The sequence below is a fragment of the Macaca fascicularis genome, chromosome 13, assembly GCF_037993035.2.
Source record: "Macaca fascicularis isolate 582-1 chromosome 13, T2T-MFA8v1.1".
NCBI lineage: Eukaryota > Metazoa > Chordata > Mammalia > Primates > Cercopithecidae > Macaca > Macaca fascicularis.
The window spans coordinates 53,983,489-54,055,577 of NC_088387.1; positions in this window are offsets into that span (position 1 = coordinate 53,983,489).

Below are 72,089 nucleotides of genomic sequence, written 5' to 3' on the forward strand. Positions count from 1 at the left end.
CCGTTCATGGCAATCTAGTTTTTTTCTAACCTGCTCCTCCAAATTCTTCCAGTCCCTACCCATTACCCAGTTTCAAAGATGCTTCCACATTTTCAGGTATTTGTTTTAGCAACAACTCTACTCCTCAGTACCAATTTTCTGTCTTAGTTAGTTTCCTGCTACTATAACAGAAAAATACCACAGGTTGGGTAATGTATAAAAAAACAAAAATTCATTTGGCTCATGGTTCTGGAGGCTGGGAAGTCCAAAAGCATGGCCCCAGCATCTGGTGAGAGACAGCCCTTGGCAGAAGGCAAAGGATGAAGCAAGTACACGAGACACACACAGAGAAATAGGAATTGAACTTATTCTTTATTAGGAGTCCCACTCCTCTGATAACTCATTCTAGCAATAACGGCATCAATCACTTTTTGAAAGTAGTGCCCTCGTGGCCCAATCACCTTCTATATTAAGAGGCCCTGCCTCTTAATATGTTACAATGGCAACCAAACTTTTAATACATTAACTTTTGGGGGACACATTCAAACCACATCAATTATCTTACCTTGTAAATTTACTGTTTAATTCAAGATACCTCTATCATTCTAATTCTTCAATTATACAAAGAGAACCTATGTATTTGGGAAAATTAGCACAATCCTGTTAGACTACAGGGTCTTATTCTTTTAGCCTTCTTGTCATCTCAGAATTTATTGTTACAATCCAAAGAATTACTGTAGTTTTGCAGTGGGAATATGCCTTTTTTGGAGACTGAATGTAAATTAGCAGAATGAGGCAGCACTCTGTGTAACTATTAAGTTCTATTAGTCATGTTAGAGACCACTGATCTTGTGAGAAATTAGCTAGAGCTATAGAGATCCATGTGAAGACAAAGGTTTGCAAAAATATCCAGTGGCTCATCTTTCCTAACTTTTATGATGAATTTTAGGACAAGAATTCTCAAGGAGGAGAAAAAGATTATGAAATTATCTGAGCCATAGGTAACAATATCTGGTTACTGATTTTTATTCAAGAAAGTTCAAAGTCATATATAATTGCTGATAAAATATGGTGGAGCTATATGTTTCATCCCTGTCTGACAAGGAAAAATATGTTTGGTTATAACCATATAGTTTACCTAAGCATGTGCCATCACAAACTCAAATTCTTAAACCAAAGTTATTATTGGCTTAGTTAGATGTGTTGAGAAGTAAAATGAGTGGTCATACTATAAGGAGATGATCTATTAACCATGCAGCACCTCATAACTTTACATTCACATCTCGTTTGTTTTTTATTTTTTAAATTTATTTTTTTTAACTTATTTTTTCCAAGACAGAGTCTTGCTCTGTTGCCCAGGCTGGAGTGCAGTGGGACTACCTCAGCTCACTGCAACCTCCCCCTCCCAGGTTCAAGGAATTCTCCTGCCTCAGCCTCTGGAGTAGCTGGGATTACAGGCACGTGTTACCACACCTGGCTAATTTTTGTATTTTTAGTAGAGACGGGTTTTTTTTTTTTTTTTTTTTTTTACCATGTTGGCCAGGCTGGTCTTGAACTCCTGACCTTGTGATCCACCTACCTTGGCCTCCCAAAGTCCTGGGATTACAGGTGTGAGCCACTGCACCTGGCCTACATTCACATCTCTTATGTTGCTTAAAGATGGTTTTTTTTTTTTTTAAATTTCTTGTGTCTATAGAATTCTTTTAGTCCATTGCCTGAGTGAATAGTTCTGAGCTCGTTTATCTTAGACACTGAAATGATAATGTGATAATACTTTTTACATTGTTGGAGCCCTGTTATATACCAAACAATGCATTCACTCATTTCACCCAGACTGTCAACTTCAGCTCTGTAGAGACCGCTGACTTGTCAGGAATGGGTCCTTGCTGTAGTCATTTCACCTTCCTGAGATTCTATATCATGATGTCAAATAAAGGAGCTGGTTTAGATGGTCTCTGAGATTCCTTGTGGTCCTAACTTTCTGTGACTCTGAGAAAAGAAAATACCAAAAATACTACTTTAACTTCATCTCCAAAGAGCAGGTAGAAAATTGGCCTTAATATGGTAATGGAAATGATTAAAACAGCCTTTGAAAAATAGCTCTTTCAAGGTCTGGTCTAATCGGTCTTTCTCAAGCATCCATTGGAAATGATCTTGCCCCTGTATTTCTTGAAGCGAAGATGTCTTTGTCTTCAAGGGCCCTGATATCATACCACATTTGAGGTCAGATTCCAACCAACTGGCTTCGTGACTTAAGGAAGGTTACTTAACCTATCTGAACCTCAGTTTCCTCATTTGTGGAATGTGGCTAGTACTAGCATTTGTCTCACAGTGTTGCTGTTAAGCATTCAATGAGTTAATCTATGCAAAGAACTCAGCAGGGTGCTTGGCACAGAGTGAGCTCTCAACATACGTTGGCTATAATTCCTTTGTGTGGGTCTTGCTTAGGTAACTGCACTTGGATTTGCCTTTTTCTGGGAACCTTTAGCTCCCATCTTTGTGATTATCCAGAGTCCTCTGGGCTTCTTTACTTGACTACAGCTTCCCTAGCATCCCTCTTGCCTTATGCCATCCACCCTCCACCTACACATGCACATACTCACACTTTTCTCTTGCTACATGCAAACTCTCGTACTGTTTCTTGAAGGTACAAACATTATCCTGACGGCATTTTCCTTGAAAGTACTGGTTACCAGTCCTTCTCCTAGGTGGTAACTCTACTCCTTCTGATACTTCAAGTTAGCAAAACTGGGGCTTGCTTTATTCCTTTCAAAAGCATGAAGGTGATGTGAGGACCATGCTCACTTGGGGATACTTTCATCCAGGGGGGTGTGATCTGTGTCAAGAATAGATAGTGAATAGAAAGTTCATTACAGTTGCCTTATGTTATACCTTTTTTACATTCCAATGTTTTGTCAAGGTACTTCTGTTCTTTTTTTTTTTTTTTTTTAAATCCAAAGCTGTTAAGTTCCAAACAGAGATCATTGGGGTCATGATGTTATCAGGGCTGGAAATCAGAAAGTTTTTCTCTTTCACATCTGGGGTTAGAGAGAGCAATTGTTCCACCAAGAGAACAATAGAGAAATAGAGTTTTCTAGGGTGCTCCATTCTTAGCCCTCCTATGACCACAGCCTACTCATCGCGGGTGGGAGCTGCAGTATCTCTACTAAAATCTAAGCCAGGGGGTCCCAGATATTGGAATGTTATCACTCAGCTAAACAGACGTAACACTGCAGGGGAATAATAATAATTCCCATAGGTTAGGTTCTGAAGGAGTTCAGAAAATGCTGCCCCCAAACATGATGCTCCGGTGTGCTGATTACACTCAGCTGAGGCACGTGGGGAAAGCAGATGCAGGCAGAGGCTTTCTCTAAGTTCCCCTTGTCTGCCTAAAGAGCATCCTCCAAGAGGAACTCAACTGTCATGAATTCCCTCCCTGGGAATCTCATCAATCAGGGTTGCTTGGCTGATCTCACAGAAGAGACTGGGGGTCAGCACCAGCCCAGGCCGACTTCGTCACAGGCTATCACCTATTCATTTTTTCCAGAATTTATTTGCTATCTCCTAAGTTGCCTACATCACCCACATCCTCATCCCTATGAAGAGGGTATATAAGCTTCTAGATCTCATTTACTGAGTTTTGGGGTATTCAGTTCTCTTTCATGTGATGCCCCTGTGCATGTAATAAATCTGTATACCTTTTCTCCTGTTAATCTGTCTACTGCCAGTTTATTCAGTAGACTCAATTATCAAACCCTCAGATGGTAGCGAGAAAAGTTTCCCTCCCCTACAGCTCTCTGTTGGAATGAACTCCTGCTATAATAGATTAACAAGAGAAAAACAAATTTATTAACATATATATTTCATATATACATGGGAGACATTTATAAAAGCAGTAGTTGTCAAAGAAGTAGCTTTGAATTCCAGCTTATATAGCATCTTCAACAAACAGTAGTCAACAATTTTTTGTTTTCTAGACAGGGTCCCACTCTGGCTTAGGCTGGAGTGCAGTGATGCAATCCTAGCTCACTGCAGCCTCAAATTTCTGGGTTCAAGTGATCCTCCTGTCTCAGCCTCCTGAGTAGCTAGAATAGTAAATTTTTAGAGAAATGACAAGCCAAAGGAAAAGAACTTTGAATCTCTACAGGTGGCAACTTGGAAAAAGGCAACTGAATGGCAGATAAAGGCTGGTTAGTAAAGTTTGTTACTGTAGATTTCCTCTTGTACCATCTCTAGGCTGATGAGGGTCTAAAGCTGTCTTCAGTGGTAACCTTTGTTCTCCCAGGTAGAGAAATGGGCAGAATACTTTCTGTTCTTGTAAATCTGTGTCCTGCTTTTGGGCTCATAGAGGGAGAACAGAGAGTTTTCCTGCATCTACTTCTTGTCTTAAGCTCAACAGTCCTTCATATTTTGGGGATATTCTGGTCTCCTACAATACAAAGGCGGCAGTTGTTAACTTTCAATTTTGTCAGTAAGGGCATTTACCAAAACCAAAAACAAGATGAAAAAAATAAACCCCCATTCAGGATCACAATTATCTCATGAAAGAAATGACTTTCTAATACCAAAAATTAGGACACGTATAGTAGCAATTTTTTAAAATTTGAATAAGCCTAGTCTTATGAAAAATTAATTCAGTGTTTTTATTTTTAAGAATGGGCTCTGGACCGGGAAAACCATTAGTATGAGCTGGCATCTGTCTGTAGGCTGATGTTTGAGGACCACATCTTTGATGTGTATAAGGACTCAAAAAGTGTAAGAGAAAAGACATGAGTAGGGGATCCATTGTCTTTAAGAAAAAAATGGTACTCTGTTCTTCATCTTGATTGTTATATTTTTAGTCTCCAGTTCTTACCACTTAAAGTATTTCAGAATAACACACTTGAAATAGTAGAAGAAAGTGTTTTCCATTGATAAAAAGGCTAATGACTTTTTTCTGTTTATAGCGGAATGATTTGTTCCTAGCTCAGCTGGCCTCTGCAGTCCTTACAGAGAGAGTTCTTGCCTGTCGCCTGCTGGTGCCATTTGCATGCTAATCATTTCTGTAATTGATCTTCCGAGGTCCCTTCAAACCTTGGAGGAGGCAGCCTACTGCTGCTCTGAAATTAACTAAGGATTGCAGAGTGGGGCCTTGCTGGTGGGGGGCTGGTCACGTGGGGGCTGTGGCGCCAGCAGTCCCTCCGCACCAACTCTGCCCTGTGACCCCACTCTGGAGCAAGAATTCTGGTCAGTGTGCAGGTTAAATGGCCTTTATTATAACATCAAGCTCATGGTTTAGGTCAGCCACGGTTTATTTTCAACAAAATGGAATAAGAAAAGTTTAAATTTTTCCCCCTTGTGTTAGTAGAAAAGTAAGAGTGGTGCTCGCGGTCAGGCAGCTAGCTTGGGGTTATGTACTTAGATTATATGCCAGAAGAGGCTCTGGTCCATGGTGGGCCACTAATGTATGATGTGAAAGAGGAAAGAGAGGGAAAGTAAGAGAGGAGGATTCTAAATTTGGCCAAAGATCTGAACCTGTTTTATTTATTCATGGGTTGCAGAGTGAAACAACTCCAAAAAGCCATAAACATTTCTTATTTTCACTCTCAAGTTATCCAAAGTGGAAATGAAAATTCAGAGAGGTTTAACGATTTGCCCAAGGCTACATCCTTGCCACACTGCACTGCCCACTGTGGCAGTCATTAGCCACAGGTGGCTGTTTAAATTTAAATTAATTAAAATGAAAACATCAGCTCCTCAGTCTCCCTAGCCATACCTCAAGTGCTCAGTGGCCACCTGTGGCTAGTGGCTACCATATTGGACAGCACAGATGCAGAACATTTTCATCACCAAAGAAATTTCTTTTAGATAGCTCTGCCTTGTAGGCTCTTGGTCCAGTGTTCTCTCCCCTGTTACTGTAAGAGTCCCTTTTCTCCCTATACTATAATATGTACCTATAATTGTTGTGTATAGTGGGAAATATATATTTTGACAATAATTTAGAAACCTATCCAAATTCTCTTATTTCCTGCCCTCCTGTGAAAGTGGGAGGAACTTAAATAAACTTCCTACCTATAATGCTTCTTACCTGTAAGCATTTTCTCATAACACAGAATTATTATAGTGTAGTTTAGCAATGCAGTTGCTTGGACTTTAGGGTGCAACTTTTTCTTTAAAGCTAATATTGAGCTAACAGTGAATTCTTTACAAAACCCGTATGACTCCTTGAGGAAAAATTGGCCAAGGTGGTATGGTGTCACTGATGTCTGAGGGCTTTAAATTAACACTGTAAATCTCAGGATTATGGGGGGAAAGCTAGCAAATTTATTGAATGCCTCCCATCTGGCTGTGCTCCAGGCAGCTGCATGATTGTAGCAGGAGTGGTAGGTATAAGACCAGAGATTTTGGTATCAGAAAGTATTTAATAAAGAGTGAGTTTGGTAACTATACCTAGGGATTCCATTTCAAATTGAGTTTTCTAATTGAGATCAACAACAGGATATTATGCTCTTGGCAGAAATGGGACAGGACTAGCCCAGCCTATGAAGACCACTCTGCTTAGCACAAAACTGGGATGGAGTGAGTGTGGGGTTTGGTGAATGTCACAAGTGGAGGGCATCCTGAGTTTGGGGATGCAATAGACTCCCCAGCAGGATGTGGCCTGGTGAGCAGGACTGTGTTCTGTTCCCATGGCAGTTAGAGTTTTCCTACTGCCTGCTGGGTATGGGCAGCCCTGAGTCTTTGGGTGTTTGTTGATAATAATGGGAGGTGTTACTGCTCTGCAAGTAACTGAAATGACAGAACCATATTCTATCAGACCGCCTTTATCCTCATCAGTTATCCTTTAGAGAGAATGGCCTGTCTAGGATGTTTGCTAGTGCAACTGTCTCTCGATATCCATGGGGGAATGGTTCTGGAATGCCCCCATGGAAAACAAAATCCAAGGGTGCTCGAGTTCCTTATATAAAACGGCATAGTATTTGCATATAAGCTATTCATATCCACCCGTATACTTCAAATCATCTCTAGATTACTTATAAGACCTAATACAATGCAAATACAATATAAATAGCTGTGATGCTGTACTGTTTAGGGAATAATAATAAGAAGAGAAGTCTGTACACATAACGTACAAGTGCAGCCATCCATTTTTTTCCAAATATTTTTGATTTGTGGTTGGTTGAATCTGAGGATATGAAACCTTTACATATGGAAGACCAGCTATATTTTGTTTCTCTTTCATTCGTTCTTGTGTATTTGGGTGGTTTCCACTTTTTGGTTATTATTAATAATGCTTCTGTGAACGTTCATGTGTAAGTTTTTGTTTACATGCATATTTTCCTTTCTTTTGATAATATACCTAGGAGTAGAATTATTGGGTTCTATGGTGATATGGTTTGGATGTTTGTCCCCTCCACATCTCATGTTGAAATGTGATCCCCAGTGTTGGAGTTAGGGCCTGGTGGGAGGTGTTTGGGTCATGGGGGAGGATCCCTCATGGGTGGCTTGGTGCCCTCCCTGCTGTAATGAGTTCATGAGAGATCTGGTGGTTAAAGAGTCTGGGACCTCACCCCCAATCCCTGCCCTCTTGCTCCCTCTCTTGCCATGTGATATGCTGGTTCCCCCTTCCATTCCACTATGACTAAAAGCTTCTTGGGCCTCACCAGAAGCTGAGCAGATGCTGGTGCCATGCTTGTACAATCAGCAGAACTGTGAGCCAAATAAACCTCTTTTCTTTATAAGTTACCCAGCCTCAGGTATTCCTTTATAGCAATGCGAATGGACTAACACCTATGGTAACTCCATCTTTAATATTTTGAGGAAATCTGTCCCTAAGCAGTCGTATCATTTTACATTGCCACCAGCAACTTAGGAGGGTTCCAATCTGTCTTTTGGATTATAGCCATTCTAGTACATGTGAAGTGGTATTTCATTATGGTTTTGATTTGCACTTCCCTAATGGCTAATGATGTTGTTAAACATCATTTTATCATTTCATCATTTCATGTGCTTATTGGCTATTTGTGCCTCTTTGGAGAAATGTTTGCTCAAATCCTTTGCCCATTTTCAATTAAGTTATTTGGTTATTTGTCTTATTATTGAATTATGTGAGATGGCTTTATAGATGGGGAATTCATTTCGGTAATACTAGATTTTATTTTATTTTTAACCAGAAAGGTGCGAATACAATTTCTACTTCTTGTAGAGTTCTGATGGTTGGTTATATTTTCTGGGTATATAGTCCCTTCATTTAAGTAAATGTTTGAATGTATTATAGGATAAATGCCAGGGAATTCTGAGCTGAGGAAGAGGAAACCAATGAAACATGTTTGGAAACTTATGTTGGAGACCAGAATATGCCACCCCAAAATATGACTGTAGAAAATGAGAATATGCTATACCAAAATATGCCTCTTTGGCATAAGGATTACTTCACGAGACTACAGCCACAGGGAAAGCTCTAAAAATAAAGCAGAAGTTACCCTTTTGTAAGGAAAATTTACATCTATATAGGAAACCGCCATTTGTAAGGTTGTCTCCCTCTCTGAACCAGGAAACGAGGATGACTGAAAATCCCTGGAGACTCTTATCAGTGGAGTAGGCACCAACTTAAATCTGCAGAAAAAAACTTGCTGTTGCTTATTGTATTTTTTCCGGACCCCTCCCCATAACCTGCCTTCTCCCATACCCTTCTGTTTTTATTTCAGAGAACTGTTAGCAGCAGCAAATCCATAAGGGTGGGTCTGCAGCAACCTCAATTCTTGCCTCCTCAGAAGAAATAATTTGACTGAGGGGCATAAGGCAGAGTGACAGACTGAGGCAAGTTTTAAAGCAGGAGTGAAAATTTATGAAAAAGCATTAGAGCAGGAATAAAAGGAAGTAAAGTACACTTGGAAGAGGGCCAAGCTGGCGACTTGAGAGATCAAGTGCGTGGTTGAATCTTTGACTTGGGGTTTTATACGTTGGCATGTTTCCAGGGGCTGTATCCCTTCTCCCTGATTCTTTTGGGGTGGGCTGTTCACATGCACAGTGGCCTGCCAGCACTTGGGAGGGGCTGCATGCATCGTGTGTTTACTGGCGTTGTATGCATGTTCATTTGAGGCGTTCTTCCCTTACCAGTTGAGCATTCTTCGAAGAAGGTCGTATACCAGTTAAACTCTGCCATTTTGCCTCTTAGTGTGCATGCTTGAGCCCAATGGCATAACTCCAGAAATCTTGTCGGAGCTGTTTATCACCAGTTTCAGGTGTTTCTATCTATTGAAAGACTGCCTTTCCCTGGTGCCGGCTGTGACTAATTATTATTTTGGAGAGGCAGTTTACAACCATCTGACCATCACCTGATAATTGTCTGACATTCCTGGTGGTGGTGGGGGCCTCTTCTGCTCTGTTCAAGTCTGAATAGCTACCTACTGTAACAGAGCTATATAGGTTTTAAGCCTGAACTCAAAGCCCCCTCTTTGAGATTTACTCATTTTTTTCCCTGGGTATCTCCTTTGTATACAGGAGGTATCCATGTTACTAAACTTTTGTTGTTTTTCTCTTGTTAACCTGTCTTTTGATGAAAGAAACTGTCCTAAGAAATAGAGAAAATTATTTTTCCTCCCCTATATTTACTCTCCAGTGAAGACTTTTGTCATTACAGAAGTTTTGGTGCTTGCTTTCTTCGTGTGACCCCACCTTTCATTGGGGGAGAATATACATATACATATGCATATATATACACACACATACACGCACACACACACATATATATATATATGCTTATATATACTTAGTAGCTAAGTACCAGTTTGGTTGGGCATTTGTGTTTATTGTTCATAGATTTATATATAGATATATAAAATATATATTGTGTATATATATGTTATATATACAATATATATTTATTATATATTATATATTATATGTATTGTATATATATTATATACATATTTTATATATATATATAAAGTCTTTTCCTCTCTTCTTCTATAAAACAGTTCTTTGTGTGGTTTTCTTATTTCCTTTAATTGCTGAACTCTGGACACAAGAGTTGAAGGTAAGCCGAATAAGTTGTTCACCTCCTGCTGAACAGATTCTGCCTTTGTTACTTGGACCAAAGTAGAGAGCCTTTCCTCTCTGACTATGCAAATCTAAAGCAGATAAATGTGAGCTATCAGGAGCCAATTTGCTGGAAATCTTCCCCTTAGTAATTGGCTTCATATTTCAGCTCTTGGAAAAAGTCGGCTCTCATTACCACCCCTGCCTTCTCCCCTCAAGGCCAACAGAGAGAGACGTAGGGTTCATTGGTGACAAAGAAGGGAGAGAAGGAAACTCCAGATGAGTTATTATTTTTTTTCTCTTCACTGGCTTTACTTCCAGGTGCCCCCTCTCAGTCATGCTTCCTCAGAAAAGCAGCTCATCAGCCGGCCATGGCCTCCTTGCCAATGGTGATTGTGTCCTTCCCACCCGGGGCTCACTTTACCAAGATAGGAAGTGACAGGCAGGGAGACCTCCTGCTCTTGGGTTCTTGGGAGGGGAATACAAAGCATTATATCAAACACTGCCACCAGGCCAGCTCTTTTGGGTTGCATTAGGCAGTCGAGCATTTTGCTGCCTGCTGAATGTCATCTCATTTAACATTTTGTTAAACAACTTCTAAAGGTCTTAACAATATGACAGATGGGCCATTGACTGGGTACTTAGTAGCTAAGTACCAGTTTGGCTGGGCTGGATTGTGTTTATTGTTCATTAAATGTTATTTAAAGAACTCAATCGTTTATGCCTGCAACCCCTCAACGCACACTTTCTGCACAACCCCGGGTGTCACACTAGAGGCTGGTTTCTATAGAAAAGCCCAGCAGAAAGGAAAGGGTGAAGAGAGGCGCAGAAAGAAGAAATGAGAAGACAAATGGAAAGGAGTAGAGGAGGGCAGAAAAAAAAGAGTGTGTGTGAGGGGTGAGGGGTGCCTGGAGGGGGATTATGGCACCCCTCACCCCTCACTCACGCTTTATGTTAAAGGCAAACATAATGGCCAAATGAGACAGAGAAAAGTGGATTACTTCTGCAGATGGCAGGTCCTGTCCATCTTGGCTTCAGTTCTAGAGAAGGCCACCTTCCACCTTGATCCCAAATTCAGAGGAAGGAAAGAGGGTTCCCTGAAGTGGTTGTACAGATTGTGGCTGGCATTGCACTGTCCTGTGTGTGTCTTGTGTCTTGTCTTCCCAGTTAACTGGGAATGGAGAGCAAGGATCCTCTTTTCCTTTGTTTACCCCAAGACCTGAATAACAATGCCTGACCTACAATAAGCCCTAAGTAATTTGGTTTGGTTCGATCCTGAAATATGCCAAGGCAGCACAGTCACATGTCTGCTCATCAGACTCCAGATGAACAAGTCAGGGCCACCAGGGCCAGTGCCATTTGATTGGCTGGAAGTGTAACTGGAATAGGTCCATTGCCAGATGCATACAGCAAGTCAGTATACCAAGACATGGTGCTGCAGTAGACAGGGAGGTTTAACTGTAGGCTGCCTAATGAGCAGATGGGAGGAAACCTCAAATCTGTCTCCCCAAAGGAGTTCGAGGTTAGGGTTTTTAAGGGGTTTGCAGTGGGCTGAAGTGTGGAGATCGTTGATTGGTGGGAGAGTGCAAGGTGAAGTCATGAGACAGGGAGATGAAGAAACTCTTTTCATGCAGATTTGGTTTCTGCGAGGGGGTGTTTAAACTGGTTGGCATCAGCTGTTCTGCTGGAATTCAGGATTTGCTTAAGTAATTCTTAAACAAAAGGCTTATGATTCTAACATCGGAGATTCTATCTATCTAATGTCAGAAATCCTGTCTATAGGAACAATGGGGATGTGAATGGTCAGTATCCAGTGTTCTATGACTTTCAGTTGCAAGGAAGTCAGCCAAAGTGCAGCCTGATTAATGCTTAATTATAACTCTATTTCTCTCCAGAATTGTTAACCCTATGAGGATGGCTTCAGAACTGAAGTTGTTTTAAATAACTTTCTTCCAGCCCAGTGCTGAGATGCCAAAGCCCCCCAGTGAGGGAATAAGAGCTTCACACCATTCTGGTGTTGTCAAGAGCAAAACTACTACTGAAGACAAAAAAAAAAAAATTAAAAATGGCACAAAAGCATTGGTCATTATCACAGTATGGCAGATCAGTTGCAAAATTATGTTTTAATTAGATTTAACATTGCTCTAGAATATCAAGTCTAGAGAGTGACTTAGAGAACATCAGGGTGTTATAAATAAAGTTTTAGTGCTGCAAAAGAAATAGCACTCGAATGTAAAATGTTCTTTTTAATTCTCAGCAAGGCAATGTACTTCTACAGAAGGGTGCGCCCTTACAGATGGAGCAATGGTGAGCGCACACTTGGACAAGGGAGGGGAAGGGGTTCTTATCCCTGACGCACGTGGCCCCTGCTGCTGTGTCCTTCCCCTATTGGCTAGGGTTAGACTGCACAGGCTAAACTAATTCCGATTGGCTAATTTAAAGAGAGTGACAGGGTGAGTGGTTTGGTGGGGAAAATGGTTATGGCAGAACAGGAGATCGGAATGAGTCAGGGTGGAGAATGAGCAGGTTATTGGAATGAGTCAGGGTGGAGCAAGTAATTGGAAAAGGTTGCTTTACGAGGAAGTTAAGTTTAACAGTAGAAGACAAAGAATTGAACATACTGTCATACTGATTCTTTGAAGAGAAATTTAGAACTCATATCTAACAAGGGCTACTAGGAACTTTAGGAGTCAGCCTGGTTCAATGGCTTCATGTAATCAGATGGAAAAGTCCCAGGAGCTTACCTGTGGTCACACCGTTAGACAGCAGGGAACAGCAAGCAGACAGTCTGCCTCTCAGTGCAAAGTGGTTCCCATTGCTTCAGCCAGAACTCTTGATTGTAAGTGACAGAAACCTAGTGGCTTAAACAAACTAAAAAGAATATATAAGCTCATATTATTGGGAAGTCCACGAATGCACTGACTTCAGGCATGGAAGGATCCAGGGACTTAGTGATAGGATAAGGACATTGCTTCTTTCTCCATCTCTCAGCTCTACTGTCCTCTGTCTTGCCTTCATTCTTAGGCCCTCCCCACATGCTAGAAAAAGTGAACATCAAGATCTCCAGCTTGGCAACCCCAGTAGATGGAGAGCAGCTCTTTCTTACTGGTTTTGGTGGGTCCTAGACTTGACTTTCTGTGAATAGCTCTGGCTTTAGGCCTGCTAACCCCTCCTGGATGCTGGGAGTAACAAAGAGTCTTTACTTGATCAGACTTTAGTCAGAATCCTCTGAATTTTCTTCTTCTCAACTAGGCCTCGACTTTTGTACTTTCATGTCTGTCTTTGTATCACCCAATTTTGGCAAGAATTTTGTTAAGCTGATTTAGCCAGAATCCCCCACCTTTAATATCTGATTCCCCCACCTTTAATATCTGATTGCCAAATATTTGGTTTAGGCAGAATCATCCCTCACCCCTGATGTTTCCTCTTAGTAATTTTTCATCCACCCACACTGCCCCCGCAACTGGCTAGAAATTTCTACTTTTCCTCATTGTATTCAGAGTTGAGCCCAATTTATCTCCCCACTGCAAGGCCCCGTTGCAGTAGTCCCTATAACTATCTTGATAGTCTCCCTCAGTAAAGTCTCCCTTACCATTCTTTAAAAAGTGTCATGAATAATTTTTTTCTTTATTGGAGGAAGGAGACAATGGTTGAACCTGAACCATTTGATGGGGGGAAAAGGGGGGAAATGAATATGATCTGGCAAAAACAACAGAGGCCCAGTACATTTCTATACCATATGATGGTGTTGTGGACATTTTTCTGCTGCCCAGAGGGAAGGTCTCTTGTTGCTCTAGGTGCCCTTCTGGAGAAGTTAAACTGACCCCTCTTGAGGAACTCTGTGCCCTTCTTTTGGGCACAGCCAATCACTCTGGTCTTCACTGAGGCATGAAATAAGACTTATGTTCTTCATCAGATCAGCCCTTTTGTGCTCTTGAGACAGGGTCTGACTCTGCCACCCAGGTTGGAGTGCAGTGGCCCAATTGTGACTCACTGCAGCCTCCAACTTCTGGGCTCAAGAGATCCTCCTGCCTCAGCCTGCCAAGTAGCTGGGCCTATAGGCGCATACCACTGAGCCTAGCTAATCTGTTGTTTTTTGTAGAGATGGATTCTTGGCTATGTTGCCCAGGCTTGTCTCAAACTCCTGGGCTCAAGTGGTCCTCCCTCCTTGGTCTCTCAAAGTGCTGAGATTACATGCCTGAGCCACTGTGCCTGGCTCCCATCGATTCTGGTGTTCCTGCCTCTGGGAGAATAATTCAAGTCTGGAGATGGAATCCCATTTTTACTTCTTCCACTTCCAAGACCTCTCAGCCTGTTCATACCTAACAGAAGGATACAGTTCAGACCTAATGGAAGGATTCATTCATAAATATTTCTTGATCAGCTCTTTATGTAGCCACAGTGTTAGGTACTAAGTGTCATAACGATAAAGAAAATAGATGGCTCTGATCACTTTCTCATTCAAGTCTAATGCTCTAAGTGCCATGGATAAAGAAATAATGGCAGAGGAGGCCAGGTGTGATGGCTCATGCCTGTAATCCCAGCACTTTGGGAGGCCGAGGTGGGCAGGTCACCTGAGGTCAGGAGTTCAAGACCAGCCTGGACAACATGGTGAAACCCCGTCTCTACTAAAAATACAAAAATATTAGCTGGGCATGGCGACAGGTCCCTGTAATCCTAGCTACTCAGGAGACTGAGGCAGGAGAATTGCTTGAACCCGGGAGGTGGAGGTTGCAGTGAGCTGAGATTACACCACTGCACTCCAGCCTGGGTGATAAGAGCAAAACTCCGTTTCAAAAAAAAAAAAAAAAAAAAAAAATGGTGGAGAGAGACATATCTGAGGAGATTTTGGAATGATCAGGAATGTCTTCCTGAGGAAATGACTCATGTTGGAGGAATGGGAACACAGACTGGAGTGGAATATTGTAGGGGGGAAGAGAAGAAAGCATTATAGGAAGAGATAATAGACTGAGCACAGTCATTAACCCAGAGAGGGGCAGGGCCTATGTAGGGAACTGTGAATATTTCAGCTTGGCTGGTAAGAAAGTACCCTTCCTTTGGAGATGTGGAGGAGCCCAGTCGGGAAGTTAGTAGAGTGACCAGGAGCAAGGGGAAAGGAGCTCGAGCCTGGGTGGTAGCAGAGAGAGGACAGGCCCCAGCTGACCTGCACTATTCTCTGGAGATCATGTTGATTCCTATGGAGCTGAGTCCTCAGAGATATATCTGGATTGCTCTGAGGAAATGGTCTCATGTCTCATATTTGCCAAAGGAGATTCCATTGTTCTGATTTTTTTTAATGTTTTTGGAAGCCAAAAACATTCCTCATGAATGACTTCCTTCTGGATTGACTACAAACCAGTGGTCTCCGGCATTATTGGAAGACGAATATGTTTTTTTTTTTTTTTTTTTGTCAAGTATCAGAACATATTTTAGGGGATATATTTCCTATCATAATAGGTTTTTATTGTTGTTATGAATAGGCCCAAATAAATATTTTAAGAATGTATTAAGGCTGAATCACAAGATTGTGAAGAAATTGTATCACCATTTCACTTCAAGTTATTGTGACCAGGAACTTGGGATGTCAGCCTAAAAATCCATTTTTGTTTTGTTTTGTTTTTGAGACGGAGTCTGGCTCTGTTGCCCTGGCTGGAGTGCAGTGCGCAATCTCAGCTCACTGCAACCTCTGCCTCCCAGGTTCAAGAGATTCTCCTGCTTCAGCCTCCCAAACAGCTGGGATTATAGGCATGCGCCAACATACCTGGCTAATTTTTATATTTTTAGCAGAGATGGGGTTTCACCATGTTGGCCGGGCTGGTCTTGAACTCCTGACCTCAAGTGATCTGCCTGTCTCAGCCTGCCAAAGTGCTGGGTTTATAGGCATGAGCCACTGCACCTGGCCTAAAAATCCCATTTTATAAACTGTTAATTGATCAATGTGTGCCACTTTTTTTATCCTCTGACTGTGTCCTTTAGGTAGTAGAATTTCCCTCTGTGGCTGAGTTTGACTTTTGTATGTTGATGGACAATTTCTTCCCTCTCTTCCTTCCATAGATGTGAACTGGGCTGCACTTATACTCAGGGCTCAGTGTTAGCTCTGTGTGGAATGCAAAGTGGTATCACAAATACACCCTCTTTTTAAAAAGTTCATCATAGGGTTCAGGTCTAGACACAAAAAGAGTTAAATAATAGAACAAGACAAGGTGTCACGCAGTAGAGACTGCACCCGCTATGTGCTCACAGGAGAAAAAGGAAGAAGGAGTTGGCAGAGACAGTGTCAAGGAAAAGACATCATTGAGCTAGGCCATGCATGGTAAAGAGTGTGCGCTTTCACACTGCGCTTTTTCCTGGAACACTCAGACTGCTAGAGACCTTGTTCTGCTCCATCCCACGTGAGCTTGCACAGCTACCTGTAGTATCGCCATTTTCTCCTTCCTTGCCCATGGCTGGGGGCTACTGCTTGCCTTTTTACAGCCTTCTACTTGGCTTACAGTCAGGGGATACCTGCCCAGAAGGCACCAGGGCCCTTGTTTGTGGGCAGACTACACCTTTTGCATTTTAGAGGCGGAAAAACTGAGTCATCCTGGGTTGGGGATCAGGGAGGCTGCCCTGGGAGCTTGTGCTGAATCTATCACATATGTGGCTTCTAGGTTTAAGTAAATTGGGCCCTTAAATGACAGCCAACTTTCTGGGTAATTAACCCAGTTTTGCCTTGAGAAATATAACTGAAATAGACTGAGAGACAGGGAGGCAGCCTTCTAAATTTTTAGTGAAATGGGGAAGCTCAGAATAACTTTGGCTGATCAGGGAGGAAAGGAGGACTTTTTCATGGAGACCTACAGCAAGGGTCACTGAGAAGGTAGTGGGTGACTGCAGACCCTCCCTACCTGCCTTGGAGTCAGAGAAAATAACCCCGACCTCAGGCCCTTTACAAAGATTTGCCTAGAAAGCAAAATTAACTGAAAATTGACTATGAATAGGCCCAATGCATAGAGAAAATGGGTTAGATAGAGTAATGACTTCTCTTTTTATAATGTGATTTATGCATTGTTATATGTGCTTTTTGGGTTTATATTTAAATACCACTTTCTCTTTTCTACCCTAGTGCCTCAAAGCCTCAATGACATTGCTGGCTGTTGCTCTGACAAGAGTGACAAACTCCTAATCTGAAAGCTGAGTTAGGATCACAGCCCAGAGTCATGACATCCTATAATTAAAATAAAATTAAATTGTGCCACTTAAGAGCTAGATTATGTCACATAAAATTTTGAAGTTTCTGGAATCTCTTGAAAATATAGCAACACTATCTATGTTCCTGCACAGAACGAATGATCTCAAGCTTGACATGGGTTTCTCCTTATTAAAGGGACAAGCGCTCCCCTGTTGAGCATAGTCCAAATGTCTATTTCTCCTAGCTCACTTCACCCATTTAAGTTACCTGTCTGTTCTCTATTGCTATTTGAATTTGTGATCTCCACTCTAACCAGAAAAACCATTACATTATTGGTGATAGGGAACAAGAAATGGAATAGTCCAAAAAGAATTCAATGCATCTCTTTGGGACTTACGTCTACCTTAAAATAGATGGAATGTCCTTTCTACCTATATTGGATTCAAAACAAATACCTGTGATGTTTTAACACTTTCACTTAGTCTTTGGCAAGGGTAAAGGAATGTTCCTATGCCTCCAGGGACATTAGTCTGGGGTTATGGCTCTCTTGGAGAAGGTTTAAATGTGAGAGCCCTGTTTAGCCTTGGTACGTGAAATGGGAATACCTACCTAGAAACATTTGCCATTGTCTTTCCTCTACCACTCTCAAGGTCAGAACAGTTCTTTCATTTCTCATCATTTCTAGCACGCGATGGCCTCCTGTATCCCAAGATCTTTTTAGTTTACTAGGTATGTGGCTAAAGGGAGTGGGTAGGACCAAATCTTTATTTTGGCATTCAGCTGCAGAATGACATATGGATCTGATTAATTTTCATATTTTGTTTTATTCAAAATGTCTTATTGCTCACTCCCAACTTTTTTTTTTTTTTGCTTAAACTTTGGATTTGAAATAACAAAATATTACAGTGGAGGTCTGATCATTGCCCTTTAAAGTTTTTTCTTTTTTATTCTTCTATATGACCAGGCTTTACAGAAAGCTATTTTACTCTAAGAAATTAGGTTTCTGGTTATCAGGAGCCCTAAATAGACATGAATTACAAGAACGTCCTTTGAAAACCCCATGCAGCACTTGTTTCATTAAATTCCATGAAGCGACCTTAATTTAGTGGAACACTGGATAGGCTGTTCTTTTAACCTATTATCACTTTGGCCAGGCCCATAAACCATATTCATGGATGATTCCATCAAGAAGGACAACAGTGGGATTAATATTATTTCAGGATACAGTAAATGCCACAATGATGAAGCTGTTTAAGATCTGGTGCTCACGGTGTCACACTGAATGCATTGACATTTACTCTGCTATCACTTCATTTCCAATATTCCTTCCAAATCAGCGGATGCTAATGCTTCAGCATGTGTGCAGAATACAATTTGTGCGGGGATGGGGAGACTGGAAAAAGATTGTACAAGTCTTTTGCCCTCTTTTTTTCCTTTTGGTACTGAGAATGGGGAAATATGCTTGGATGGTATTTTAAATGCACTAGGCCCCAAGATGTTAGGATTGTAGGTTTCCAGGCACTGGGTTTCCTCCTGGAGTTGGATCAAAATAAGTCATGGGGCCCCTTTTAGCTGTGGCTGAACATGTGGTATTGGTAGGATATGAACCAAGAAAGCATTGCTTGGCGTCCTTAGCATGTTGGTATGTGAAATTGAGTACATATGAAAATGAAATGTCTATAATGGCACACCATTTAGAAGGTCTTATTTATAGCATTTCCTGAATCTGCTTGGTATTTAAATTTGATGCTCCCAACAACAGTAAAGGTACTGGTAGTTTTTGGGAATCTCTTTTAGAGAAATAGCAAAGATGTTATCTACAAGAACATTACTAATGTCTAGTCTCTTAAGGGGTTTAGCTCCTCATTTTGAAGGAGAGATTCTCAGGTTTGAAAGGAAATTCAAAAGTTGTCTAGTTCATGGTTCTCAACTTTTAATGTGCCTACCTGGAGCAATTTCAATAACTAGATTCTGGGAGATTCCAATCTAGTAATTCGGATGTGAGGACTGAGAATCTGCGTAGCATCTAACTCCCAGGTGATGTAGATGCTGCTGGTCTGTAATCAGACCAATCATTTTAAATATCAACCATTGCCTACATTCTGTTAGATGAGTAGCTAGTATATGTTTAAACCTTCCTTATTAGGAGGCTTCTCATATTCTCTTAAAGCAGTCTGTCTTATCTTTGAACTCTGAATATGAGTTCTTTTTTACATTGTACCTAAAGTCTCACTCCCTGGACTTGTCAATCTCTGGCCCTGGTTCAAGTCCTTGGTCATCTACAATACATATGGCAAGGCAAGAAGACATCTCTCCTGTTGAAAGAAAGTTTAGATTCTCGAAGTTTCTAACTGGAGGGACACTCTCTAGGTGGGAAGGGGATCACCTATCCAGCTGACCCAGGGGTAACTTTTGTCTCTTGGGATTCATCGTTAACCTAATCATATTTTGCTGAGCCCCAAGGAACTCTGGTTCTTAGTTTGGCTCTCCGTCCCTGCCCGTTGGGTGGGACATTTCCCCTATTTGAACTCTCACATCTATCTATCTATCTATCTATCTATCTATCTATCTATCTATCTATCTATCTATCTATCTAAAATATAGTGCATTATAAAAATTAATGTTTCTACTTCTACCATATTGTAAATCCATGGAAACAGATTATGTCTTAAGCTTTTTCAGACTCCTTTAGTACCTTGCACATACTAAGAGCTCAAACCATGTGTATAAAACTGAGTAACACACAGAACCTGCCTCAAGGAATTTATAGTACTAACACAATAAAACATAAAGACACAATGTAGTAAATTAACACACTAGTGAGTAGTACAACAGGTGGATTTCAGAGAAAGAAAAAGTTCAGCATAGGTAGGAGGAATGGCAAGGTATTTGTGGGCAAAGGGGACGGGGTCTGTAAATTTAAATTGGGCTTTACATAACCCATTTAATTTAAGGATCCTGGAACTGGGTGGGAAAAGAGTCTAGCAGATGGCTTAGGAGTGCATATGGTTTCTTCCAAGGAAGCTGGGGGTGGGGAGGGATGTAACTCAGGTGGATTTAAGGCAGGCATCAGCAAACTTTTTCAGTAAAGAACTAGATAGTAAATATTTTAAGATTTGTGGACCTGCTGTTGTAGTGTGAAAGCAGCTACAGAGAATATGTAAATGAATTGGCTTAGCTGTGTTCCAACAAAACTTTATTTATGGACACTGAAATTTAAAGTTCATATAATTTTCATATGTTATAAAATGCTATTCTTAACTTTTTAAAAAAACATTCGAAAATGTAAAAACCATTCTTAGCTCGAGTGCCGTATAAAAACAGGCAGTCAGTTGAATTTTGCCTATAGTTGTAGTTTGCAGGTCCTTGGTTGATGGCCTGCGTGTCCAAGCAGAACATTTCCCTGGTAAGGAGTCCATGGATGGGAGGTTTGAGATAGACACTGCCCCTGGGAAGGGAACTAACTATCAGTAGTTTTCACTAGAGAATGACTGTTTCAGAAAGATTTGCAAGGCTGGGAGTGAGATGATAGTTTACAGGCATGGTTAATTATCCAGAATCTGTTTCCTATGTGAGTTGGTTCTCAAGATATGGAGAGATTTTGATACTTATTCTCTTCCCCTCCCAACTCACCCTGCCTCTTATTATTTTCTGTCTTATGACCTTTCTGATGTTACCTTGCCATAGCATCATTTCTCTACCTCATCAAGTTGTCTATGGCATACCCTCAGGCCTTTAGAGTTACTGTTTCTTCCTGAGAAAAAAAATCTCTCTACAATTTTGGAATATGATCATCATACTTACCTGATGATATGTGGTTTTACTGTATGTCCTAGTGACATAAGAAATGAACAGTCTGCATGAAACACTTGGGAAAACACATATGTTTGGGGAGAAAAAGAGACAACTATGTGTCTAGAGAGAGTGAAACAAACTAGCTCTGTGACTGGGAAGAGCCACTTTCTCCCTGGAGGAGGAACAGGGTAGATACAGTGAGTTCAGGGTGGGACATGTGGAGCCTGTGCTCCTTGGATGATGTTTGTCAGGTTGACATAGGTAACAGCAGGTTGGGTGATCAGACCCAGAGTCTAGGAGAGAGGAATGGGCTGGAAATATAGGTTTGGAAATTATCATTCACATATTGCAGTTGAGACTCTTGACAGTGAGAATAGAGAAATTAACAAGGCAAGACCCTTGTAAGCCAGAGAACATATGAGAGGAAAGTGGAGGCAGCGTGAGAGGCAGAGAGAACTGGGACAATGGTGCCAGTCACAACACCAGGGGAGTAGAGGGGAGACCTTGAAGGAGACAGTAGCCATTATCATTGAAGGCCTCAGGAAGTAAACTAAGAAATATCTGAAAGTTAGCATTGGAGTTGGCAATAAGTAGATCATTAGTATTTAGGCTAATGTTTGGGGAAGAAACAGAATGTGATGCATTGGGCAACATGAAGCCCCATATTGGACATTAAATAAAACTGATATGAACAATGCAAAGTGATAGAGAAAGGCTTCTTATTGTGGACTCTCAAGTTAAGGTTTAAAGCATTGTTTGAGGAGGTGTGGGGAAGAGTTCTCCCTGCAAGCCTCCCATGTGTCTGTCTATAGGGCCTCTGCTATAATTTGGACAGCCTTGTTGGATTTCCAAATAGGGGAAGCTCATACAAGGCCAGGTCTTAGGGTGCATCTCTGGTCTTTTGCCTGGGAGAAGCTGGGAGCACCTGCTGCCTGCATCCCAGCTGCTGTCCTGTTTAGAGCCCTTCACAGGGCTGCTTCTGTGAGAGAAGAGGCGGCACACTGTAACTTCACTTTGTAGATGAGGAAACTGAAATCTAGACAAGTGAAGTGACTTGTTTAATATGACTTGTTTAATATGACTTGGTGAATTGGAGCTGGCTCAAGAGGCCAGTGTCTTAGTCAAAGGGGATTTCTATTATACCACACTCTCTGAGTTGATTAACTGAATAAATGATACTTTTTTGGTGTGCCCAAATACATATAACATAACAACTGTATTTTAACCATTTTAGGTGTGCAATTCAGCGGCATAAAATACATTCACAATATAGCACAACATTCACTACCATCCGTCTGCAGAACTTTTTCATCTTTCCAAACAGAAACTCTGATCTCATTAAACAATTACTTCCCATTTCTCCTTCCTCTAGCTACTGGTGATCTCTATTCTGCTTTTTGTCTCTGTGAATTAGCCTAATCTAGATAACTCATAGAAGTACAACCATACAGCATTTTTCCATTTGTGACTGGCTTACTTTACTTCATGTAATATCTTCAAGGTTCGTCCATGTTGTAGCATATGACAAGATTTCCTTGCTTTTTAAGACTGAATGATAGTCCATCGTATTTACATACCATATTTTGTTTGTCCACTCATCTGTCCCTGAACATATGAATTGTCTCTCCCTTTTGGCTTTGTAAATAATGCTGCTTTGCACTTGGTGTAGCAGTATCTTTTTGAGTTCCTGCATTCAGTTCTTTTGGCATATACCTACCTAGGAGTGGAATTGCTGGCTCATATGGTAATCAACTTTTTGAGGAACTGTCAAACTGTTCATAGATATTTCTTGAGCACCTAGGATGTCCAGTAGTACCTTGAGCCTTAGGAATAGAGTGGTATTGAGAGAAAATCTCTATAATTAAGGAGCTCACAGTGTGGTTGAAAAGGCAGTAATATAAACATAGATTATGACAGAATGTTGTAAGAATGGTGAAGAGTAACCACCCCATGAACTGTGAAAGTCCACAGCAGAGTCAGACTACCTCTAGGGGAGTCAGGGAAAGCTTCCTATCAGAGGCGACCTTGGAGGAGCAGCTAGTGAAGGATAAATAGCTAGAAAGGATAGCAGGTTTGAGGGCAGTGTTATTCCATTCCAGTCACAGGGAACAGCATGAGCGAAGTTATGGCAGGTGCATAAGACAGGCTTGGGAAGTCTACAAATAGCTGTTTCTAACTCCTACAGAGCAGACTCCTGAAGCTGTTGCCAGTATTGCTGTGGATACAAATGGTGAACATGGGCCACCCAAAGCCAGTCCTGTTCTGAGTGGTGTCTTGGGAAAAGGCTGGCCCATGAGGCAGAAATCCTGGGTTCTAGTCTTAGATTCCCCCAATAAGCCAGATCTTTCATGTGTCACTCAACCTTTTTTGATATGCATTTTTCTTACACGAAAAATATGAATAGTATTAACTGCCTTCCCTTGTACATGAGTGTTTTGTGAGCATCTGATATTGTAAGTACTTTCAAGTGTTTGGAAAAGTGTAAAGCATACATTAGCCATCTGTTATTATGCTGTTTGGGAAAAGCACTGTAAGTGTATGAGGCAGATTAATTTTTTTTTTTTTTTTTGAGATGGAGTTTTGCTCTTGTTGTCCAGGCTGGAGTGCAATGGCTCCATCTCTGCTCACTGCAACCTCTGCCTCCCAGGTTCAAGTGATTCTCCTGCCTCAGCCTCCTGAGTAGCTGGAATTACAGGTGCCTGCCAACAACTTCCTATGTGAGTTGGCTCACACCCGGCTGATTTTTTGTGTGTTTTTACTGGAGATGGGGTTTCACCATGTTGGCCAGGTTGGTCTTGAACTCCTGGCCTCAAGTGATCCACCCACCTTGGCCTCCCAAAGTGCTGGGATTACAAGCATGAGCCATCGCACTCGGCCTCTATTTTCTAAAGATGTAAAGGTAGCCTTTTTTTTTTTTTTTTTGAGACAGAGTCTTGCTCTGTTGCTCAGGCTGGAGTGTTGTGGCATGATCTCAGCATCCAGGTTCAAACAATTCTCCTGCCTCAGCCTCCCAAGTAGCTGGGATTACAGGTGCCTGCCACCACACTCAGCTTTTTTTTTTTTTGGAAAGATGGGGTTTCACCATGTTGGTCAGGCTGGTCGTGTACTTCTGACTTTAAGTTATCTGCTCACTTTGGCCTGGCCCCAACATTTTTTTTTTTAATTATTTTTATTTATTTATTTTTCTTTCCAACTCTGACTTTAGGTTCAGGGGATACATGTGCAGGTTTGTTACATGGGTAAATTGCATGTCTCTGGGGCTTCATATACAAATGATTTTGTAACCCAGGTAATGAGCATAGTAACTAATAGGTAGTTTTGATCCTTATCCTCCTCCCACCTTCCACCCTCAAGTAGGCCGTGGTGTTTATTGTTCTCCTCTTTGTGCCCATGTGTATTCCGTGTTCAGCTCCTACTTATAAGTGAGAACATGGGGTATTTGGTTTTCTGTTCCTGTGTTAATTTGCTTGCTATAATGTCTTCAAGCTTCATCTGTGTTGCTACAAAGGACATGATTTTATTCTTGTTTATGGCTGTGTAATATTCCATGGTGTATATATACTACATTTTCTGTATCCAATCTATCATGATGAACACCTAGATAAATTCCATGTCTTTGCTAATTGCCCCCAACATTGATGATTCTATATGCTGTTCCCCATCAAGAAGGAAAGTCCATTTCTCTTCCCCTTGAAACTGGTGATTGTCTTGATGAATAGATTGTGGCAGAAGACAAGCTGTGTGTCTTCTGAGTTAGAACATACGGTGATCTGGCTTCAAACTGGCTCTCTATGAGGTGATGTCCATCCTGGGAACCCAGCCACCATGCAGGGAGGAAGCCCAGGCTAAATGGAGAAACCATGCATAGGTGGTGTGGCTGACAACTTGGAGCTAAGGTCTCAGCATCAACCACCATCAGCTGCCAGGCTCTGCATGACTCCAGCCCCCAGGCTTTGAGTCTTCCAGCTGACGGCTCAGTCATCATGGAGCAGAGACAAGTTGTTCTCACTCTACTCTGAATTCCTGACTCAGATAATTTGTGAGCATAATAAATGGTTGGTTGATACCACTAAACTAAGCTTGGGGTAAATTTGTTTGGCAGCCATGGTCATTTGAAAGGTTGTGTGAATGTATTCTATGTATGTATATGTGTATTTAGACACATATGGATGCACAAGTATGGCCCATGGCCCTAGGAGACCTCCTGGGTGGGGAGAGTTTGTATATATCACTTTGCCTTCTTGTGCAATCAGATAAGCCAATTCATAAGAAAGCACCAGTAACTGATGAATAGTAAATCGTAGAATTTTTGGCAAGGTGGCAATTTGCTAAGGGTGGAAATTTAGTATGGGGTTTAGACTGCTGGAATATTCCTCTCAAATCTTTTCTCTCCAGATGAAGGAGAACTTTGGACGACAGGGCTGCTTCACACCAGTCTTATTTAATTTCTTTCTTTACTCCAGTTTTCTACAGCTCTTAAGAAGGCACTGGCAGTGGTGGTCTCCTGCAATGTCCCAGTGAGGCAAAAGCTATGGGGAGATCCTGGTGGCAGGAAGTCAGTGAAAAGAACAAGGGAAGATCCTAAAATAATGTGTGACCTGAAAGGGAGGCAGCCTAGGGAATGACATCAGTCCCTTCTACACAGTCTTGACCTGTCCTGGATGTGGGGGTGAATGTCCAAGCTACCCGCCTCTGCCCTCGGGCCTCAGGCTCCCCCAGAGCCCTGCCCAGGCCCCTCCACTCACCCCGCCCAAGGCTGTGATGGAAGGTACTTCTTTCCTGTTCCTCTCCTTTGTTCCTGCCTGAAGCTCAGAGGCTGGAATCCTATGACCCCTGGACTGCCCTAGTTGGAAATGTCTCTGCCTTTTATATGTTAAACTGTTTTGATTCTTAGGAGGAATGAGATAAGGGAGACAGTGATTTAGATTTCCCTTTGTTTTTCCTCCGCTAGCTGCCCTCCCCATCCTATCTTCTTCCCCCAACTTTCTCCTTTGACTTTCTCTCCCTTTCCATTGTCCTTTCTTTCCCATTTTCCTCCAGACTTATGCTTTCCTTTCCTTTCCTTTCCTTTCCTTTCCTTTCCTTTCCTTTCCACTTCCTTTTCCTTGCTTTTATTATCCCTCAATCTCTCATCAGTCATTTCCCTCTTGTTTCCCTTTTTAAACCACTTATTTTAATTTTGGCCTGAATGGTGGTAAGCTGAGGCAGGGGGTACTGATTGCTGTTTTCTTTGACAGCATCATCTTTTCTAACTGGCTAAGATGACTAGGAGGGGGAAAGTGTAAAGTAAGAGTTTTTCTGGAGGTGGGGCTGGGTGGGAGGAAATGAGTATAGAAACAGGACAAAGAACTTCCTAGCCAAACTTGGCACCACTAGCGAAACAGGCGGTAGGAACCCCAGCCTTCTGGCTTCCTTCATCCGATCCAGGAATTCTCTGACGATTCATCTGGAAGGGTCTAGCTGAAGCTGAATGGAACTCGTGGGCACTATTGCAGCTTTAAAAGACTTGCTTCTCTGTAATGTCCTCTGGGAAACCCAGTCCAAATGGATTGCTGTTGAGTTTGTAGGTTATCTGCTCAGGGCAGGTCCCTCCCCTAAAGCACAAAAATATACACTTCAAACTTCTTTCTGATTCATTTTCCATTTCCAGGTGGTTAGTGGAATAAAGTTGGAATTTTGGCTCCCTGGCCTCTGTTGAGCAACTGACAAATAGCTATTTTCTGTGGGATGGCTACCCAGAGCCATCCTATTGTCGCTGAACCAAGCTGGCTGCTTGAATAGATGGGAGACCAATCAGTCTATTTTCAGCTCTGCTGATTTGCAAGCCCATCCAGCTCTGCTCTTCAACTTGGTCTGAGCTATGGGGTCCATGGGCTTAGACTCCAGCTGCTCAGCATCTAGTGCTTTGAAGCCAGAAAATGGGGCTTTTGGATCACATGCCTCTCACAAGCCACCTTCTGCTAGTTCCCGTTTTGCCTGTTTCATGGTAGATTTGGCTGTTTGCAGGTTGGACTGGATCTGCTCTCCCTCCCCTCTTTTTAGCTCCTCTCCATCAGGGCCCTTCCTCCACTGCCACCCTCTTTGTTCTTTGGGATGTCCTGGAGGGGTTCAGAGCTGGAATGCCCACCCAGTCGACAGGCCAAGCAGCTGGGTGGTGTCGGCTTACCACGGCACCAGATGTGATGCGCAGTGTCTATCATCAGTCCTTTGAAGAATGACGCTCAGGTGCAGCAGACCAGTTTTAAACAGGGACTCGATGCGTGGGGAGAGCCAAGGGAAATGGGATGGGCGTTTCCAGGCTTGCTTCATTTTCTGTTTCCTTTTTAAAGACCATGATCCTTTGGAAGCTTTTAAAACATTCACAATTTGGCTGAGTGGAGATGGTCTGCCTCCCTCAGTAGGCTGAGCTGGTGAGAAGCAAGCATCTGGCTTATACTGATGAAAGGCAGGAAATTCAGAATTTCTGCTCCAGTACTTTCTGCTTCAGTGCAGGATTTGCTAACCTGGCAATGTGGTGAGCCAGCGGACAGAGGACCTGCCAGGCCATGAAACAGACTCCATTTTTGAGTTGAAGGTGCAGTGTTCAGGGCTGGGGCTAGGGAGACAGACCAGAAGATGGGGCCTCTTCTCCCCATGAGATGGCACAGGCAGAGTTGTGTGTTTTGGATGGGAGCAGTGATGTTTTCATGAATCCTTTTCTGATTGGATCTTAGGTCTTTTCTCCAGGGAACACCTATGGTCTTTGCTTATTTTCTAACAAGATCCCTGACCATGGAGACCTGGGCCTTGCCCCTGGCTGGCGGTGCAGCCAAATATAAACAAACGAGGGGAGTGCCTGGTGTCAAACATTATGTTTACTAAACAAAACTGACAAGTCCCCATTGTTGCGTGAGGAAGCCCTGCAGCTCTCAATCCCCCAGAGCTGAAGAGGATCCATTTTATTGAGTTCTGTAATGACAGCCCCGCTGGAACAGCTGGGTAGTTTGTATTAGCTCTAAGAGACTCCGGAGGGCAGTTTTTCTTTAGAAAAATTATGTTTTTCATTTAGACCAACAACAGCCTAGCTGTCTCAGCATACCTTCCTATAATCTTTAAAAGATTGGGAAAATCATAGCCCAGGCTGTTCCCTCAACACTTAGGGTGGCTAGGTGGCTAGAGTTAGCAAGTGGCAATAGGAGAAACCAAGTTAAATTCAAATTTCAGATAAACCATAAATGCTTTTCTCACGTAAGTAATATTTGGGACATACTTATCTGAAAAAATATTCATAATTTACCTGAAATTAAAATTTAACAGGCATCCTGCATTTTACCTGGCAATACGTGACATCTTTCTAAATATCTCTGCTTGTATACTTCTGGTGACATGACACTCATAACCTTTTAAAACAATCATTCCATCATTAGACAGCTGAAATTACTTAAAACTCTTCTGCACATTAAGGTCACCTTTCCTAGCATGAACTTCCTAGCATGTCCCTTGGAATATGTTTAATCCATCTGCCACGTGACAATTCTTCAAATGTTTACTAACAGCTCTGTGTCTCTTTGAATTTTCTCTTCTCCAGCCTGAACATCTCCTACTCCTTCAATTTCTCCTCCAATGATATTGTTTCAGAACTGCAGGCCCTCCTATGAATGTGCTCTGGCTTGTTTAGAGCCTTTGTAATCAGGTGGGATCTGGCGACCTGGACAATGGCTCTGATTGACTTGGCTTTGTGCCTGTTGTTGACAGTCTGTGTCTACTGTGCCAGGGGAGTTCTGTCCTCATGAGCCTGGCTTCCCTGTACCCTGCAGTACTGCTGCCTGTCAGACTGGAACTTGTGGCCATTGGAGAGGTGCACACTCCTGTACATGCCAAATGCAACTTTGGCAGCTCCATTCTTATTTATTTCTTATTTATTTTGGGATGGAGTCTCGCCCTGTTGCCCAGGCTGGAATGCAGTGGCGCGATCTCGGCTCACTGCAACCTCTGCGTCCTGGGTTCAAGTGACTCTCCTGCCTCAGCCTCCCAAGTAGCTGGGATTACAGGTGTGTGCCACCACGCCCTGCTAATTTTTTTGTATTTTTAGTAGAGATGTGGTTTCACCATGTAAGCCAGAATGGTCTCGATCTCCTAACCTTGTGGTCTGCCCGCCTTAGCCTCCAAAGTGCTAGGATTACAGGCGTGAGTCACTGTGCCCAGCCGGCAGCTCCATTCTTAAGTGATAGTTGGAAGTTAGGACAATTAGCATTACCAAAAGTCATCTTACATTCTTATGAAACAGACTTATTTTTTATGACAACATTACATGTTTCTGTTTCAGGTCACATTGAAGTGGTGGACAAAGACTTCAAGCTGGATTCAGAAATTTGCAACAAACCAACTGTGGAATTTTGGGAAAGTCACTTCACCTCTTTGATTCTCAGCATCTTCATGTGCAAAATGAGGAGTTTGAGTTAATTCTCTAAAGCAGAAGAATGTCTCAGGAAGACTTGTGGGTATGGTTATTAACCCATGAAGTAGGTCAGTATAAAATAGATAAAGACATATTTTTTAAAAACCAATAGAGAAAAGCCGTAACTGTCTTAGATTTAAAGTGATTTTTAGGTCCTCAACTTCCCTTGGAAAGAAAATAGTCTTAAAAAATTACACATGGACTACTTACTGATGCCAGTCTGTGAACTGTTTGTCATTGGTCTGTGACAAGATAAATACAGAGACTGAGAAGTATTTAGAGACATGTATATCTATTGGGCCTTGCTGCGATGTCCGAGTGCATGAGCCTGTTGAATGGGTATAGACCAGTGTGGATGCTGCTGAATGCGTGGGTGTTGAGTGGCAGGTGGCATGAGCTATGCATCAGTCAGTTCCAAACAATCTGGCCTAACCCAGTGGTTCAGACAGGAATTCTGATCCCAAGCAAAAATGTCAAAACTCTTCTTTCTTTCATGAGTACCTTTCTTTTAAAATTAAATTTATGTTGATCATAGAAACACATAGGTATGACCTTTAAGATCAAGTAGTAGTAAAATATTAAAAACATGAGTCATTTGCACCCTCCTTCCCCAAGCCTCACGCAGGTTCCCTGGCAGCAGCCACATTTAATTGGGAGCTTCATTGTTTGTAGAGAAAGGAGAGAAGCCCAGGAGGCTCAGTGCTGGGAGGCACCAAGCACCATCAAGTGGCATGGGGGAGGCTGGGTGAAAGTCTGAGCACAAGCAGTTGGACCATGACCCATCCCAAGACCTGCTCACCAATCCAGCATAGCTGACCAATCCCCTCTTGCCACCTTCATTCTCACTATACCCTTTCCTTCATCCATCCCACATATATTTAATCTCTGGCCAAAATGAATCTGAGAGGCCCTGGACTCTGGGATGCTGGGCATAGCAGAGGGCAGAGGTGAGGTTCAGGGCTGAAAACTGGAGTTTTCTGTGAATATCTATATATTGACCTGCATCACTGACAGCCCTTCCCTCTGACTTACTCTCAAAATTATCAGGGGCTATACGCTACCCTGGGGAGGAGATCAGAGTATTTGTCTCTGGAGAAACAAAACATCCTCAAAAAGAGACCCATATGCTGACATACGGAGACCTCTAATGAAAAGGCCAATTCTTTTCTGGTTATCCTACAGTGATCTCCTGCTGTCAACAAGCCTTGTACATACCCTCATCCCCTTGCAAACTTTCAGGTGACTTTCCATTGCCTCAGTCTTACAACATATGAATGGACAGTCAAGGATCATAAGACATTTAAGAGAGTTTCCCATATGAAAGATAAATGCTATAGTAGATTGATTTTTATTAATGGTCCTAATTACTGTCCTCATAGTCTCTATGCCTTTTGCCCTGTAAGTTTGCAGACTCCTCTTACTCTAATTCTTGGCTTGCCCATGTGTCTTAGTCCCTTTTGTGCAGCTATAACAGAATACCACAGACTGGTACTTCATGAACAATAGAAGTTTATTTGGCTCACAGTTTTAGAGGCTGGGAAGTCCAAGGTCAGATTGAGGGTCTGCATCTGGTAAGGGCCTTCTTGCTGTATCATACAGCCAGAGAGAGAGAGAGAGAGAGAGAGAGAGAGAGAAGAGGGTCAAACTCATCCTTTATGAGGACATCACTTCTGTAATAATAAACCCATTCCTGCAATAATGGCACTAAACCATTCGTAAGAGCAGAGCCCTCATGACCTAATCACCTCTTAAAGGTCCCACCTTTCACACTGTTGCACTGGGTATTAAGTTTCCAACATGTGAACTTTGGGGGACACATTCAAACCATAGCACCACGTGACTTGCATTGGTCAGCGGAACAATAGCAAACTTGATTCAAGTGGAGACTTGAAAAAGTACTTGTATATTTCCTTTTTTTCTCTTGGACCTGTGCCACTCACATGAGAGCACACTTGAGCTAGCCTTCTGAAGAAATGTGGGAAACATGGGGGAAAGCCAGGTTCTCCCAGTTGAGCCCTCATTGGCCAGCCAAACACCAGTAGTCCCACTAGCTGAACACAAATGCATGAATGAGCCCAGCCAAGATCAGCTAAGCCTGACCTGGCTGACTCATAGGCAAGTACTGTCCTCTGAAAAAATCAAAATGCTGTGGCATCAAATCTGTAACATATTAGTGTAAACGAACACACCTTCTGCCTTCTGGTGTACCACCAAGTTCTATCTCTCTACTACTTGAGATCCGAGAACACTTTTTTGGCCTTGAAATCCAATTGTCTGCAGGAATGATAGCTTGGAGGAAGCCATGGATATAAGCTGGGGAAACAGATTGTCAAATAGGCCTTGCTGGACACAGGCTTCCTCCTCTGGTTCCTGGTCCTGCCTTGTAATAATCTCATCTGGCCTATAGCTCAGGGGTTTCTTCTGCCCTGGGGTTAGTAAAAAAGTCTCAGAATGCCATACAGCCCAAGTTGGTTAGCTGGGTCCTCAACTCAAGTCTCTGCCTTTGGGCTTATCAGTAAAGCTGGAGGCAGAGGAAATTGTGATTTTGTTTCTTGTTTTCTGTTTTTTTTGTGTGTGTGTGAGACAAGGTCTTGCTCTGTCACCTAGAGTCAGTGCAGGAGCATGATCACAGCTCACTGCAGCCTCTATGTCCTAGGCTCAAGCAATCCTCCCACCTCTGCCTCCAGAGTAGCTAGGACCACAGGCACGTGCCAGCATGCCTGGTGATTTTTAAATTTTTGTAAAGATGGGTCTTACTGCATTGCCCAGGCTGGTCTTGAACTTCTGGACTCAAACAATTCTCCTGTCTCAGTCTCCCAAAGTGCTGGGATTATAGGCGTGAGTGACTGTACCTGGTGGGAAATTGTGAAGTGAGTAAAAATGATCTACTACACCAGCCCCGCCTATGCCTTTCTGTGGGTCCTTTCTTCCTCCCCTATGCCCACGTCACATACAGCTCTCTCTTTCAGGAGAGTCTGCAGTCTGCTTACACTTAGGGACCTTTTTTTTTTAAAAAAAAACTTTTATTTTAAGTTTAGGAGTACCCATGCAGGTTTGTTATATCAGAATAGAGACAGAAAATTAACAAAGATATTCAGTATCACAGAACATTTAAACATTACCTTTCTCAGTGTTTCTTACAATTAAAGGTTTTTTTTTTTTTTTTTTTTTTTTGATATGGAGTCTTGCTTTTGTCACCAGGGCTGGAGTGCAATGACACAATCTAGGCTCACTGCAACCTCTGATTCCCAGGTTCAAGTGATTCTCCTGCCTTAGCCTCCTGAGTAGCTGGGATTACAGGCACCTGCCACCACACCCGGCTAATTTTTGTATTTTTAGTAGAGATGGAGTTTCACCATGTTGGCCAGGCTGGTCTCGAACTCCTGACCTCTGGTGATCCTCCTGCCTTGGCCTCCCAAAGTGTTGGGATTACAGGTGTAAGCCACTGCTCCCGGTCACAATTCAAGTCTTATCTCCAACTGGAATGAGAGGCCTTTTCCTCATTTTAAACAAATTTTCTCTAGAAGGCAAAGCTCCTTTAGAGGGAGTGGGTTTGTGTTTTTCAATGATCTTGAAGTGGTAACCCATGGCTAGGTTCCTGTGGTTGGAACCCAGCGCTGGCACTGTTCTTTTGCCAAAAGCATTCTAGACATGGTCATTAGCTCACTGGGGACCCAGGGAGAGAAAGTAAATAAGAAAATTGTCTTGCAAATGCGTATTGTGTTTTGTAATTTGGAAGCCCGCCCTGCTGATATTCAAACCACACACACAGCCGCGTGCTGTTACCTGAGTAACAGTCCTTGAGTTGGCATTTTAGGATCAAACGGGGTTCAGAGGAAAAATTTTATTCTTTCCTGGGCCTTTGCCATCTTGCTGGGGGATGTCTTCCTCTTTTTGATGCTAAAAGAGGACTTACAGTCTCCTGGGAAGATGAAGCCTGATAAATCAGTTGTTATTGCCCTGGGCTTTTCATCTAAAGCAAAGGGAGAGCTGAGGTAATTGTCTGAATAATTTGGGCAAAACAATCAACCATTCTCAATGCATCACAAAGTTTGGAGTTATCCAAATAATAGCACGGTACATGGCATCTGCGTAGCACATTTCAGTTTCTAAGAAAGGCACACCGCTTCTTTTTGGGGGACACTTTGCAAGGACTAAATCAGCATTCTCCGTTGTCCCAGTGCCCCTCCCTGGGAGTGGCATGCAGAAGGAACCCTATGATGGTAACAACAGGGAGTGTTGTCTGAGCTGTTGCATGTTCCAGGCACCGTGCTAAGCAGCCTAAGTAGATCTCATTTAGATGTCGTCACAAGCCTATTACCATCTCCACTCAGCAGATGTTGAATATGAGGCCTGCAAATCTTTAAGGAACTTGGGTGAGGCTCACAGCTGGTAAGTTGCAGAGTTGAGTCAAGCCTACTCAGTCTGACTGCAGAGCCTGTCCTTTCAAACATGAAACCTCTAAGCAGGATTATACCATGAGGATCCAGAAACCCAGAGAAACTGTGATTTGATCAGTTTCCTTAGCAGAAGAAGTAAGATAACGAAAAGCACCACTAAGTAGCTGGATGATACAAAGCAAGAAACGTCCCTGCTCTGGGCCTCAGATTCCTCTGGACTAAATAAAGGGACCGGCCTGAGTAATTTGTAAAGTCTATTTCAGGTCTCGCTGTCTGTGATTTTTAAAGTAGTCTGGGTCTGTGATCTCAATATACTCATTTCCTGAGCTCTGATTGAAGCTGAGACCAGCACTGTTTGAACCCTGGTGTACTAACAAGGAGGGAAGCACTAATAGGGTAGGCTGAGCCTTTAAATCTCAGTGTCCTCAGTAGCACAGGGTTATATCTTTTGTGCTAACATAATTATCTCAGGTTTTGGAGTTGGTGTTTGTGTGTTTAATAGTCACCCAAAACCCAGGCCGATGGGGTAGCTCCCATCTCTAATGTCTTATGTCGTTCTGCCAGAGGAAAAGAAAGTTCTAGGAGGTATTAAACTGGAAATTAAATGTGCTGGCCCAGAAAATGACAAGAGTCACGATCTCTCCTAACTTCTTAACCAGAACTAGATCCATGGGCCTATCCAACCAGAGGGAATAAGGAGATACAAAACCTACATATGCCCCAAACATAGAAAACTGGGAATTTTTGGAGGACAGCATTAATGACCACCTAAAATACGAATGCTGCAATGTTGTATAAGGACCCTACACTATAGGATCCTACAAAAGGCAGAGCTGCTCACGTTCCACTGTGTTCAGAGAGACAGAATGGACAAGAGAATGCTTCATTTTCAACAAGATCCTGGAAACCAGGCTGGGGACAGGGCACTGGGTTAAGGAGAGGTCACTCAGGGTCAGATTTTCTCTAGGGTTTACCTTGATCACATTCCTTTCTTTAATATTTCTTGTAACCCACTAATTCAGATAGCTAAAAAAGTTACCATGAGCTAAAGTCAACATCAATTAAAAATCCCATATATATTTCATGGCAAAACACATGGTCTTCAAACATGTGTGATTTTCATCGGACCTCCTCATCTGTTTGCCATTTAAGGTTCAGGCCATTTTCCATATTTCTATCAAATGCTGGCTGCTGCAGATGAAAGCCTGGCAAATTACTGTGCAAAAGAAACTTTCTGAAGTTATAAATAATCAAATGCCTGTGGGGCGTTGACTTCATACACAATAATACACAGTAATGATCAGAGCTCAGAGGGAAAATGAAGCTAAATGATGGCCTTACTAGTAAGGAGAAGGTTGTGGCTTTGCTTAGAGTGACATGAGTTCCATCCTCCCGGCTTCCCATCCTCTGGCACAAATGGGACAGGTGGGGCTGTGAAGAGAGTTGGTGAAGTAGCTGGGACAGTGGTGTGCTGGTAAATGTTTAATAATTGGCTCTCTGGGGAAAAAAGCCCGGATGTGTAGTGTTTGCAAGTTTCCTGGTGTAAATACCCCCACCATGGCTGATTTCACGGTACCGACATGATGTCACCGAACATGGATTTGGGAAGAGATATATACAGTCAACTCTTGCAAACCAGTGCCGCCTGGCTCCTCCACATCACTAAGCAGGGAAATTGGGATGGTCGTCTGTCTTTTGTCCCCTACCCTCCTCTAGTCCCAGAATAGGGTGTCTGGAACTTAGATGGCAGGAACTGTTCAGAGGAAGGCAACTGTTCAGATGGCAGGAGGAAGGAAGATGTCACGGAGAGGAAGATTGGCAGCTCACATATTATATTGATTTCCAAGGGCTGTGGCAACAAATTACCACAGAAAGTGGCTTAGAACAACAGAAATTTATTCTCTCGTGGTTCTGGAATTCAGAAATCAGGGCTCACCATATTGGTGGGGCTGGTTCCACCTAGAGTCTTTAATGGGAGAGACTGTCCCATGCCTTTCTCCCAAATTCTGGTGATTTTTAGAAATCCTTGTCATTCCTCAGCTTGCAGACATGTCACTCCAATGTGATCATCTTCTCTGTGTGTCTGTGTCCTCTCTTCTTACAAGAATGCCATTTCATCTTGAGATCCTTAACTAACTACATCTGCAAAGACTCTATTTCCAAATAAGGCCACATTCTGAGGTTTCAGGAGGGCATGAATGTTGGGGAGACTCAATTCCATTCACTACACATGCTCACACACAGTACAGAAAGAGGGGTGGGCAGGACCAGTGCGCGCTGCCTGGCTGTAACATCCTCCTGACTTTCCTGAACCTCCCTAGGCTGTGATCTAGTTCCTGATTTAGGATCATGGGTCGGCAGGGGAAGTGGTCTGTGATGAGTGGGTTGCTTTTCCACTTAGTCACGCTCCTCACCCCCAAACCTAGGTGGGTGCGGAGCGGAGTGACCCTGCCCTAGTTCTCTTTTAAAGCTGTGTTTGGGCAGTTGTCTACTTATATCATCTTCTAACTCCTTTGAAGACAATTTGGGCAAAAATAAACACAAACCTCTAGGAGAGTTCTGTTCTTAAATTAGTTTCATGTACCCTACCTGTAAAATAGGCCATTAATCGATACCGAAAGAGTGAATGGACAAATGAACACAGTCAAGGGCCTCTTGGGTTGATTAGAATGGGCCTTCTCTGGAAGAAAACATATGAGCTTTCAAGTTCAAAAATATTTTTTCAATCTGAAAGACTTATTCCGGCCCATTAGGTCAGTGGAAGACAGTGACTGAGGATCAAGTGTCAAAGGCCCCCGTGGGGGGCACATTAAGTAAGGCCTTCCTTGGCCCTGTAATAGGAGCTGCTGCCAGTGGAGCCATGCACGGCTCCTCCCTGGGGCCCTGATGAGAAAGCCAGCTTGGCTGGGCCTCTAAGGGCAAGGAGAGGTCACTGAGACTCCGGTGGCAACTTTAAACTACATCGTGTGGATCCTTTCAGTTCGGTGCAGGAAGCTCTTCTCTCAGCCTGGAATGCAGAGGAAGGGATTGGGGGTGTAGGGGTCAGGTTTCCAGGAAAGAATTTAGCTTCAGTGTTTCCTTGATTGAGGCAAGCTCATACCTGGGGAAGCACCATGGCTTAGGGAATCTGTTGCACCAGTGAGATTTTCACATTTCAGGCCCAAGTTCCTTGTTTCCACCAACTGTGTTTGAGATTAATTGGATTTACGTGCTGTAGTTTAAGAGTCCGTGGCTTAAGAGTCCGTAACAAACCCCTTTCCCCCCTGTTGCAGCTCCTCCTCTCCTCCCACTAGGTTGCTCTCACTCCTGGGTTTCAGGTATGCAGTCATTTGGCTGGCCTGTGATCACATGAAACAATGACCACATAAAACACACCTCCATTTAGAGATAAGCACTGATGCATGCCCTGCAGCTGAGATTAAAATCTGTCCCATAAATCTCTCCACAATGCTGTGTAGTCTGCTCACAATGATGAGGAGTGAGCTAGTAAATAAATGACTGAGCATAAAAAATTTCTCCCAAAGTACCTTGTGATTAAGAGGTTTGTTTCCATATTGCTAGAAACTACAGGAGCGGGGCAAGCTTTGTCACTGATGTGAGTTCTTCCTATGGCATTGCATGGAGGGTTCAATTTCATTCATCACACATTTTTTAAGAGCCACTATGTGTATAACCAGGGGTATAACAAGGACATAACTGAAGATATACATAGTTTTAACTGGGAGTTCATGGATACAATTAACAAGATAATGGAATTTGAAAACATATTAATTTGAGATCTAGTTATAAAAAATTCTGCATGTGTGTATTCGTGTGCTTTGGAGTTTAATTGTACCATTGTATAGAGATATTTGATAGGATTTTTGACATACAGTGGAATATTTTAAGTCCCTAAGTTTCAAAATAAATAGTGGAATAAACCAATCATCTCCATGCTTTTTTATGACTTTATCATGATGATAGATTTTCTAGAAAAGGATTTGAGGATTCACCATGTTCCTTGGTCTGTTAGTAAACCAGGATAAATCTGAACCTTGGTGCTGCCATTTTCCCGCAACTGAGGTAACAAGGGGTGTGCGTATGTGTGTCCATTATGTGCACATGACTGGGTATGGTTGTGTGGCTATTAAGGCTAGGAGGCACAGGGATTGCTGAGGAAAATGAAATTCAATAAGAATACATTCCGAGGTCTCAGATCAACCATTTTTAGGCTTGGAAATCCCTAGCTGCAAGTGAACCCAGAGTTGACAAGTCACTACATTTGTAGAATTTAGATCACCGAGGTGCTTCCATATGCAGAGAAGATGCCCCTTTTGCCACGGTGGCTAAACCTTGAGGTTGCAACCTTAGGCTAGGGGGAAGACATGCTGAATAAAAGGAAAGTCCTGCCTCTCTGGGCCAAGTAAGAGTGGGAAGAAGAATGGGGATGAGCAGAGGAGAAAAGCAGACTTAAGCATCTTTGTTCCTCTAGGCCCCTTGGGTCTTTGTCATTTGTACCCAGATAAACATGGGGAAGAAGAGCATTGGGCTATAGGGCTGGGAGATATGTTTTATTGAGTGATTTCGTGTGTGTGTGTGTGTGTGTGCGCATGAGTGTGTGTGCACTTGTGAGAGAGAGAAGAGTGAAGACATCCAAGTCTCAGACCTCCATCATGGCTGGGGAGGCGTGGCGAAGAAGAGACCAGGCAACAGAAGGATGGATTGAAAAGCTAGTAGGCCATGCTCCTGGCTACCATGGTCTAGTGGTGACTTGCAAGGAATTCAGCAGGGCCCATCTACCTGGTGAGGGGATGAGGAAAGGCTGAGTGAGGCAGCCTATGGATTTGTAGGAGGCCTATGGTCAGAGTGAAGAGGCTGCAGGTGCAGGGCCTTGGAGATGGAAGCAAGTGCCAGGGAACATGCGCTGCCATGGTGAGTGCCAGCACACTGACCTCAAATGACAGTGCCCCTTCACTCCCTGCCCTACCCAAAAAGGAAGCACACCATGAGTCTTGATCATCTTCATTGTCACTACTGTAGGGAGCATATCTGTTCCAGGCGATATGCAGCTGGGACTAGGGGATATCCATAGAAACGTCTCCCCTGCTGGCCAGAGGGTAAAATAACCCTTCATATATCAAGATGGCATTTTAGAGAACAGAAGGGGAGGTGAAATCCGAGAGACCAAAATGCATCTACATACCTGGACTCACTTGAAAGGGAATGACTTTTGATAGGGAATTCAGTTTTGAAAAGACTGAGTTTCTAAGGGGACATTTGCCATGGGACAGGCCTGAAATACAATTATTGGCGAGTCAAAGTGTTCCCAGCCACCCAGCTAATATGGGCCCTCTGAGGAAGAGCAGAGCCTTTCGGGGGAATAAAGAAACTTTATTTTCCCTACACAACGGACTGTGCTGTGAGTAACGAGCCAGCCCTGATACAGATGGATAAAAATAAAGTCGGGAATTTTCAAGTACTTTCATCTTAAGTAAACAACCTTAAAATAGTCATGAAGGCTTTTGAAACTTTTCGTGGTCTTTTAAGTCTTTCATAAAAATACTCTGGGAACAAGAAGCCCTGTTGTGCTATCTCTCTGGCATTCCACAAGGAGAGAATAAAAGACCCTGAGAATGCCTACGGCACAAGTGTCTCCATGGAACCCAGCAGGCTAAGCCGACTTGGGAGTGTTGGCACCATCTGGGGACACCAACCCAAATACTGATGAGAAAAAAGGCCCTGAAGGATTCAGCCTGCAGGGACCATTTCCCAATGGAAGGGGAAGTCCCTGGAATTCCATGCTTCTGTGGACAGGAAAATTGCTTTTCTTGGGGATGCTTTCTGAATAAGGGAGATAGATACTCGTGTGACTGGGACAGTTCTGGTGCAGATTGTTTTGGACACAGGGGAATGGCCTAGGTGACCTTCTAGGGGTCTCGTACCTAATCTGCGATTCTGTAAGTAATGAGTTGACAGAAAATTGCATTCTGTCTTTGGTTGGCCATCTGCTGTTTCCCTAATGCTGGCTGATAAAGGCATGGTGATGTGGGGAGAAGGTGAGCTGTAATTAATTATCTATGGCATTGATGAATTTCTTGTAGGATATTCCCCTGCGAATCCAGCAGGATAGCTGCATTCCTCCCCCCTCCCAGTGTTAATGGTCTATTTATGGACTTGGCTCCATAATTAAATGTTTCATTTGCAAGAAAATGGTTCCTAGGAAAATCCAAGCTCTCTTTATGTGCCTGGAATGGGCTCTTGCAGACATTACATAAGAGATTTGTCCATGTTGGCCTGCTGCTCTTAGCTTTCTGGATAATCTAATGAATTATGTTTCCAGTGTATGTAAATTACTAAACGTAATTTTCTTCAATATGCCTGCTGAATAAAACCAAATGTATTGTGGGCATACTTTTAATTATTTTTATGCTATAAAAATGGAAGAAATCAGAAGTACAGAAACAGTGTTCTAAAAAACCCCTCTAGTTTTCTTTTGGGCAACAGTTTAATCAGATTAAAACCATAATTGTTTTTCAACTCTTGCCTCACACTTGTTTTGGCCATCACTTTTATCAGCATGTGGCTATGCCCCATGAAGGCATTTAATGTCAATACCGAGTGTTTGCCTTACTAGAAAACAGCACATATTAGATGTCTGGGTTCAAGGCAAGGCGCCATTGGGAAAGCTCAAGACTGACTTCTGAGCTTTGCTTTCTGTTCTTACAATTGGTCCCTGGCAATTCCTGACCCATTTTCTTCTGAGTCAAGAAGGTGGTAGCTAGGTAGACAAGGCTGTAAAGCAGAACTGGCAAGGAGCAAAGGTGAGAGGCCTGTGCTTATCTCTAGGTGGTGCAATGTGAAAAGAATAAAAACCAGCCACTTTGATTACCTAGCTAGAGATCTGGAGGCCAGACTCAGTTTAAGATAAAGATAAAAGGGAATTTGGATATCTAGCTATTCAAGCCCCTTGGACTATTATCTGAAATATGTTTACCCAATGGTTTCTATCACACAGTGACATGGTGGTAGGGGATGGAGTCTAGAATCAAAACATTGGCTCTAAGTTCTGTTCTAGTATTTTGGGTGAATCACCTTGGGCAAGACCTTACTTCTCAAAGCCTCGATTTTCTCATCCATCAAGTAGGACGCATACTAATGCTGCTTGATTGAGATGTCATGAAGAGCAAATGAAATGGTGCATAGGAATGTGATTTATAAATGCTAAAGGGTGGCGTAAATGGACTTTTTTGTTATCATTACATCCTTCTCCTGCCCCATAAGCTGCAATGACTGGCAAATCATGCGTTGATTTTTTATGGCTGATGGGGAGGAAAAAAAATATTTTCTGAGTTAATCCAGTTGCCCTAGGAGAGCAGCAGAATTCCTTAGGGTAGGAAAACTTCTCTTTTCTTTGGGAATACACAGTAAAGGGATATTTGGATTCCATAAAGCAGGCCTTTTGGGTCAGTCTAGATCAGTGCTTCTCCAAGATCCATGTGAAGAATTAGCTTTTAAAACTCTATTCTTTCCTGGACTGGTACTTTTGTAAAATATCATGAAATATATTATTAAAAACATGAAATAAAAAAGACATATAAAGCACAAGTCTCATTTTTATTTTATGATTAGATTCAGCAGACATAAAAATTACTGTGTCAAGTTGCCATAAAACCTTAACATCTGTACTTACCTCGTCGTGCACTGGCAACCAAAGTGCATGGCCTGGCACCGCACTCTGCAGTCCATTTTAAGGAATGCAGTTGTAGGTGGAGGAGATTTCCAACAAAAAGAGAACAAACGTGATTTCTGTACTATAATAACAGGCGTTCTGAGATTTTGGCAGATGGGCTGATAAACGGATGCAAACTCAGAAGAAGGGATAAGGGCAAAGGGCCTATTTTGAGAGGGTTGGAGTGGGGGGGTCCAGGAAAAATGACAACAGCTGGCCAAAGTTAAAGAGAAGGACAGTAGTACATAGTCCTGTGTGCTGGGAACAATGTCCAGTGGTCCAGTGACAGTTTTAACTTGTGTTCTTTGGTAGGCTGTACTCATTCCTGAACCTTCAGTAAAATTTGTTACACACAATGTCTGCCTGTTCGTGATGCTTGGGGATCGAGGGAGGGTCCATGTCTACACCTGGAGGGAGAGCAGAGAGCAGGAGAGCAGCCGCTGCAGTCTCAGTGGTAAAGGGGGATCAGAGTCGAGCCCAGCAGAGGAATTCAGAGCCAGAGCTGTCTGGGAAGAAGTCAGCCTTCTCCTGAGTGTCTGCAGATATGTTGAGGTGAGCACTGGATTTTCCATATTACATGGGAAGGAAATATTTGTGCCTAATTGCTATTAAGAGGAAAAGGGACCCTGGAAGTTTCAAGAATACGAAACACTCAGGTCCCACCACAGTCTCAGATGGAGGAAACCTTTGTCCATATTTTGCCACCGCATCTCCTGCTCATTCAACGTGGAGCCCTTTCTCCTTAAGGAAGGAAGGTTGGGTCTGTACAGATGAATCAGAAGTTGGGTTGAGAAATGTGTTCTGCCTATTTCTTAGTGCCAGTTTTATGTTTTCAATAATTATCATTACATTTATTAAGAATTTGTTGTGCTAGGCTTAGCCCTTTGCATTAGTCATCTCAAATCCTTATGGTAGTTCTGCAGTTGTATAGATCTTTAATATCTTAGATTTACTATTACTGTTTCCTATTACCTTGACCAGATTATTTTATCTATCCGAGTCTCAGTTTTCTCATCTATAAAATAGACATATAAAGAGATACAACCTCACGATGTTATTGTAAGAATTAAACAATATCTTCAAAGCACACTGCCTGATGCACAACAAAAATAGTAATAATAACAATAGCGATGATAATATTAACAATAACTAACATTGGAGAGTGCATGCTATGGGCTAAGCACTAATTAAAGGACTTTACTTTTGTTATCTCATTTAATGCTCACGGTAAGCCTATAAGCTAGGTACCATTGTCATCCTCACTTTACAGATAAGGGATCTGAGGCTCAGAGACACTAAAGCGCTTGCTCGTGTCACAGGGTCAGTATGCGATGCAGCCAGGTTACAACCCAGGCTGTTTAACTCCCGAGCACTCACTCTTAATTATGATACTACACTTGCCACTCAAGAAATAGTTTATTATTATTGCTATTGTTACTATTACAGATGAATACATTGAGTCCCAGGTAGGTGAATTACTTGCCCAAGCCAACACAGCCATGTCTCAGAGCTGAGATTGAAAGCCTCTGGCTTTCTGTGGCCCCAGTTGGTTGTGGGGCTGGGTCCTGGGAATTTGAATGGATTAAATGGCCTCAGTCTGTTTAGGATGACCACACCAAGAGCCGTGCCCTCTGCATGGTGGATGAGGATGGAGGCAAGCAGGGTTTGTGCCCTCTGATGTCCCCTGGAGGAGCCCAGGTCTCTGCAGTGAGTCTGAGTTATGAGGTTGGACAGCAGACTTGTTGGAGCCCAGAACCCATCCACAACCAGTCTTGATTTACATGGGAATGTTTCCTCACTGTTGGCATTTGGAAAGGGAAATAGCAAATTTTGGGTGTTTGCTTATTTCCGTCAGTACTTTCAGCTAGGACGGGGGTGAAGGCTGATTAATTATACAGCAGCTCATTAAAACATAATATCCCTTTGAAGCCCAAAGCAGCAAGTGGAGAGCTGTTTTGCAACGTTGGTAGGACATTGGGTGTTCTCCAACTCATCCGTTTGATGCAGCTGGATAATATGGCTACCCTAGAGTTCTACCTTTCAGCACAGTTGAGGCAAACTTGGAGCTGGGCTTGTGGGATTGTGGTGTAAGGAGGACTCTGGGAACACATGGCTACTAAAGAATCCCACAGAAGGAACTCCCAGGCTGAGGCTGAGCTTAGCCCATATCCTGTCCCCAGGCTCCTGATGGGGCCCCCACTGGGCAACTGCTACCTTCTGCAGTGAGCCAAACCACCCCAGGGAGGCTGGGGGCCACAGCTGGCTGAGAATGCTTGTGGCCATCAGTGTCTCCACCTCAGGAAGATACCATAGGCCAAGGAAAACACTTGGTAAACTTAGCCTGTGCAGCTCTCAGTAACTCATTTAGGATTTAATGTTTCTTTTTAAACAGAGCACAGAAGGCTTGGAAAGCAAGCTCAGTTACTCCTGAGAGGATAGCGTAATTCCATGTCTTATTCATCTTTGCTTTTGGCACCTAGAAGGTGCTCAATAAATGCCTGTTCAATTTCAATCATCTTCTGTGGTTTTTTTTCTAAAAGTTTGGAAATCCCCCAACCATCATTTATTAGATTGCTTGGAGTTTGGCTGCGGCCAAGTGTTGAAACAGTGGGTTGCTTAAGACTGATTATTCCCGATTAAACAAATAGTCAGTGAACATTTATTGGTCAGGCATTGAGCTGGATGCTGTGGTAGAAGAAAGACTTGCCAATTGAATTGTTAAAACACAGAACCGGAGCTGCCACAACAGGAATATAGGTAGGTCAGCTGCAGTGAGAAGACAGAAGAATGGAATAAGTTAGATTAAGAGATCAGGAGAGACTTCATAGAGAGAAGCCCTGTGAGAAGAGCTTCGGAGGATGAATAAGAGTGTGAAAGATGTTGGGTCAAAATAAGAGGTTTTAGCTGGAGTGAATGGCATGAGCAAAGGTCTTAAGGCATGAAGCTGCCCTGGCAGATACTCCGTGTGGCTGAGCTTCTGGTATAAAAGTATAATTAAAAAAAAGTTTAAAAATAAATCATACAAGTGTATGGTGAATGCATGTCAAAGATTTTCTTAAAAATTCATTAGTCATAAACTGGTTCAAAGAAGAGCTTGAAAGACCAAAGCGTATCTAATCAATAAAAGAAGGAATACTGAAAGAAGACAACACAGTTAGATACGAATCTGGTTAATGCTCTATAGAGCAAGAAAGCCATAACCTGTGGAACTATCATTTCTACAGGGTAGAATTCATTTGCAATCTTACTGGACAAAAAAAAAAATCACTTGTAACTTGCTGATTTTATAGCTGTTAACATCCAGTTTTATAGAATCTGGGCCTGAATCAATGGTAAATAGTAAGTCAAACAAGTTACATTTTTCTAGAGCATTCAATCATCCCAAAGCAGGCCTTTCTTTTTTCTTCAACATTCTAGGATGACTTTGAAAATATATGCAGTAATCTTCTTCCTAATGTTTATTATTTGGATAATTTCGCTAAAAGGAAAATGTTTTGGTCAGATTTGGAGGACGTCATGTTGGAGTTAGGCTGATTCTGTCTGTTTTAGCAGGTGCTATGATCTGTACCAAGATCTGGGAAGATGGTGGGAAAAACGGAGTGGAGAGAGGAGAGAATAGTAAAAGAAAACCTAGGTAAAAGGTTATGGTAATAATAATTCAGGTAGAGATGACCAAAACTTCAATTTCATGGTGGCAGTGGGTTTAGGAAGGAAGAGGCTGATATGAGATGCCATGGGAAGATGAAGTGATTTCATGGGAGTTGGGAGGAAGAGGTCCACAAATATTTACTGGGCATCCACCAGGAGTCACATCCTATGATAAACACCAGCAATTCAAAGAAGAGTAAGGTATTACTATTGTCCCCCCAGGAGCTTACAGACACATACAAATTATCATCAATTTCATGAGGAAAGGCCAGTGATAGAGATATGCATAGGGTGAATGGGGCCAAGGTTGGATCAGGGGAGGATTCCCAGAGAGGTCTTTAAGGGCCAACAGGTGTTACTAGGCCAAGAAAGAAGTTAGAGGAAGATGCACCAGCACTGGCTGCACATTGAAATCACCTGGGTAGTCTAATCAATTCCTGGGCTTGCCTCCCCAACCCAGAGATTCTGATTTAAGGGACTGGGTGTGGCCTGGTCTCAGGGAACGCCAAATCTCCCCAGGTGATTCTAATGTGTAGTCAAAGTAGAGAATGCTTGAGGTGGAAGAAGTAAGAGGAGCATAAACAAGGAGGTTATAATCAGTCTAGAATGTGCTGGGGAAAGAAATGCAGTACTTCAAAACTACTGTGGTGATATGGAGAAGGTTGGGAAGAGAGGCTGACTGGCTGCAGCTGGTGGCTGTCACAGAAAGCCCTGCCCTGTCAGCTTGGAAGCTCACATCACTCTACGTATTTTCTACACTGGGAGATTTGAAGAATGGGTATCATTAAGGATACAAAATAAGGATAGAGAATTTGAGTGAATATTCTAGTTCCAGGTCTCCCTTGAATTTGCCATGTAACTTTAGTTTCCTTATATGTAAAACGAAAGATTGAACTACATGGCATCTGCTATGGTCTGAGTGTTTGTGTCCACGCCCCCTGCAAATTCATGTGTTGACACTTAATCCCTAATGCGGTAGTATTAAGGGGTGGGGTCTTCAGGAGGTGATTAGATCACGACAGCTCCACCCTCATGAATGAGATTAGGGCCCTTATAAAAGAGGCTTGAGAGGACGCTTGGTAATCCCTCCTGATATGTGAGGACACACGGGAGATACTGAACCTGCTGGTGACTTCACGTTGGAATCCCCAGACTCCAGAACTGTGAGCAGTAATATTTCTGTTCTTTATACATACCCATCAAGGTATTTTGATATAGCAGCCTGAATGAACTAACACAGCATCTAAGTTCCTTTCAGTTCGAGAATCGCAAATTCCTAAATTTCTGTCATTACTCTGATGTCACCAATGTTGGGTTGAGTTGTACTTGAGATATTCATGGTCAGAACCTGGGGAAATATCTTTATTTTCATTTTTGAGACAGGTTCTCACTCTGTCCCCCAGGCTGCGGTGTAGTGGTGCAATCACAGCTCACTACAACCTTGAGCTCCTGGGATCAAGTGATCCTCCTACCTCAGGCTCCCAAGTAGCTAGGACTGCGGGTGTGCGCCACCATGCCTGGCTAATTAAATTTTTATTTATTTATTTATTTTTGTAGATACAAGATCTTGCTTTGTTGCTCAGGCTGGTTTCAAGCTCCTAACCCCAAGCAGTCCTCCCCTCTGAGAGCCTCAGCCTCTCAGAGTTATAGGATTACAGGTGTGAGCCACTGCTCCTGGGCAGAATATCTTTTTAGTAAAAATTATGTTGTTTTTTCATTTAGTTAAAAGAGCACTACATGCTTATAGTAAATATAAAGCAAAATTTCCCCTTCCAGCATCCTGTGTTCCATTTCCCAGAGCCTCCTGGCATGGTTTCTTGTGTATATAGGAATAAACATTTTTTCTTTTTTCTTCTTTATATATTCATTTTTATGTATATATATGTACAATATGTACATTTGTTTACACAGTGGGGCCCTATTGTACAAATTGTTCTGTAATTAGTGTTTTTGCATCACAGTATATTTTTGACATCTTTCTACGTCTGTGTATTTAGAAATATATTGTTTTTATTGTCAGTTGTACTGTATTCCATGATATAACACCATTATTTACCAAACTTATGATAGGCAGTCAGGTTGTATCAGTAGTTTGCTTTGTCAATCTGTTCCAGAGAACTATCTCATGTATATATATGTGTGTGTGTGTGTGTGTATACATATATACACACACATATACATACATATATCTCCAATGGTGCAAGTATTGTTTATTGATAGGACAAATCCTGAGACATAGAATTGCTAGGTCTAAGGTTAAATCCATTGGAAATTTTGACAGACACTGCCAAACTGTCCTTCAAAATTGTTTTCCTAAATTATATGCCCAACCACAAAACGTATCTGTGTGCTTTTTTTCTCACTGCCTTATGAATGTTGTGTATTTTTCAATTTTTAAATTGTATTATTGGAGATGAAAAATGGCATCTCATTGTTTGAATCTGCATTTATTTAATATGAAAGAAGTTGTTCATTGTTTTATCAATTGGCCATGTGTGACCTTCCCGTTCAAACTACCTATTCATGTCTTTTGTTCCTATTGCATTTTCTTGTAATTTGGAATGCCTTCTTTATCATACACTAAATTTCTGTATGTGTTTGTGTTTGCTTCTGGACACTCTATTCTGATCCAATCATCCACTTGCCTATTCAAGTATTAATATGATACTGTTTTAATAAGTGGCTTTGCAATATATTTTAATATGTAGTAAGATGAAGTCATTCTCACTCTCCCTATTCAGAATTTTCTCAGATGTTTATTTTTCCAGATGGACTTTAATATTTTATCAAATTAAAAAAACTCCTGTTAGAATTTTTAATAACTGGAAAGAAATTTAATTATTAGATAAATCAGAAGTGACATTCTTATAATAATGACTCTTTTTGTTTTAGAATAAGGTTTTAAAATTTTTATTCAATTTTTTTGTTAATATGGTTTTCACGTTTTCTTCATATAGTTCTGGCACAATTCTTAAGTTTATTGTTACATATTTTACATTCATCTTTGCCATTGGACAAAGTTTTCTTCTGTTTTTTATCTGGTTTGCATGTAAAAAAGCTACTGATTTTTGTATATTCTGGAAGAACTGTGATAAGATGTAGGAACAGGAAGAGAAGGAGAAGGGTGGGGGAAAGAATTAGACGACAGTGGAAGCTAGGAGAGAATGCATTGCAAGCAGGAGGATGTCAACACTGTCAAATCATGTCAAAGTCATGTGGGAGGGCATGGGTCCTGTACTAGAAGCTGGTTGAGAGAGGGATGAAGTAAAGGTGTTGAATGGTTAGGGATCATGCAGGAAAGAAGAACATGCCATTCCTCCTGCCTTTTAAATGCTATTCATTGCTGTAGACAGCCCTCCACATGCAATAGAGAAACCCAGGAGCTTGGATGCATTTGTGGGGTGTGTGCATGTTAGTATATGCGTGAGTGTGTGCAACTGGACAAGGAGACCAGCTATCAGTCTCAGAATCTGTGGAGGTCATGTGGGAGCTGATGATCGATGGTTTCATTCACAGTGGGCATGCATCAAACCCTAAATTGGCATCCAAGGCAAATGAGAGGAAGTTAGCTTTCTCTGATGCTGTAGTATAGTGGGGAAAACTAGGACATAGATTTGCTTTTCCTGGTAAGAGAGAGCAGTAGAGGAATACCAAGACATTGTTGTTGTTTTTTCCAAAACTCATTTCAAGTGAAGATTTGTTTGAATGGCACCAGAGTTCCCCAAATGGCCATAAATCCCTGACTTGGCTGAAGTCTAGCCTCCCTTTTCCTGCCCAGGCTTAGCAGCCTTGCTGCCAGCCATAAAGGTTCTTTTGGCAACAGCAGAGCAGGAAGAAGAACTGCATGACTGGCTTATGGTGTTGCCTTCTCCCTGTTGCTTTCTGTTTGTTCAGCCTCTTGCTTTAGCAACATGGGCACTTTCATTAGCTGCGGTGTTAGAATAGGGTAAAGATTTATAAATATCTTTCCATTTATGAAAACACCCTTTCCAATAACTAGATCCCCAGGGCAAGCCAATGAATTACAAAGAAAGCTGACTTCTCCAGTTGGAGAACCTGAGTTGTCCCTCTCTGAATAAAGGAGGAATATTCATGTGGATGCAGATGGTCAGTCCATGGTGTTTGACTTTAAGACTGGAGAATAAGGATGGAATTTACCCATATTTGGAGGAAAGGTTTTTTGAAACAATGGAATGGACTCTCAAATTGTAAAGGAGCACTTGTCAGGTTGCCAGATAAAATACTGGACACCCAGTTACATTTGAATTTCAGATAAACAGTAAATAAAACTTGTTTATATTTTTTATCCACAAACTCTGGCAATACTAATCAGCTAGTCTTTCTAAGGTAGAGATGTCCCTATAATTTAGGAAATGCATAGCAATGTCCAGCTGGGCTTGGCCGGTTACCCTGTGGATTAAAGGGCCTTTGGAAAATATTCTTTCTATGCGCCTGACACGTACTGGATTCTAGTTTCTATCCACTCTTTGTATACTGTGCTTCTCATATCCAGCTTGTCCTCTCCATTCCATCACCACCAAGGGGGTTCCAATTATTTTTTGTTTAATTTTTTAATTTTTAAATGGAGTTTTGCTCTGTCACCCAGGCTGGAGTACAGTGGCACGATCTCAGCTCACTGCAACCTCCGCCTCCTGGGTTCAAGTGATTCTCTTGCCTCAGCCTCCCGAGTAGCTGGAACTACAGGCACGCCTGGCTAATTTTTTTTTATTATTATTATTTTATTTTTTAGTAGAGACGGGTTTCACCTTGTTAGTCAGGATGGTCTCGATCTCCTGACCTCATGATCTGCCTGCCTCGGCCTGCCAAAGTGCTGGGAATACAGGCGTAAGCCACCTTGCCCAGCCGGGGGTTCCAATTATTAACAACATGAACTCAGAATGTTTGTGTGATCAGTGATTTAGTTTAGTGGTTCTTTTCCTTTGCAAGAATCCTCTGTGGGTGTCTCAGCAAGGTTTCTCTCCCTCAACACTCCCTTCATGCCATACCAGTTTACTATGAGTGCAACCATCTGAAAAATGATCCCCAAGTCCCACTTTATCATATCCTGTGGAGATGTGCTGCAGATCACACCCACCTACCACATCCATATATGAACCTGAACCACATCCATATGTGGCCTGAGATTTTCAGCTGTGTAATTTTTTCCAGCTCAGTTACATCTGTGAGTCTTGTTCCCTGGGTTCTCGAGAGCTGGATTTTCATACCTCGTTATAGCTCCTTGCTCAAGAAACACGGGCTGGTTGATTGGTTCCAGTGAATCCTAACAGAATTAGCCAAATTTATAGAGTGGAAAAGTCGCTTGAAGCCCAACGTTCTTGTGCTGGAGAGATTCAGAGACACCGGAAGATGCCAAATCCTGCTCTCACTCACACGAGCCCCTCTCTTCCTGTTATTTCTAGTTCTGGGGCTAAAAGGCAGAAATCTCTGCATTTAAACTCCCAGTTAAGGTAGTGCAATTGGCAAATGATCCTCTAAGCTCCCAAAACCGTTTAAACAGAGAGGGACTCGATAAATGCTGGTGATGGAACTGAATTTAGAAGTTTACTCTTTAAGCCACTGAATTCCAGATGTCTAGGTTGAAATCTATGATACACTTCTATTTGGAACTTACCATTTGTGTCTATAGGTCTTGTTCAATAGAATAATCTCCTTGACTTCTCTATTCAAGAACATTATAGAACCCTGGAAGAAGTGAGGAAGGGAGATTGGAATCCAATATAGTAGCACTATTAATAAAAGTAGCTGAAAGTTATAATCACAACAAAAATGACAATAATAAAGTGTCCACTGTGTTTCAGGTGATTTATGGAAACTTTTACTTATATAACTTCCCCAGAAGGTGTTTTTGTTACCACTTCACAGATGAGAAAATTGAACCCCAGAGTGATTAAGCAATTTGCCCTTGGGTAAAAACCTATTGTGTCCTGGGCCAGGTGTGCTGGTTCATGTCTGTAATCCAGCACTTTGGGAGGCTGAGGCAGGAGGATCATCTGAACCCAGTTCAAGACCAGCCAGGGCAACATAGTGAGACCCTGTCTCTACAAAAAATAGAAAAAATTAGTGGGGTATGGTGGTTCGCACCTGTAGTTCCAGCTACTCGGGAAGCCGAGGTGGGAAGATTGCTTGAGCCCAGAAGGTTGAAGCTGCAGTGAGCTCTGATCATGCCACTGCCCTCAACAAAGTCAAGCATCTGATCCCTGGGAAGTTAAAGAGGCTCAGCTCATCTATTGTTCCAGCCTGGGCAACAGAGAGAAACCTTATCTCAAAAAACCCCCCACAAGCAATAACAAAAAATCTTGTATGTACTGGAGCCAGCATTTGAATAAATGTCCACCTGGCTGATCTCCTAGGTTTACCCAATATTCCAGGTCCCACCTCTCTTCTTGTTGGTTGTTAGGGACTTTTGGCTTTGTGATTACAGACTCAAGAGTTTGAAGGGAAATGTTAGGGGCAAATGGTAACCTGGTGCCCAGAGCTGAATGACACCCCATTCAGAGGGTTATCTGACTCCCATGACCAAGAGGAATAAGGCAACTGGACCCAGCTCCTGAGGGTCTGGAATGTGATAAGGATCCCCAAGCAGGCTTCTCTGAAACCAGACCCTGCCTTGACCCTGGTTAATTACTCTGTACTTACCCACACAACTGAATTCCTGCTGTCTGTGGGTGCTGTGAGGCATGTCAAGGCTGTCAATGAACACAGGACAGCGCTAATCCTGGTGAGCTTGCCCCGGGGCTGGGCAGGCCGTCCTATCGAATGATTATCATGTGATGAAGCTCCGGGGCTCCAGGGCCCATCCTGGCTTTCCGGCTGCAGTGTTAACAGGCTTTTCTTCTGGGACATCCTGGAGCTGGAAATCTCTCACGTGGATCACACACATGCTGTTGCCAGCCCTGCTGAAGGCCTCCCGCACTCTGGCTTGATAGCAATCAAGCCCTCCCAGTTGGAGCTTGTTACCTGGGAACCATCCAGATCAAATGATGAAAACTGGCTAGGGTGTCGTCGTTATGGTCAATTACTGGCAGCACATTAAATGAGGGCTGGCAAACCTAGGCACCACTGAGCGCCATTTCCAAGGCGTTTTGGGTTCGTTGTTTTTCCAGCCTCTCTTCTCTTAGCCTACCTTGGCTCCTTTGTTTTCTTTCGTGGTGAAACTCATGGGAATATGAAAGGACATGGAAGCCCTGGGTTTCTGATTCACAGACGGTAGTGGTGTGGTGTGAGGACACTCCGCACTCAGAAGGTTGGCTGAGCCTCTTTAGCTTCCCAGGGATTAGATGCTCAACTTTGTTGAGGGACAGTGAAGAATCACTAGAGAGGCTAGAGTGTGACTAGAAACCTATTTCTGCAGGGTTCCTCTGGGCTTTCCTTTGGAGAATCTAGTTTTTTCTTTATAGACTCTGAACATTTGTCCCAGGAAGAGAGGATGCCTGCTTCTAAAGGAGGTCTCCATCAGGCCTTTCCAGCAGTTGTTAGAAGCTCTTCTCAAGTAGAATCGCCCAGAAAAGTAGCTGGTACGCATCAATTTGGGCTGGGCATAATTCCAGGATTTCTTTCTAGGGAATTCTAGCATTTGCATCATGAGAATTTTAGTCTGCTAACTAGGGCCCATTTATCCTAAAGGCTAGATTCTTCCATGCTAATATTTATACCAGTGGTTTAAAAAATGTAATCCCCACCTGAGGTCAGATGTTCGAGACCAGCCTGGCCAACATGGTGAAACCTCATCCGTACTAAAAATACAAAAAATTAGCTGGGCGTGGTGGCAGGTGCTTGTAATCCCAGCTACTCCAGAGGCTGAGTGAGGCAGGAGAATCACTTGAACCTGGGAGGCGGAGGTTGCAGTGAGCCTAGGTCACACCACTGCACTCCAGCCTAGGCGACAGGAGCGAAACTGTGTCTCAAAACAAAACAAAAAAGAAAGTGATCCCTGGACTGGCAGCATCAGCATCACCTGGAAACAGGTTAGAAGTACAATTTTTCCAGCTCTACATGAGACCTGCCAAATCAGAAACTCTGGAGGTTGGGCCCAGCAGTTCATCTCAGCAAGGCCTTCCAGGGGATTAGGAGGAATGCTTAAATGTAAGATCTACTTCTTGAGACCTGTGTTACTCAGAGCATGGTCTGGGGACATCAGCATCTCCTAGGAGATTACTAGAAATGCAGGACCTCAGGCCCACCTCCCAGATTTGCTGAATCAGAATCTGCCTTTTAACAAGATCCCCAGGTGGTGTGATTTTACTTTAAAGCTTAAGAAGTGCTACTTTAGAGCAATGGTTCTCAACTTTGGCTGCACGTCAGACTCACCTCATGCCCAGGCCATGCCCCAGCCCAATTAAATCAGAATTTCTTGGGATGATGCCCAGGCACTGGTGTTTATTAAAAGTTTCCCTGGTGATTCTAATATATAGCCAGGGTTGAGAACAATTGCTTTGGGCCACCATAGGCTCCAGAATCACAAGGAACTAGTCTGTTGAATAAAAAAAACCCCAACCAACCAACCAACCACCAGAACAAAACCAGTGATGTTGAGCTGAGCTTCCCAACAGTATGGAGGGACATGTTGGTGACTCCTGGATGTGTAGGTCATGTGGAATTACTGATCCCGCTAGCCCTTGGAAGACAGGATGGGACCTGGGTTGCCAGAAGCAACCAGTGACCCTGGAGGCTATTACAAATATTATAATTTTCTTTGTGTGCAATGACAGAAAAAAGGCAGCAAAACATGCTGTAGAGAACCTGAATAAGTCAATCCTTGCCATGTTAATATGATCACTGTGGTGATGGAGTATGGATGAGGATCATTGGGATTGGGAGGGCAGCAATGTAATGTGCCTTTAGATATTTGATGACTTCAGTAATTCAAATCCAGGTAGAGACTGGGTGTAAAGGCTCATGCCTGTAATCCTAGCACTTTGGGAGGCTGAGGCAGGAGGATCGCTTGAGCCCAGGAGTTCAAGACCAGCTTGAGCAATATAGCGAGACCACGTCTGTATGAGAAAATTTAAAAATTAGCCAGGTGTGGTGGCATGTGCCTGTAGCCCCAGCTACTCAGGAGGCTGAAGTGGGAGGATCTCTTGAGCCCAGGAGGTTGAGGCTACAATGAGCCATGTTCATGCCACTGCACTCCAGCCTGGGTGACAGATGAAGGTCCTGTCTCTAAAAAACAAAACAAAAAAATCCAGACAGATACTTTCTAGGCCATCATTCCTGCCTAGTATTTATCCAGTTCTCTTGCTATTTAGAGATTTCCTAGCTTTTATGTGATTATTTCTTTCAATAGCCTTGTGCAATCTGTTGGGCATGGATTATTTTCTTTTCTTTGGTGATGAGGAAATTGAAGCCCAGAAAAGTTGAACTTCTTTAAGGTCAGTTAAGAAACAGTGAAAGAGTGAAGGGGTATTTCCTTGATGCTCATTGGAAAAGATCTAGAGAAGTAATTTCCTGCTTCACAATGGCAAATGCTACCTCCAGAATGGGGGACCCTCAGCTCCTTGCTTTCTAGGTAGGGACTTGGTCTTCCTGCTGTTGCTGCTGCCTTTGGTCCTGAAGATGCTGCCTGGAGCCTGGGGCTTTCTGGGAATATCCCAGGAAAGCTCTAAAAGAGGAACTGTTTAGCTAATTACGAAGGACTGTTGTTTAGCTGGCTTGTGTGTTAACACTTCCCCCTCTGCACAAGTTTTCATCCTGGTGCTGGATGAACATATTGTAATTATGCTAATCATGCTGGCTGGGCAGCCCAAGGCCAAGAGGGAGGGGCCCCCTCTCCCTAATTGTTTCCCTCTCCGGGAGCAGTTGGTTGTCTGCCTGATTCTCCAGACAGGCAGAGAGAAGGTGTGGGGCGGGCTGGGCTAACAGGAGGTCTGAGCAGGGTTTCCTGCCCTTGAGGCAACCAGATCTACCTGGTTTGAGGGAGGGAGATGACAGGGGTAGCTACTAAGGACTGAGCAAAGGGACTTCCTGCTGGATTCAGTATTCAAGACAGGCCCTTGCCAGAATGTGAAAGAGGCAAATTGATCTTTTGTATCCTTCACCTTCTTCTTGGTGTTGGTGTTTCCTCCTCTTCCTTCTCCTCTTTCTTCTTTGTGCCTTTTCTGAATCTTCAGGCACACAGTGTTTTCCTACTGGTTTGGACTTTGCTGGCAGGCAAATTAATGATATAATTGTAGCTGTGGATAAGATACAGATATGGTTATAGATATATAGCCATAGATATAAGCATCCTCACATATAGGCGACTTAATGAGCATTTAACTACTAAAGACAACTTGTTATAAAGGACAATGCTTAATGAACCTAAGGCCATGAATGAGGGGGATATTTTCAGTCAAGGAAGCCTGTCCAGTATTCTTTATTTGCTATAGGTTATAACAAGAAAATGATTAACAATTGGCAACAAAATTTACTGCTTTAGGAAAGAATTGACTTTGTTTCATGAAGTAATGTGGGTTATTTGAAGGCCAAAAGAGAGGTCTCAGGGAAATTTCTAGGAGAAGGCAGAAAAAAATGGGAGTTCTTAGGACAATGGGAGAATCTGTTGTTCTGGGGTCAGGAAGGAGGGGAAGTAGGACGAGGAGCAACAGGTTAGAGCCTGATGGATTTTTAGATCTAGAATTGATAACGTATATTAAGTTGTTTGAGCTCACTTATTATGTTGCCATCCATCTTCCTAAAGTTTTCAGTGAATTGTGCTTCACACAGACTTCACTGGTGAGTGTGGCTCTATGTGCCGTGTAAGTATGTTTCTATCCCAGGGAGAGGAGGGACTCCCACATCTGAGTTGGTGTGGACTGCAAAGGGGCTCTTACCCAGAGGTGACCATGAGACAATCAGCCTCTGGTCATCCACATAGGTTATTAGGGGATGTGGGATGCTGGCCCAAGGCAGTTTTAACCAGATTTTATAGGACAGCACAGATACAGTCATCATTCTGGATTGCATTGAAGTAACAGTTAAGAGGGCAAGTCCTTAACCATCTGTCACTGGTGAGAGCTATGCAATGGCTCTGTTTTCCACTTACATTCACATTTCTATATTTCCACTGGTAGTCTCATATCCGGCTATCAGGAAGACCATAGAAAGAGTTCTTCCTTCTCCTTTTTCTCTTAAGCATCATCAAGTTTTTTGGTGGTTTTTGTTTGTTTGTTTGTTTGTTTGGTTTTTTGAGGCTGGAGTGCCATGGTGTGATCTTGGTTCATTGCAACTTTCACCTCCTGGGTTCAAGTGATTCTCATGCCTCAGCCACTCAAGTAGTTGGGACTACAGGGTGTGTGCCACCATGCCTGGCTAAAATTTTTTTTTTGCATTTTTTTTAGTAGAGATGGGGTTTTGCCATATTGGCTAGGCTGTTCTCGAACTCCTGGCCTCAAGTGATCTGCCAACCTCAGCCACTCAAAGTGCTGGGATTACAGGCATGAGCCACCACACCTGGCCCATCCTGCAGTTCTTTATAGCGGCAAAGGATTCCAGGGAAATGCTTAGCTCTGTGTAACTGGCAGTGAGTTTCATTTATCACCACAATTCTATGGGATTCTTGTTCGGTGTCAACCATGTAACTCAAGATTCGATCCAAAATTTCCTAGCCTCAACTAGACTGGCTGACGGTATTGTGAACCAAATATGGAATAAAGATTATTAGCTTACTTAATGTTGTCTCTCAGTCAAGGCCAAACTGAGTCTTCAGCACTGGACTAGACTCTAGAGGACAGCGGATGCACAGAGTAGAAAACACAATTCCTGTGCATAGGAGAGTATATTTTTGGGTGTATCTAATCTGTTATCCTTTGGTGTCTCTCTGAGTTTTTCTTTCCTTGATCTTTTCCCTCTTTTCCCTTTGTTTTGTTTTTCTCCTTTTGTCTCTTCTTTTTCTATTTCTGTAAGATTTGTCTTCACTCAAATTTTCTACAACTACGTATAACTGCCATTTTCCTTCACTTCTATGGCCATATAAATTTTGTTGGATCATCTGATTATAGCTTTTAAAGCAAGCAAATAGTTAAACAAATAGGTAAATAGTTAAACAACAAAGACATCTCTACAAAGCCTGATGCCTGAATAGTCACCAACGGGTTGAGCAGAACTTCCCTCTCCTCATCCTGCATAACCTGACCTGAGTAGCATAGCCCAAATGGTCCATTATCCGAAGGATCTTCATAACAGTGGGGTGGGCGTTCTGACCTACTAAGCAATATGGTTATTCCCATAACCATACACAACAGGCTCAATGCAGGGCAGAATTTCAATCCTAAATCAGAATTACCCTGGATTCCTGGCACTGTAAACCAGATTGCTAATACCCAGTGATTTTATTAAAGTATCTCTTGTGGGCGTGAACTTTTTTTTTTCTTTTTCATTTTAAATGCTAGTTAAAAGGGAAAAATGAAAAGCTAATTTCTCCAAAAAAGGATTTTGGCAGGCAGGCAGTATGATTCTGGAACAGACGGTTTAAATATTATTTACATGTTGTTTAAAGTCACAACATGGTCTTGTGCATATTCTTAAAACATTAAATAGCTTGTCAACTTGCTATTCTTATAAAAATTAGACAAATTTAATCAGAAAAAGAGAAAAATTAGAGTGAGTTGTTATTGCTAGGAAAAGCGAATCCTACTACAATTAGTACAGTATTTATACAGTTGGTGAGAAGAGAATTAACCAGGGCATTTTCCCTGCCAGGACAAACAGCCTGCAGAAGTAACTTGGGCTAGAAAGTGCTGTCCCCCAATATGTGCTTACTGACCTGTTTAAATGATTGCTTTTATTTGCTTCTTCAGACATAATCATTGACTATATTGGGGACTATTTTTGTTTACCATTTTGAATAACCAACAATATTTTCAACTTCAAGGCTGGGACAGGGAAGTAATTAAACAAAATTCAACAATAATACAAAACATCATGTAATAAGGCAAATCTCATTCTGCTTTTTAATCATTATTTTAAGAAAAGTGGGATGTATGCATTTACCTGAGAAAACATGAGGAAAAGTCCTTGCTATGTTGGATCACCTCTTGCCACATTTTGGCCAACAAAAAATTTGGATACCTAACATGAAACTCATATGTAACAAACACACACTCAAAGAAGACAAAAAAGGGTGGTTCATAAAGATATGTAAGTCAGGATAGGTTAGGTTATGCTGTGGTGACAAACAGTCCCCAAATCCCAGTGGCTTAACATATAAATGCTTATTTCTTCCTTATGCTGATTCTACTAGTAGGGCTTTGAGTTCTCCAGGAAGTTCCTTTCCAAGGGATTCAGGTGGCTTGCATCTTTTGGCTACACCCTCTGGAACATGTCTTCCATTGTGGTCACCAATGGATGGGAAGAACATTGCATTCTGGCTCTAAATGGCTTCATCCCAAAAGTAACACACTTCATGATTGTTTCAAGCTTATTGGTCACAACTAGTCACAGTGCCCTTCCTAACTGTGACTGAGCTGAGGAAAAGGGAGGAACATGTAGATAATGACTGGTAAATGTCTCTGCCACAAAGCATGAATGGGACCAATGCTATGTTAAAAGGGTCTCGTTTTGATGACTGCCAATATTTGTGTGGTGCCAGTGTTTTAGAGAAGCTTGCAGAGGGCTGGACAGCTGGGAGTGGCAATGGTTAAGGCTGTTTCAAAGGCAGAAGAGCTGGAGTTCGAGCTAGACTTGCTCCCGCTGATGGGTTTAAGTAGAGGAGATTGTGAGAGACCTCAAAAGAGGGCTCTGGGAGAGGGTCTGGTTGACCTTAGGGGGCCCTAACATACAGGGCAGCCTGATGATCTGGGGGGTTCTGAAGCTTACCCCTTAAAGTCTTTAGGTTTGTGAGGGCCCTGAGGTTGCTTTAATACCATGCAGATTCCAAACATTCCTGCCTTGTAGTCCTTCCATATGCTGAACTCTCCAAAGGTAGGGGACCAAATCTTACTAGTTGTTGTGTCTGTAGCAGTGTGTTACGTGATTTACCCAGACAACACCAACTGGTGACTAGCCAAAAAACTGGGCAGTCAGAGTGTAGGTCAATATATACTGCTTCTGTGGTATAAACCGGTGCTTCTTGAACTTTATGTTTACAAATGACCTGGCAATCTGGTGGAAATGAGGATTCTGATTCAGGAGGTCTGGGGTGGGGCCTGAGATTCTGCATATTAATAAAGGTTTCACATACCAGGTAAGAGTATTAACACCAAGGATTCTAACTGGGTGCATTAATCTACAACAGACTAAATTGTCTGAATACAAAGGAAGGTTTCGACGCCTCCACTGTAGGAGACAGTAGTCTCAATTTGGTGATTCCCACTGCTCAGGTTCATTGATGGGAAACACACATGGGCCGTAGAAAAAAAGGGGCCTTACTGAGTTGAGCTATTTGAGACTATATACGTTCTCAATACACCTGGTTTTGTTTTCCCCTCTTAAGGAATCTGACAGGCAGTTAATAGCTCATGAAAAAGCTGTATCCAAACTATTTTGAAAGAATCAGAAAATGCTGCTTTTGAATGATTTCCTTCCCCTTGCAACTCCCAAATCTGGTCTAGCAAGAGACCTGGACGCTAAGTGGCTTCTCAGGCATTCAGATGTGTCTGAGAAAACACAAGAGGCAATCAAATTACCCTCACACCGGCCACTTCAGAGCGCTCACTTGAGATGACAGTTTCAGATTCAAAAGAGGTATGCAAACCGGAATAATGAAATGTTCCATTTTATTAAGTTCCTGGCCAGAGGGAGGGATTGTATTAGAAGAGAGAAAAGGTGGGGAGGTTTTAGCTTGATTTCTGTGATGCTGATAAGCAGTAATTTTTGCAGAGGGGGGAAAAGGTAATCCACTGCCATAAAACCATTTTCATAATACCATGGGTGTGAGTTATTGCGCAGAGTAAGGCATGGCTCCTAATGGCTGCTCGAGCTTCCATCTCCATCTTTCATGGGTCAGTCCGGCATTTTTATAGTGCTGACACAAGAGAGAGCATTTATGTGGCTTCCATTCTCCATCTGTCAACAGTTAGGGTAGAGTGCCACTACCTCAGGTTCACTTTTGATCTGATTTCTGTGTCAGCTCAGCGCGGGACTGCGGGCTATGCTGTGGGAGCAGGGTGGCTCTGGAGGTTAGTTGCCCCACGTTTTCAGACCATTAATGGTTAGAAGGACGGAGAGTAAATCGTTTTTGCATGACTCAGAGGAAAGTGCCATTTCCTCTCCTTTATGGTTCATCAGAACCTTGGCCACGCTGCGTTGGCCTTACTTTCCCTGGGCCTCACAGAACTTTGTCCAAGTTCCATTTCGCGAAAGTGGGACTTTCTGTCTCTCACTGGATCTGGTGTTTTCCTGGCCCTGAAACAGCAACCTAGAGAGCTGGTTAAATGATGAATGAGAAGGAAATACTTCTTTTAGTGTGTGCCTCCACACTTCTGCCCTTACCAGTAGCATCTGTGTGATTTGTGGTGTAACAAGCTTGCTTTTCCTATCACTTCATTCCCCACAAAATCTGTTGGAACTGAGACAAGTGCAGAGATGTACAATCTGGGAATGAGGGTGACTTGATGTGAATGAATGGAAGGATTTGTTTCTTCCCACTCTCCTGACGATAGAATCTGTGGATTCTATTGATTTTTGGTGTAATTGGTCTTGGTGAATAATTATCAATGGTAAAATAGAATCTCTTCAAGATAATTTGTTCTACATAGAATCATTTATAAAGAGGCCATGTGGCTAGCCATAGGTCAGAGGTGGGTGAAGCAAACTCAAAGATGAGCGTAGACGCAAACTTTGTCAGGGAAGTTTCTAAGAGCACAGGGATCCATGGAGCATCCAGGGGGAGGTTTTAGTTTGGCCAGTTTCTCCTAGTTTCTTAATGCCTGTTGTTGTGTTTTATCTTTTTTCTCTTAAGAATGTAAGAAGAAATAAAGAGAAGCAGTGTTTTGAGCTTTGTTTGCTATCGTGGGTGTCTTGTGAGCTGAGAGTCCTGTATGGCAGAGTCAGGAACTTACTCCACCATGGAAGGGAGATGAGGAGGAGAGTGAGCTGGACGGTTTTTGTTGAACAGAGTAATGGGAATGGATACAGTTTATTTGGCACTTTTATGTGCCATTGCATGCTTTATTTACACGATTTCTAATCTTGACAAAAAATCTTGCAGAAGAGATGGCTTTGCTCCTGTTTTTCAGGTGAAGACACAGACTCAGAGAGGTTAAGTAACTTGCTCAGACTTTATAACTAGTAGATGTCAAAGCTGGAAGCCTAAGCTCTGTCTGTGTCACCCCACCCTTCTCCAGCGCTATGACATTTCTACTGTGTGAAATCTACTGTGCTAAATCTCATAAGTTTGTGAGGAATCAGCATCTAAGCTACTTGCAAGGAGGAGATTTTCTGAAAGAAATAACATCAATTCAAGAACATGTCCTACGTGTAATACATGTGTTAGCATTTATTTGTCAGCATTTATGAGGCACCCACTTCATGCACGGTTCTGTTCTTAATTCTGTCAGAGGGATGGCGATGGGGATGGGGTGGGAATTGTTTAACATTATTTTTGAGATCCCTAAACTCAGAAGTGACCATCTCCTTTCTAGTAATTTTTGACACTTAACTATTTGAGCTACCTCGTTAGGATCCACTCACCTGTATTGTTGTTAGTTACTTAAAGTCTTTAAGACCACAGAATGTGTTTTCTTCTTTGTTTGCCTCTGTTGAGAGTCCTGACACAGTACCAAGTAGGTACTTGATATATGTTTCATCAATTGATTGATTGATTGACACAGTGTCCACTTAGATCTGCTTACCTTTGAAAAGCCAGGGTGCTTTGAAGGGGAGACAGGACAGCTGCAAATGCATACACAGAAAGCTAGAAAGTATCATCTGAGGCAGCTACAAAAGTCCATCCACAAGCTGGTGGAGACAATTCCAGCATGAGAAAAAGGATTCTGTGTACAAATGCAAATTGCACATAAAACGGATTGAAGCTTGATTGAGGAACCCAGCCATGTCTCTGAAGAAGCCCCGAGTGCCTTTCGGAGCTTCTTACTCCTAAGAATCTCCTTCGGCCTTAGTTTAGGGTGGTAATAACTTTAACTCCAGCACTGGATGGCCATTGATCAATGAAATGAGCTGGCAGTTTTCACAGACAGATTCGTGAAATGAAATACCTCAAATTGACCAGCCTGAGAACATTTTTCACAGCCTATCCATCCCTTCTGAGCTATTCAGAGAGCAAAGTAAAAGAAATTAGAACTTTGAAATTGCTGCTTGTTCAGTGGCAACCTCTCTGGGACACTGAACGAGTTACAATTTATCCCGTTTTCCCACTTAGTGAATTGGCAACAGCAGCCGCACCAACCGCACTTAATGAAAGTAGTTGTGTCAGGTGCTGTACTAAGTTTCTTGATCTCATTTAATTTTCACTACAGACCGGCAAGGTAGCGACGGCTATCATTATTGTATGGATGAAGAAACTAAGGCTCAGAGAAGGAAGCGAGTTACCAGAAGTCACACAGCTAGGAGGTGGCAGAAGAATAACTTGAACCCCAGTTCTCTTTGATCCAAAGCCATGCTCTTAAATGTTTGATAAACTGCATTTTCTCTTTTCCAACATTTCTTCTTACAAGAGAAAATGCTTTTCTTTTCAGAGTGGAATTTGAAGACAGTGGATTCTGATCCATGAAGTGTGTTCTTGTGATTTGGAAGATAGGAAACAAAAACAAATTTCTGCTATTTATCAGTTTGGTAGCCATTTCAACCATTGAAGAGACATAAACTAACAACTGGAACTCTTTTGTTGGGGAACTCCATTCCCCTTTGAGGCCTATTGTAACAATGCCACTGGTAGGATTTAAATTTCTCTTAGGGGTCAGCCTGCCAAGGTTACCAGCCCAGATGGCCAGGAGCTGGGCAATAAAACCAGGTGGGTCTGAGGGAGAAGTGATGAGGGTCAGAGAAGAGGAAGATGGGTTTGCTTCAACACATTTCAATCACTTGAACATCCAGATGCAAATGTTCTGCCAGAAGATGAAAGAACATGGCTGATGCTTTGAAGTGAAGCCAGGATGGGGCAAAACAAATATAAACACAGGTAAATGTGTAAGAATAAGTGAGGTCACTGGAGGGCACAGTGTGGAAAGGGAAGGAGGAAATCAAGGTAAGAGGACTCCATAAGGGACGGTGAAGTTTTTTGTAGCTGGGAGAGGAAGAATTGGCAGAATAATTGTTAAGAGTCTACTACATTGTGAGATTGCTAAAAGCAGTGTCTACTTACTGTAGGGGAACACGTACATACTGATGGCCGTGGACTTCCTCCTTGCTGTGTGGTCCACAGAAATGGGTGAGAACAGGCTACATATGCCACGTATAAGAATATTCATGCGCTGAGTGCAGTGACTCACATCTGTAATCCTAGCACTTTGGGAGGTTGAGGCGGGAGGATCACCTGAGGTCAGGAGTTCAAGATCAGCCTGGCCAATATGGTGAAACCCCACCTCTACTAAAAATACAAAAATTAGCCAGGCATGGTGGCATGTGCCCATAATCCCAGCTACTCTGGAGGCTGAGACAGGAGAATTGCTTGAACCTGGGAGGCAGAGGTTGCAGTGAGCCAAGATCTTGCCACTGTATTCCAGCCTGGATGACAGGGTGAGACTCCATCACCAAAAAAAAAAAAAAAAAAAAAATTCATGGTAGTTTTATTCATAATTTCCAAATGTACAGAAATAGTACAATAGAGAAAACATAGTTGCATATTCACATGATTATAATAGCACACAGTAATTAAAAAATGAACTAGTATACATGCAACCGCATGAATTCATCTCACAGATACCACGTTGAGTGAAACATTTGAAAAAAGAATTCATAGAGATAGTAAAAACTGAAAAGGATTGATTTTATTTCTTCCTTTCAAGAGATGTTTGGGAGTATCTCTAGCAAATCTATCCTGCCAGCTGCTTTTGAGGTTTTTTTTGAGCAGTGACAGAGTAGAAAATTGGCTCCTTTCATTCAGTTTGCAGCTCTTCTTGCTTTCTGACCCACAGGAGTGAACACTAGTGTTGAGGTAGCAGATATTTCGGATAGGTCAGCCATGACCCTGGCTCTTTGGACCAGGCCTTTTGGCAAGCATCTGCTCACAAAGGACTAGTCAGTCTTCTTCATCACATATTGAGATTTTGTTCTTGGTCTCTATTTTTCAGTTTGACTTTCATGTTTAGCTCAAATCAGTCATTCTTGGTAGAAGATTCCAAATGAGGTACAGAAATAAGTTTCCCAATAAAAGTTTTTTTTTCGGTTGTCCTTGAATGTGAATTCGTACGTATGTTTACCTTGTATACCCCAAAGAGTAAAGAGTGCTGATCTGGGAATCCTGTTTGACGTGGTTTGATTGGTTTGATTATGAGTCATGTCTTAAAAATCAGCATAAAGTTCTCTCTGAAAAGGAGACAGCAAGGTTGCTGTCTTTTTTCTCTTGCTTCTAACAAGGCAGACTCCATAGGGTTAAATAATGCCAGCTATCATGCGACAAAGATTGAGCCAGCTGAATGCATTAATTGATTAAACAGGATGAACAAATCAGTGGTTGAGGAGGGAGAAAGAAGAAGGAGCATCCTTCAGCAGGAGACTGAGGCAGAAGAAAGATTTCTAAGATTGGGGGTGGCAGAGGCTGGGGTGGAGGAAAGAGGCTAAAAGTGAAGCTCTGAGAAATGGGAATGGCGAAGTCTGTGAAAAATCTGGAAAAAAGATGAGAGTCTCAGTTAAGTATGGATGCCAATTCAGACCATATCCACCTGCCATCAAGACTTGGAAAGGAAAAGCAAAATTCAGTTTAGTAGCAGTAGACTTATTCCCCTGATAAGTAGAAGCAACTGAAGCTGTGCATTTGTGTTGGGGTGGGGGTGGGTAAAACATCTAAAGAATTGAATTGTTTATTCTTCAATCATTCATTTTAATCCAGTGGAATTAATTCATTAGAAATATCTCTGTGTGTGTGTGTGTGTGTGTGTGTGTGTGTATATATATGCATATTTTATATGTATATGTTTGAGTTGGGATCTCGCTCTGTTGCCCAGGCTGGAGTATAGTTGTGTGATCATGGCTTACTGCACCCTTGAACTCCTGGGCTCAAGAGGTCCTCCTGCCTCAGCCTCCCTAGTAGCTGGGACCATAGGTGTGCCTACCATGCCTGGCTAATCTTTAAATTTTTAGTAGAGATGAGGTCTCACTATATTTCCCAGGTTGGTCTCAAACTCCCAGGCTCAAGGGATCCTCCCACCTCAGCCTCCTAAAGCTCTGGGATTACAGGTATGAGCCATCACATTTGGCCAGAAACATGTTCTTTTATAACTGATTATTATTTCACTTTCTTTTGGGAGATTTAAAAGCATCTACAAGACTGGAGAGAATATTATGATCCTCAAGGTACCCATTACTCATTACCAAGTTCTAATAATTATCAGTAGTTTGTCATTCTTGAGACATTATTTTTGGAAGATGAGCTCAGGGGAATTTCAGCCACAAAATATCCACCATAGAAATATTTTTAGGATTGTTTTTATTTCTGGGGAAGGACAAGTTGGCACAATTATGACAATTATGGGAGTGGGCAGAAAGACCTTCTGGGGTCAGCATTTGTTGGCTCCTGTTATAGACTAGACCTCAGCATCAGATGGTATCCCGCAGAATGCGAAGGATCCCAGCAGGTTTTGGTACCCCCAACCCTTTTCTCACCCTGTTGGAAACTTCTATAGATATCCTGGAGTTAAGGATCTCTTTACCTGTCTTATCAGCAAAGTACCTTTGGAAAATGTTTTGCTATGCTTATTCACAATGACAATGGATGGGTGGTAATATTTCATGTCTTATTGTGATGAGTATCTCCATTTTAACTGAGAACAAAGAATTGGATGAAACAAATCTGTAATTGCAGAATTGCAGATGTTAGGCAGCAGCTTGGGGATTTATTTCTTCGGGATGCAGGCTTGGAACCTGAAAATTGCTTGGTGTAGACAGCCACCTACATCTATTTATAGCATGGCCCAGCGGGTTGGTGATATCCCTAGCCCAGGCAGGCCAGCTCACTTTCAAAGTCCCCTGGGCACTGCTTCCTCCTCAGAGGGCTGGTCTGCCTCCTGCTTGTGCCTTTAGGAGCCCTTTCCCTGGGCAAGGTCAAGAGCTTGCGGCTGTGGTAACTGCTGGGCTTTGAAAGAGGAATGTGCAGCTGTTCGCTTTATTATTACTCCCTCCTGCTCTTTTCCTTGCAAGGGTTGTCCACCCTCTACTGCCTTCTGAAGTGATTATTAATGCCATCCTCTTTGCTTTTTCTGAACTCTTAGTTTTTTCTCAGTTCCTGGTTATTTTAACTCTGCCAGGCTCTTTTTCATGTCCTTTGCCTGATGGCCCTTGATTTACAGGCCTTTCTCCAACTGGGGTCCTTCCTTTTACTCCTATGCTCCCTCTGTTCCTATATGCTCTCCCTCTCTTCCCTCTTCCTTGAGCGTGCACAGACTGGAGCAAATAAAAATGTACTTTTCAAATTTTACTGGCCCAGTCATTCTCTTTTAAATGAAGCTATGCCAGCAATCACACTGATTCTGAAACCCAGGCAATGTGAGGACAGAATAAAAGTAGCAGCTCTATTCTTTCTTTGATAGGATTTTATCTCAAATAATATTATGGATTAAATCATGTTGTATGTTCCATTAACATTTTCTCAACTATGAAAAGGGTAAATAACTTATATGTACACATGTGTGTGTGTATGTATGTGTGTGTGTATATACATGTAAGTGTGTGTGTGTGTGTGTATATATATATATATATATATATATATATATGAAGTTTTGTGGAGACAGCCTCCTTATGTTACTCAAGCTGGTTTTGAACTCCTGGGCTCAGGCAATCCTCCTGCCTCCATCTCCCAAAATGCTGGGATTACAGATGTGAGCCATTATGCCTGGCCAATAACTATTATTTTTGAATGAGTTAGTACTAGTTATCCACTGTGTGCCTAGAAGTATGCTGATCAGCCACACCTTGTGACTGGTGTGTTTTCCAAAATGTTAATGTCCCGTAAGTCATTTACTGGGAATAAGAAAAAGAATGAAAGTATTATGCAAGCATTAAATCATAGAATTGTCACATGGCTTATCTTTAATATAATAGCTTAGCTTGATCCTCATCATCTCCATGAAGATTTTCTTCAGTCATCATTGCCAGAAGATCCATACTTGAATTAATCTACTCCTTTATCCATCCATCTAGCCACCCACTCTTCCATCCATTTATTCATGCCTCCATCCATCCATCACCCCACTCACACACCCACCTGGTGCTCACTTTGCATGGTACTGTGCAAATGCTGGTCACACAAAGAATGGTAGAGTCATGTCCTAAGGGTCTCACAGTTTGGTAGGCGAAAACTTACAATAATAATAGCTGACATTTACTGAGTGCTAACTATATGCCAGGTATTGCAATAAGCATATTAAATACATTATTGCATTTAATCCTCAGAGAAATACCTGAAGTGCCATTTTACAGATTAACAAAATGATTGCTAGTCTGGAAATATCAGACAAGATGTCGTTTGACTTTAGGAAGTGCTTATCTAGAGTCCATAAACCTTAAATCTGATATACTCAGCCTCATAACATCCTAAGTACTTATGTATTTAATTCTTACACATTTGTACTCTTCTTTCTCTGCTAAGATATAGGAGAGGCCTTGGGGGACACCACGGGATGCCCAAACATGGGCAGCCTCTCTGCAGGGACGCCTTCCGAAACAAAGGATTAACCAAAATAATTTTGCTACTCAGAGACACTCAGGGAATGAATTTAAGAATGGAAGAGAACCTGACTCCTGAATCTGGGTTTGGGAAGAAGGGACTTCTATGTTGATCTCCTTTTGTTTTGACCTCTGTGGTATTTTAATAATGTGAACTTTTTTTCCTTTTTTTTTTTTTTTTTTAATTAACATCCCAGCTTGAAGATTTTTCTTGATTATCTGCGAATGACAATGACGGTAGTTGTAAGGCGCAGCAGTTTTGGAAACCACAGAAATAGCTTGCTCAAGTTTACAGAGTTAGGAAGCACCAGAGTGATATTTAAACCCAGGTCTCCTACACTTAATCTGTTCCACTGGGTGCTTATTGGAGATATAAGCTTGTAGTACAAAAAGCAGATGCTTGGAGTCAGATTGACCTGGGTGTGAATGTGTCCTCTGGCATTTGCCAATGCTACCCTCTTGGTCAAGTTGAAATTCTATAGCTTCACTGGCCTCATCTGCAGAGTGGATGGCAGTATCTACCTGGACAGGCTGCTTTGGGGACCAAATGAGATGATGGCTGGAAGCACCCCTGTGGTGTCTGGCACACTACCCTTGTGGTGAGCCCCTATTTATCTCAATAGGGAAGGCACGTGGTTCAAGAGGCTGGAGAAGACACCCAGAGCCAGCAAACAAGACATGGGGTTTTATTAGGGGCTCACATACAGGGGAGAGAGTCCGGTGGTGGCAGGCTGGACAAGATATCTGCCTTACCTACAGAAATGGTCCAGTGGCAGTGGGCTGGACAACGTATCCACTGTATCTACAGTCCAGTGGCTGTGGATTGGCAGGAAAAATGCAACCAACTTGCAAACAGCACATAGTTTATAAAGCTTTTTAACTTAACACCCTCCCCTTAAGGACTTCTATCTGGCAATCTTCATCCAACTCAAAACTCTCAATCCCCTGTACGGTGTGTGCTCCACAGGCCAGGCTGGGGACTCAAATGTTACTCAAAGACAAGGAATCAATCTCTGGTCACTCCCAGATTCCCTAGCTCGGAACACACATTTCAGGTGCATCTGCCATACAGGGTCATTCTAAGGGTATGCTTAAGTTATTGCTGTCAGGTGCATTTACCCTACAACCCTCCATAAATGTCTGTCCTCCTTTAAATTCCATTCTCAGCTCTCTATTCGATTTTGGGCCCCACAAGGGCAGGGGTCAAGCATATCACTGCCCATGGTGGGAGCTCAGGAACTATCTGATGAATGAATAAGGGCTTTGCTGAACCTTGTGAGACCAACCTTTGTCAGCTCTTAGTTCACCAATCAACTTTCTACTTTCCTTTTAATTTTAGGGGTCACATGGACATACTGTAGAACTCTGGACCCCTCATACCAGCTCATCATTATCACTGTCATGATTATCTTCAAAGCCTTCAATCAGCTTTCAACAAAGTCCCTGGTCACAGTCTTCAAGGGGTGGAATTTGGTCATCTGTATTCTCTTTCAGGTGATTCATATGATCCATTAAAATGGATCTACTTGGGGAACTGCTATCCCCAGAGTGTTTCCTTTTCTCCAATAGCCAAATGTCCTGTATAGAGTTGGTAGATAAAATATGGAATGCCCAGTTAAATTTGATTTTCAGATAAACAGTGAATAATTTTTTTAGCATATCTCAAATATCACACAGAATATACTTATGCTAAAAAGTAATCACCTGAATTATCAATTGAACTAGGCATCCTGTGCTTTTATGAGCTAGAGCTGACAATCCAGTCCCATGATGATCCAGGCATGTGGGGAAAAGAGACCAATATTTTCACGTACTTTCTAGCACTCTCTGAGATGCACTTTCCCCTTCATAAAAAACAGGAATTCTTAACTGGGGTTAGATGAGGCTCCTGGGATTTAATTTCTCCTGCCACAGACATTATTTTGCATAATCCACCAATGAAGGTGGATTTAGGTGTTATGGTAGAAAAGAGTCTTTCTTTGAGAATTCCTGGCCCTTTCACATTCCAGGTGGCTGCTCTTTCGATGATGATCCTGGGGCAGCCAGCAACAAATAATACTCCCCATGACTCCTCTCCATGACTCAACACCAGTCCCCAGTTCCCTAAGTTTGTGTCACTGTGAATTCTCCATCCTGTCTTCTCTTATTTCCTTTTTTTATCTGCAAAAGGCTGAAAAGATGAAAAAATGTTCTCAGCTTAATCGAAAGTCTATCTATTAATAATGAGTCCTGCAGCAGGCTTGTAAAGAACACAGAACAGACCCACTTAACCATAATGGTCCTACAAAGTAATGAAGACTCAAGTGGTCTTTATTAGGTATCAAGCTGTGAATCAGAACTCATCTAACATTCTGATTGCTGAAGGAAATAGGTAATTGATGCAGCAGAATGGCCATGATGATGATTATTAGTACTTATTTTTTTATCCAGACATAGCAGCTAGAAGAAACCTGCTCCCAGCCTCCTTGGGGTATACCAGGTGTGCAGGGTGAGGGTTGCCTTTCCATTAAATCTTCAGATGGGGGCTCTAATAAATTTTTCATTGAAATAAGTAATGACCACATTTAACGACCAGTGTGTCTGAGTGTTAACAGCTTGTGAGCCAACAAACGAGTCATTAACAGGTGTTAACTTCTGCTTTCTGGTTTAAACAATTCATTCTCATCTCTCTCCTGTTTGGACTGGGGGCTTATGCAAATTCCTGGCTGAGTTTTCATTTTTCTTCTGATAGGCAGGTCTTATTAATTGGTTAGATACCTCTCTGCTAATGCCCCCTCCTTTCTAGGAGTGTTTCTTATGGAGTCCATGGATGAATGACTTTTATTTTTAATCCATTTTTTTTTTTTAATCCCTGAAGGTTGAGCGTATCCTGGAATAGTTTGGTCCTAGAATGAATTAGGTAAAAAGTCCTGGAGAAAAATCCACTTGAAATATGAAGTCTCCTCCTATGGAAAAGGAATGCAAATAGGCTGAAGATAACACACGGTTTGAGGCAGCATTTATGTCTGCAGAGGAGACATGACAAAGATGATTGTGTACTAGAAATGTATAGACCTACTATGGGTTCAACATGTGCCTGTGATGGGGCTGAACCCTCTGAGAAGTCCTCTTCTCATAGTTGCCCCCTTTGTCTTCTTCTTGCTTTTTGACAGACTATTAGCCAGTGGAAAGGACACACTTTCCTTTCTCAACTTACCCTTGGGAGGATGGGTTTGGGGTGATGGTATGAAGAGTGGGTTTGGGTCTTTGGTCCTAGAGCACCCCATTTCATTGCATGAGCTTCCTATAGACAGAAGCAAAGTCAGGAAACAAGAAGTCCAAGTTCTGTCCAGTGGGGACCATCTTGTGGGTGTGGAGGGTGCACTGGATCATATACACTTGTCTGTCTAATGCAGTGCTTCTCAAACCCTGTGTGGCAAAGGGCCGTTTAAGAAAATTCAAATCAGTTGTAGATTGATAATCAGTAAAATACAAAATCATTCAACTTGGATGTCCTGGGGATGTTGAATTGCTGTAAAGTTTCTAAATGCTTTCTGTCACTTTCATACTTATCCTATCCTGGTAACAAACTGTGTAAATCACTATCAGTCCAGATTCAGGGCAACGCTTCTCTCATGAGCTTGGGTCCTGCCTTTTTACAGCTATGAAGGCTGATGAGCGAAAACTGCCCTCGGCTGCTTCTCACAATGGTCATTCCCCTGTGATGCCTTGGTGAGCAATGACTGGATGGGGTTTTGAACAAGGAACATGTGTCTCAGCTCCCAATATATTTAACAGAATCTTCTATAATCTTTGGCTGACATGAAAGAAGCAGCTTAGTTATCAAAGCAATTTTCCCTCCTGGGTGTTCTGCAGACGAGGGTGGCCAGAGTCCTTGTTTTCATTAATCAAAGCCAGTCACAGAGATGAAGGCACCTTGCCTGGCAATGGTGTGAGTATCTGGAGGAGGAAAGGTAAGACTAGGCTGGGTCCTTTTACACATGGAAGTGATTCAGAAAATGGGGTCTTTATGAAGTTCTGTACACTTTATAAATGTTAGAATTTAAAAAAATGTAGCTTGTAGTGATGATGGAAACAATCTGTAAAATAGCATTTAAAAGCAAATGAAGTTTTTTTTTTTTTTTCCAAATGCTGTGAACTTAATTGTATTAGCTATAA